Here is a 72,089-nt window from a genome sequence, read left to right as displayed (position 1 = left end):
AATTTTTTTATACCATTCTCTACTTGTGTTATGGAGATATTGTTATAGAAATTTACTATAACTACGTTTTTTTGAGAGCCCCAAGTTGTGATTAAGATTTGATAATAATTACTATCTGTGAAGCTTTTAAGAACGGTTGGGCCAGTGGTGATTGATAAATACAGGGACAAACCTCCCTTGTGTCTTCCTCTTCTGCTAGGTACAGCTGGGGTAAAAAATTGTTTTATATCCCAGTAAATGGGATTCTTCAGTTGCCCATGTTTCCTGGAGGGCTATAATGGAATGGGTCGATTGCCAACTAATATCATTAATTTTTCCAGCAAGACCCGCTACATTCCAGGTGATTATGGTACCAGGATTTTCACTGATGGATGGAGATGATGGATCACTTAGCGGCACTGACATAAAGTCAGTGCTAATTCTTTGAGGAGAAACGTCATTTGTATCCCTCATATTACTAGTAAATTGGGTAGCAACTGTTGATTGTTCACCTGTCAAGTGTGTTTGAAGCAGAGAATTTGCCTCACGGGGGTCGCCCTAGGTGCATCAGTCTAAACCATCTAGTCCTGAAAGAGCATGGTATCTATTTGCTACTGGAAATGGGTAGTGATAAGCCTCTTGCTGTCCCTGATATTGGAGTTTAACTTGGTGTCGGGGTAGTATCAACGACCTGGGATAAAAATAATTTAATTGCCGGAGCTGTATGCCCAGATTTCCATTTTCCTGGTACCAGTCATTTAGGCAGTTCATAACCCTGTGATCTTTGAAATTAATTATTATTACGTCTCCACTAATGTCCTTCGGTCTCACGCCCAGCCATTTTGTCCTTCTCACGTGTAGTATCTCTCCATTAATGTTTGGTGGGAGGGGTCTATTTGTTTTTAACCAATACATGGCCTTATTTTTAAGGCTCCTGAAGTCCTCATAATGGCCTGCCAGCAGTTCAGGAACCCACGTCAGCACAGCAACGTAGCGAGCTGATTCAGGGGGAGGAGTAATTGGGACGTTTGGGCAAATTCTGTTTTCTGCCCCTGTTTGGGAACTTAAATTGCCATTTCTGGGTATGGGAATTTCCTTATTTGTAAGTAGAATACCCTCTGTACTATTATTATTTCTGATATTGGGTACACTATTAGCATGAACAGCCCTCGTGCTTTTACCCCCAGTATTTTTTGAGCCCGATTGGGTTTGAGATGAAGATGGCAGATTATTGGTGGCCACCTTGGGCTGTGATTGTTGCAGAGTATTTTTATTTTCGGAAGTACTATTAGGATTTGTTTGTCCTTTGGTTATTTTAGTGTCAATCTTATGATTGTTTTCATGGGGGGGCGATGGTATGGTTACTTTCTTACATACTGTATTTTTGTTGGCCTGTTTTATGAGCTCCCTGGTCAGTTCTACATTGGTTTGTGTTGTAGTTTCCAGGTCTCCCGGCTTATCTGTAATAATTTTTAACCTGTGTACCATGGTAGTATTAGTGATTTAATCAGTTGTTCAAAATTCCCAACCAATTCTTTAATTAAGGGGAATTGTAGTATTTCATTATTCAGCCCATTTGTCGCATTTGATGTGTGATCTTTCCCTAAGCTTTTATCATTCCCTACTATAGTATACGTTCTTTTCCTGGACTTAGCACTTCTACCTTGAAGGATATCCTCCGCGTTTCCTCTTTCTATGTGTACCCTGACTTTTATGAGTTGTGGGTGGGGATCTAGGTATTTGAGGATTCTCCAAAGAGGTCTCCTCCGAGGAGATCTCTAGTGGTGTTTCCCTATGCAGTGAATCTTTTGTGGATTCAAGTAAGATATCCTGATCCCGCAATTGAAGGGGGATACTAATATCACCTTTGTTATCTCGTCCATCCACCCGTTCTAAAAGAGACCTATCCTCACTGACTACCCCCAGGGAGGCACAGTTATCATTGACCGGGGGGGAGGAGCTGCGGTGATAGGCAGGAAAGATGGTTCTGTGGTAGTAACCTCCATATGGGGTTGACTATGATGTATATTTGTTACAGAGGGCATACCTGGGAGGGATATAAACAACGGTAGTAAGTACGAATCCTGAGTGTTATTGGTTTTTCCAGATATATTAGTCAGAAGGAGAGGGGGCAGTAACCCCACAGGTAACGAGAGGCGTCTCTCAGTATGCTCAATGGCAATCGCCACTGCTCCAATAGTCTTTTGGAGTATATGGTCGATTGCTATTAAGGAATGTGAGGTGGGCTTGGCTTGTTTTTTAAGAAGTAAGTCCCAATGTTCACAAATATCAAGTTCTTACTATATACTGCAGAGTAGTCCCGCGGTGGCCTTTGGTGCAGTCAAGGGCCAAGGGGGATGGCCCAGCCCGGCCTCCTTCGGCCCCCGAACGGCCACAAAACGGCCCGCCCTTTGCCCGGGCTTCGCCCGGCGTCCCGCGAGCGTCTCGCGACACGGGCAGCGCAGGCCTTTGTAGCGCCTCCTGGGGGTGGGAGATGGCGGTGGCGGCTCCTGCCGCAAAGCCCCAAGGGAATTGTAGTCCCCCGTTCTGCAGCCGCTGATGACAGGAGCGGCGGCGGGGGGACTACAGCAGAGGAGTTGTTGTCCGGGGTTGTTCTCAAGTTCAAACCGCTACAGGGGGCAGAGTCGTGGCAGTTCTCAGGCGTTCCAGGTACGGGCACAAAAAAGGATTACACCGCTCCACCAACAGCGCTGGCCTTTGTAGCGCCTCCTGGGGGCGGGAGATGGCGGTGGCGGCTCCTGCCGCAAAGCCCCAAGGGAATTGTAGTCCCCCGCTCTGCGGCCGCTGATGACATGAGCGGCGGCGGGGGGACTACAGCAGAGGAGTTGTTGTCCGGGGTTGTTAGCAAGTTCAAACCGCTACAGGGGGCAGAGTCGTGGCGGTTCTCAGGCGTTCCAGGTACAGGCACAAAAAAAGATTACCTCGGGTCATTTTTTCCCATGCTTGTGGGCGTTGTTGGGTTTTGTTTATGGGGGTCTGTCATGCGCATCTCGCCTTAGAGTCAGGCCAGATCCCTCGGGTGCAGCCAAGCAGCCTTGAATTAGGGCCTCTGCTTGCAGTGTCCAGGAGGTGCACTTTCACTTGTATGTGGATTACATGGTGCTCAACAAAAAAGCCACACACGCAAGTGAGTGAGGCGTTACTGGGCCCAGAAAGAAGTTGAGGCCTGTGTAACCTCCTGCTTCTTGTTGCAGCGTGTTCACTGACAGGCGTTGCCCTAGTTCTCAGTGCCAGCAGGCCGATGCACGGTCACCCTCTAGCCCCCAGTAGGCCCAGTTGTGAATTGCTCACCAGGGAACCGGAGGCCCCGCACCGCATCACTGCTAGCTCCCACCAGAACACGCCGCCAGCAGTACTCGACGACTCGACCCTCAGTCCTGTCCCCCACCGGCCGGCTCCAGGAGTCACCCTCCCCCCATGCAGGGCCTAACACAGCACAGCACAGTTGGAGGGATGGATCTGGCAGCCCGTCCAGCGGTAGTTGAACCCCGGTCCCCGGGCGTACTCATACTATCTTCATGCTGGGTCTCTGCTCGCTTCAGTCTGCCGTTGTTCCAGGTAGGTAGGCGTTGCAGAAGTCCGACATTTGCGAACGTTCCCGACAGTCTCACAATCTCGTCAAGGCCTGCTTACCGCCCAGCTCCTCAGTTATGCTTGGCATTACCTGCCCTTTGGACAAACGTCTAGGCCTGATCACTCCTCAGTCTGCACAGGGTGCCCAGGCGGCTGTGCAATCTAGGCCCTCGCACTGCTAGGGAGGGCCAGCCAAGTTCTTTTGTGAACACCAAATGGTTCCTCAAGCGGTTGACAGAGGTTGGTGTACACCCTCTTCACCAGTGTCTTTAGCAAAGCTGCCGGTATAGGCCGCAGCTGCTATGCCACCTCTCCCACAGCTTGAAGCGCATGCCCAGGCAGTTCGTTCACTACAGATCAGCTTGCTGCACCTTTATAAAACTCATTGTGTTGCAGCGCCCAAGCACCACAAATTAGTTTCAGCTCACTTTTTACTTCCATCGGCCAACAGTCAGCAGATATGTGCAGGATAGTGGGCTTGGCCAGCAGAACCCTCACAGAAATAGAAAAACCCTGAAAGATCAGTAACTATGCTTGGGTTTCAGGTCCAGAGAAGTTGGAGGGTGTAAATTCATACCCCTATTTGAGGAGAATTGTAGTAGGTAGCATAATGGAAAAGTTACATTTTGATCACAGCTCATCCAAGGATGCCAATGAGTTACAAGCCTTTTATAAGGAGATGGGTCAGATTCACTTTCTTAATTTACTATCAATTTTCACAGTTAAAGTTCCTCTGACATTAATATATCCTATTAAATTAATCAATGTGTTTTCATATGAAACTTTTCAGAGAAAATGGAAGGGCAAATGTTATTGAAACTTTGTAATCTGATAATCTTAAACCTAAAACCAACCTAAATCTCACAAAAGTTTCGGAAAATGTTACTCGTTGGATTGAGTCCTCGCTTGACATGGTTGCCCCAGTTAAACTTAGCCATAAAACCAGAGAGAAAAAGACTCCATGGTACTCCCCTGAATTGCGAGTACTTAAAAAGACAAGCAAAGCACTGGAGAGGGAATGGAGGAAAGATTTTCAGGAGCTCAGCAAATTAAAATATAGAGAAGCTGTAAAAGCTTATCAAAGGGAAATAAAAATAGCACACGCTAGTTACTATGAAAGCATCATCACCTCTGCCACCAATACTACCAGGGACATTTTTTGCACCACAAAGGATCTCTTAGAGCTCCCAAAAAATGAAATAGCCCGTGAGGCCTCCCCTGAATGGTGCAATGCACTACCAGATTTTTTCCAGGGAAAAATAATGCAGCTTTATACCACTTTCCTTAGCCTTCCCTGCCCCAGTGACCTTTCATCCATGGGCATGCCCTTTCAACATCCAGAATATGTGCTTAAGAAATTCACAGACATGAATCTGGAGAAGCTGACAGAATCTTTTTTTTTACAAATAAAACCAGGCTCCCTTCTAGAGCCAGCCCCCCCCCCATATATCCTACATAAAGTGGGACGCGAGATTCTACCCACTATGAAACAGTATGAACCCATGAGACCTTTGAGATCGGGACAGATGAAACTAATTGCTGTTCCCAGATTTAAAAGAGCTAACTGGGGAGGGAGAAGTTTCCTGATACATGCAGCACATACTTGGAACCAACTACCTTTGAACATAAAAATCTGTCCATCTCTAGAAACCTTTAGAAAAGAAGTAAAAACATGTCTTTTTTCCGAATAAACATCAGACACTGCCATAGAGCTGGAAAGGATTTATCTTAGCGCCAAGACGCCCATGGGCAATCGTTGCGCTCTATAAATTTACAAATCAAATCAAATCAATCAAACTATTTTGGAAATTATAAATCTATCCATGTATATGGTATCAGTCTCAGGTCCTTGGAAATATACTATGGTCAAGGCCTTATTGAAAAAACCTAGCCTACACCCAGAGGACTTAGGCAACTATTACCCAGTTTCGCAGTTGCCGACCATTGTAACATTTTTAGAAAAGCATGTGAAATCTCTCTCTCCAATTTCGTGGAAACCCATGACCTCCTGCATACCACCCAGACTGGGTTCCGTCCTAAACACGGAACCGATACTGCTCTTCTTGCTGTGCCTAGATCAAGGAGGAGCAGTCGCCATCATCCTCCTTGATCTAAGTTATGCCTTCGACACAGTTAACTTTACCATCTTAGTGCAGAGGCTCAGGAGGATAGGGATCCAGGATGAGGCAGTCTCCTGGATACAATTTTACCTTAATAACAGAACCTTTCAGGTTTTTTCAGGGGACGCTTTATCCAGGTGACTAGAGCCCAGCTGTGGAGTCCTGCAGGGATCCTCGTTAAGCCCCCACTATTCAATGTGTATATGTGGGCACTTGCCGATATCATTTTGCCTCACAGGATTAAGATCATCACCTACACAGATGAAACAGAGTGTGTCATAACTCTTAACGGGCTCCGCTACTTCCCCTCTGACTTCAAAACATGTTTGGAAAAGTTGCCTCTTGGATGGAGCACTCCTTTCTCAGACTCAAAGGAGACAAAACAGAACTCATGCTCCGAGGCATCCACTCTAGCATGGTCCTTAATCAAATAAGGCCCAAATGCCTAGCTCCCCCCCCCCATCCCCAAAACTAAGATAAAGAGTCTTGGTGTCTTGCTAGATAACTGTTTCAAGTTTGATCACCAAGCAGCGAAGGTAACAGGGGCCTGCTTTGGCACACTCAGATTACTATGAAAAGCCCTCCCGCTCCTTCCAATGGCTGCAAAAAGAACCCTGATACAGTCCTTGGTCCTATCACGACTGGACTATGGCAACTCCCTCTACTTAGGGACTCCCAAGGCAATATTAAGGAAACTCCAAGTGGCTCAGAACTGTGCAGCCCGGATGCTACTTGGGATTTCATAAACCCAGTCAGCAAAGCCGGCCTTAAAGATCTTACACTGGTTGCCAATCCCCAAAAGAATAACATTTAAGGCCTTCTGTATTGCCCATAAGACGATGTGGGGAACAGGCCCAGCCATTAACAAATCCCTCATTACCCACTACCGCCGTAAGAATGACCTGCGATCGGCTAATCTCAATCTTGCAGTCGTTCCCAAAATCAGAAGGACAAAAAGCGGAGGAAGATCTTTTGCCTATAATGTGGCGAAGCTTTGGAACACATTACCCCCTCATGTCCGCTTTGAACCTCAGCTCCTTCTGTTTCGTAAACTTTTAAAAACCTGGCTGGCTAATAATAATAATTTGTCTGTCCCCACCACTGCCTTAAGGTCGGTATTTAGTTTAATTAGCGGTTGTGTGCAAGGGTTGGCCAGCTCAAAAATAGTAAAGAATATTCTAGGAGGGGTTTCATGAACACTGACATTTTTGGCTCACAACTTGGAAAATAAATATTTTCCCAGGGCTGTGCAAATGCAATAAATCATTTTGGCTTACAGGAAGTCACGTTGGCATCTCTCTCTTACACCCAACTCAAAGGCTTTTTAAACAATGTCTCTGGTTCTATAAGCCAAGGTTTAGGCATACGATTTGCATTTCCAATAAACTAAAGTTTAAGAGTTCCCAGACATAAATAAAGAATCAAATTGAATTGCCTTACAGTTCATTGACACTCAGTCACAGCTGGCCTTGCAATCATGGCTTGACCCCAGGCACCTCAAGCAAATCTGGTGAGGATCTGTCAGACAGTTGTTTGTGACACCCTTACAGGGCTTAAAACCTGTCATTTTGGAAGGTGACATGTCACTTGCACACAGTAAAACAATTGGTTTATCAAACTGAGGGTCTCTCAGGCCTTGACTGTCTCTTGGGTCTTGAGAGACTGTTGTGGTCCCTCTTGCTGCCGTCCTGCTGCCCTTGCATGGCCGAATTCTGGCCCTGAAGACTGCCTCCTTGAGCCCCATGTAGAATGCTGCAACCTCCTTATGGGCCAAAGATTCACCTGAGATTGTCGGTAAGTGGATGCTGACACACGCAGCTGGGGCCCACTGACTGGGACTGCTGCCATTGACTGCTCTGTCTCTCGACTTTCTGCCTCCCCTCCTGATCTGATCTCTTTTCCTCCTTTCGTATGTTCTGTTCTTCTGTCATGCTATTTCACCTTCTGCATCCTCTGTTGTTTTATCACTTTCATCGCCTTCATCTTTATGCCTTTTCTCCTCTCTTCCTGACTGCCACAATGCGCCTTTCCTTGTCCTTTTCTCATCTCCCTGCCCCTCTGTATAGCCCTCTCCTCTCACACTACTCTAGCTGGCACGCCCAAGGTGCACTGAAAGTACCTGTACCACAACCAGCACCATGGATGCCGGTCCTAGGACCATCCACCACTACAACGCCAGCACCCTCCATGCCATCCACACTGCCTACCGCCGGCCATCGCTGAATGATACCTAGTAGCCTTTCTCCTGCAGATACTGCTGATGCACCTTCGCCTGCCACTGCACACCAGCCCCACCCACCGCACAACTGACACACACTGGACCTGACACTCTCAGCTGTATCCTACTCAACACGCACTCACTCCATGAACAACTACTGGTCTCTGGCCTCCGACATACCCAAGACCCTCTAACCCCAAACAAAACCACTACACCCAACAAAACCAGACACCATCACGCCCTGATCAGTTGGGCTCCCCTCACCACTGACATCACCCTCAAGATCATGAAGGGCATCTACTCAGGGTCACCCTCGGACCCCTTTCCCGCACCACATCTTCAACGAAGCCAGCACCTCCATCCCCCCGAACTCTGCAGCACCATCAACTGCTTCATCAACACATTCCCGGAAGACTGGAAACATGAAGTTATCAACCCCTTACTGAAGAAACCCTCTGCTGACCCGAAGGACCTCAAAAACATCAGAGCCATCTGTCTGCTCCCCTTGCCACAAGGTCATAAAAAGGCAATCAACGCCCAACTTTCCAAGTTCATCAAGGCAAATCACATCTGGACAACTCTCAATCTGGCTTCAGAAGCAATCACAGTATGGAGACCGCCCTCCTTGCTGCCACAGATGACTTCCACACCCTGCTCGACATAGGCAAAACTGCAGCTCTCAACCGGCTGGACCTCTCAGCCGCCTTCGACACCGTCGCCCACCACACCCTATGTACAAGACTCCATGAAGCTGCGAAAAGGCCCTGGAATGGAACCAATCCTTTCTCACCAGCCGAACACAGAGCATCAGGCTGCCACTGTTCCACTCAGTACCCACAGAAATCAGCTGTGGAGTGCCTCAGGGCTCCACCCTGAGCCATACTCTCTTCAACATCTACATGGCTCGTGCTCAGCCATCATCAGGAAGCATGGACTCAACATTGTTTTCAAAGCTGACGACACCTAGCTGATCCTCTCCCTCACCAACAAACCCACAGTCGCCAGGAACAACTTCCATGATGAGATGAAGGCTGTCGACACCTGGATGAACAAAGATATACAACTACAAAATGGTGCCTTTGCTTAGTGTTTGCACATCTGTCCCCTGTTTCAACAGTAGAAAAAGAAGCGCAGTCTGTCCAGCTTGGTGGTGTTATTATGGTGTCAACACCCAGCCATTGTGTATATACTCAACTCACCGTGTACCAGGGTCCTAGCATATGGGCAATCAGCATAGTCAAACGTGTTCCAGCTACAGAAGTCTAATGCCTAATGTTTTCTCCAAATTGTGACCGCTTAAAGGCATATCTTTTTTCATGTGTACATGTGCATGTGAAAAAAATGCTGCAGTAATGGCAAACGATTCTTACCCATGAAGACACCATTTTCCCCTACATACACACAAATTCTGCATTTGTTTCCTCCCCAGCACCTACCTTGAAAATTGGCATAATCCTATCGTCCACAGGATTAGATTTCCAAATGAGCTGACAGTACAAATGTACCTACCATGCGTGTTTATCCTAAAACTTGCAACTGCACCTCTTTTGACAGAGGTGCCCACACTGAAATACGAGATTTGCTTGCATGGAGCAGTTTGCCACATTGTCAAAATATTTTCCGAGAAATTTACATTTTGTAAATCAATTTTGTGAATTTGCACTCTAAAGTCATGATATTTGAACACATAACCTGAACACTGACTAGAAACTCTGGCACAGAGGTACAACCCCGTTGCATCAGGTTTGTGTTGATTTTCCAATGCTAGCCTACAGCAAAAAAGTGGAGTTGGGCTATTTACAATCCAACCTAATTTGTGATTTGAGTTGGATTGTAACAAAAAGTGATGTCAAGCTGTACAATATGCTGTATTGTGTTACATTGCATGAAGGGGGTGGTCCACAGATTGTGCATGGAACCTTTGACACAACTTCATCCTCACTGTTCTCTAAGAAAATGTGCCCACTCTACACGCTCAACCACTTCTGAAACAATTGATGCTGCTCTTATATTCCATGCTATGACTTCTAAAAATCATCTCGAGCATCGACATGCTGATTTGAATGAACTGAGTAAATTGCATTTGCACTTGGTCTCGCAATAGCTTCTACCAATCTTGTGAGATTTTTGCTTCTTAGTTATGTGCACTGTGGTCTATGTGCCTTTATAAATATCTGTCATGTCTGTCAGTTTCAAAACTCCCATTTGTGCCTTTTTATTGTATTACACGTCGTGTATATTTCATTACTCTGTTGTGCTAACATGACTTGCACATCTGCCTGGACACTCTTTAGGGTCTAATTAATTCTTAGTAATAAACTAAGAAATAAAGGTTATATGGTGGTGGTTGTAGAATATGCATAGTGTTGAAAATGCTTGTGTAACCACCGTGAGTTATGATGCTTCCTTTGCAAGGACAACGTGATTTTAACACAGGACAGAGGTTCACCTTCGTTTTCTTCAGCCTGATGGACTTAGAAGTCTGTGAGTAGCTTCATCCTTGCAGGGTCCTATAATGCATCCAGTAGAGTTGGGGAGCCACATTCTCATCCTACCAGGCATGGAGATCTACTGCTGAACAAAGTACTGACCTAACCTGTGAAGCTGAAGGGGAGGCAAGGGCGAGGATCTGCCCAGAGGTATCTATCCCTATGCAAGATCTTTTGCATGTGCCTGTCACACAGTCCATCCTTGTAACAAGAGGGCTAACACTGGGACCTGTCCATAAGCAAGAGAGGAAAGTCCTCAGATTGTCAGGACTGTGGCTCTCTATTAAACTTCTTTATGACCATTTGTGCCTTTCCCTCCAGTGTAGGTGGTAACCAATGGATTTCACCCAAATGCTAAATCATTCCTTTACATTCTACATCCTAGTTCCGTCCTGCCCATCAGCTATGTGTAGTATGCGTGTGCACCATAGTAAAGAGCCAGATGTGTCATTCTTTCATCCAACGCAAGGCAGCAGCACCCCTTGCTGTGCTGCATGAAAGGGAGAGGGCCGGAATGCACCATATTTAGCTTTATATAGCGCATTTCTGTGCTCTCCTTGTGCTGGCGCACAATGTGCTGTCATGCACCAACGCAACCACACTTGCGCTGGGGGTGCAAGGATACCTGCATTGCAGGCAGGATTGTTTTGATGCAGGAAGAGGCAACTTCCTGCACAACAACGATCCTCAGTGGCATTTTCTTCCTTTGCACTGTGCTGCAGAAGGCAAGAGAAAACGAGGAGAAAGAAAGATATTTCTTCTTGTTGCCCCTCCCCTGGAAAGGCGTAGCTTTTTGACACATTCCCAGGCTTACGTGTCTTGGTAAATCTGGGACTGTGCCAACATCCATGGGTGAATGCCACACCCAGGCTCCACATGAAACTCCTTCGCAGGGCAAAGTGACGTAAGGCAGCAACTTGCGCTGCCTTGTGTTACTCTGGATTTACCAAGTACTGCAGGGCCACGCAGGGTGACCTCTCGCGGCATCTAAAATCCGACTTAGGGTTTGGATTTGCCCTTGTGCCACCCTATGTGACAAAAGGGCAACACAATCCCTTGAGAAATCTGTCCCTAAGTACAACTTTTGCATTTTGCCATCTGTTCAAACAATCAGCATTCTACTGCTATGGAGAGATGGAGTGCAAGATGCCCCAGTCCAGTGTGGGTACCTTCTTCAGTTATGTTTTTTCTTTGCATCCAGACACGAGGGGCCCGATTCACAGAATGAACTTAAGACTCAATCCTAAACTTACTACTATTTTGGTATTCACAAGATGCACTTACTACTTTGGTATTCACAGAAGTTAGGATATTGTCTTAAGTTAGTCTTAAGACTAACTTAAGACAAAATCCAAACTTCTGTGAATGCCAAAAGTAGTAAGTGCATTCTGTGAATACCAAAATAGTAGTAAGTTTGGGATTGAGTCTTAAGTTCATTCTGTGAATCGGGCCTGAGAAGTCCTACTGGTATTATGGAGTCAAAGGAAATCTACCAAAATGTATAAGTGTTGGATAGCTGCCTTTGTATTTCCTGGCATGAGTAATTCTATTGAAAATATACGCAGAGGTTTACAGCATTATCCGGCAGGCTTTCTGATCTGTGATAGAGCCAAACTCTCAGTCTGACAGACACAATGGGTAGGTATGGCAGGTTGAACCACAGCCGCCACCCCTACGAAACAATCAGGAACAATGTCAGGAGTGACTGAGCAATGAAAGCATGGAATCGCCGAAGATAATTACTGCATTGGGTAATCTAGGAAATGTCCCGGGCGTGAGGTTTCAATCCAAGGCATAGTAGGTAACAAATACCTCTGTGCTTTTCCTCCTCTTACCTGGTCGCTGATGTCAGAGGATAAATCTAGATATAAGATACTTAAACTTGACAGCAGCTTTCTCGGCGCAGCCTGTGAGATCCAGGGCTCAGAAGTGCCTTCCTTGTGGCTCAGGCAGGGGTTGCTCTCACATCATTGTCTTCCATCCTCCCCGGGGGTCCAGATATACTGGAGGCCACAACCCAGCCGGAGCAGCAGTGGAGGGAGGAGGCAAAGAAACTACATTACGGTGAAGCCAGAGTACAAGAAAAAAAAGGTATTGCACGGTTTTGGGTGGCAGCAAAGCTAATGTCTACTATCTGTTATTTTCCCTTGCAATATGTGTATATTCTGTGAGCGTCCGTGTTTTTTGTCTCTGTGTGTTTCTCTGTATGTGTGTTTCTGTGTGTGTGTGCATTGTTTCGTGTGTGCATTTGTGTGTGTGTGTGCGCGTGTGTATATGTTTGAACACGCCTGTGTGACTGTGTATGAGAGACGGATAGCGTCGTCACGTTTTCCAATGGGCAAGGAAGGATTTGTGCTCGTGTGCACATGTCTATGTAGTCAATCTTGTCTGTTTCAGTTTGTGTCAGTGCGGTTTTGCATTTCTCTCTCTGGGTCAGTATTATCTTTTCATTTGTGTATATACATCCAGAGGCGTAGTTTCGGGGGTGAGGGAGGGGGTGGAGTGGGTTGACGTGTTACTGCCCCCTAATAAATGTATTTTCTGATAAATAGTTGGGCACAGGAGCTTTCAGGCGGGTATGGGGAGGAGTCTGTCCGATTACACAAGAATTGTTTACTTACACACAGACAAAAACGCACACACACACTCTCTCCCTCTCTGCTTTGAAAGTCCTCAAACATATTGGTTATTTTACAAAATATTGTGTTTTCTCTCTTAGTACTCTTACCATTTCGCATTCCTCTCCGCTTCCACTGCCCCGTAGGCCCCTGTCATGACCCCTGCTGCTTGTCGTATAATGTATTTAAATATTAAAAGCCAGCCTGACTGTCGGAAAATCTAAAGCTCCCCCCCCCCCCCCAACCCCCCACCCCCAATCTTACTGACCATGCTCGCCGCTGTGTACAGTGATGTAGGTTTGTGTTTAGTGGTCATGTAGACCTGTTTACCAGCATTTATGATTGTTATATCCCTGTGCCTAATCATATGGTATTTGAGTGATTACAGTGTCTGCGTGACCTCTCCATGTGACTCTTTCCATGTTTGTTTATGTTTCTACAAGTATGTGTTTTAAGGTCCGAGTGAGTGCCTGGGGCTGGATGTTGTGTCTCTCAGTCTTTGTTGGTGTGCATATACAGCTGTTACTAAGGAGGTTCTTTTTTTTTTTATTTAATAAATTTTTATTGATAAAAAATATAAGTGGAATATACATTTGGCAGCTTGTATACAGTCCATTTGTGAATACGCGCTTATCTTTGGTTTTCTTTTATTTGATGTTACAAATGTCCTTGTGAAACGCGGGTGCAGCTGGATTGTTCCGGGTGGCTTTCTTGTTATTGTAACTGAGACCCCGGCCCTTTGTGGTCCGGAACTGGGATGAATCTCAATTTAAATACATGAATGTTTTCAAAAAGAGCTGTTTTTGTTTCTTTGACTTTGAGGACCTGGGGCAGATAAGATATATGAGGACGCAGTCCTGGCAGAGATTGGTTGCAGGGACACCCACTCTAATATGTGACTGGGTGGGCACTATTCCTGCACCTGAGGTTATCAGATGACCTTGTCAAGGACGCAATGTATTTATTTAGTTTGAAGTTTGATACTGGACCGGCCAAGTCAGTCAATGCAATAGGGATTTACAATAGTGTTAGAACTGGGCGTCTCTAGTTGGCAGAGGTAGGTACCAATGTCCAAATAGGGACCCTTGTTTCTAGTCAGGACAAGGAGATAACCCTCTCAGATAACCCCTGCTCGCCCTCAAGGTAGCTTGGCCTGAGCAGTCTAGGCTAACCAGAGGCAATGCGTAAAGTATTTGTACCAACACTCACAGTAACACAGTGAAAACACCACAAACTGATTCCACAACAGTTTAGGAAAATAAAGATATTTATTCTAAACTACACAAGACCAAAATGGCAAAAATCCAACATACACAGTTCAAGGATATGGTTTCAAAAGAGTTCTTCAGGTTGTAATCAAAGTTCTTTACGTTGCGTTAAAATAATCCACAGATGCGTGAAAAGTTCACAGTTGCGTCACGTTTACTCACAGTACCTTTTAGATGCAACAAAGTTCCACAAGCAGGAAGCTGGTGCGGTGGAAACAAGCGATGCATCACTCCTGAGACCCTGGGGAGGCGATGCGACAGCCCCGCTGCAGCAGCGGGCGTGTTGCGACGAATCCGGTCTGTATGGGGAGGAAGGCAGCTTGCGTAGATTCCGGTGCGTAGGTTCCGCAGGAAGTCTGTTCTCGCAAAGGCACGATGCGACGATCTCGTAGGGGCTGCGACGATCTCCGGGGCGACGATGCGCGGTCCAGCGGTGATCCTCTCTCTCGCAGCTCCTCGATGCGATGGTTCTGCGACGACACTCGCAGCGACGTGATGCGGTCCGCAAGCAAGGGGGGCGGCGATCTCACCCAGCGACGACAGGCTCTGCGACGACACTCGCAGCGATGTTCGATTCTCCCGCACCGGTCTGGTGCGTCCCGCAAACGAAGGATGCGACGGCTCCGGCAGCGATGTCAGGCGCTGCGCCGATCTCGACCTTTGTAGCGGCGGGAAACTTCTCGCACTGTCGGGGATGCGCTCCGCAAGCGAGCGATGCGACACTTTTCAGATTCAAAAGTCTCTCAAGCTTAGTTTCAAGCTTCCCAGCTCAGGTACAACTTCCAGAGGCCCCACAACTGGATCAAGCACTCTAGGAAGGACAGAACTCTCTCAGCAGAGTTCAGGGACACTGGGGGTGAAGTCCTTTTGTTCCTGGGACTTCAAAAACAGGGAGCCAGCTCTTCTCAGGCCCTTGGAGATTCCTTCAAGACAGGGGACACAGCTCACAGCAAAGTCCTTCCCCTCTCCTTGGCAGCAAAGCAACAGCAGGTCAGTCCAGCAGAGCAACAGCAGCACAGTCTTCCTTCTTCAGAGTCAGCTTTCTCCTTGGCAGAGGTTCCTTCTTGATTCCAGGATGATCTACTTTTCTGTTGTCAGGGGTCCTGTACTTATACCCCTAAAGTCTTTGTTCTCTCTGTGCATGTGGGCCCTGAGCCCGGTCTGAACCAGTTCTGGGTGGATCCTGAGCACTTTGTTTTGCTGGCTGCATCTTTCCATTCAGAGTGAGGGGCAGGGTCCTCAGCCGCCCAGCAGGAGGTGGAGCCAGCATTGTGGCAGGCAGGCACAGCCCTATTCAGCCCAGGTGCTAACTCCTCCCACCACTCAGGTTGCAATTGCTTCATTCAGCCTAGTGCTGACTCATCCAGCCTCTGGGGGAATTCCCCAGCCCCTGTCACTCACAAACCAGACAGTCAATACATAAACAGGCCCAGGCACACAGAAGGGTCAGACAAGGGAACAGCAACTTTCTAAAAGTGCTGTTCTCAAACACAGGATTTAAAAACCACCTTTCCTAAAAGATGTATTATTAAATTCTGAGTTCAGGGATACTAGATACTTATGTCCTATCTTGTTCCTATGGGAAGAAATGCTGTTAACCACTGTAGCCAGCATCCCCCATGTTAACCTATGGAGCAAGATAGCCTTACAATAGTGAAAAACGAAAATGGCTGTAATTCACTACCAGAGCATGTCACCTGCACTAGTACATGCTCTACCTTTCACATACACTGCACCCTGCCCAGGGGGGTACCTTGGACCTTCCATAGGGGTGACTGATGTGCACGAAAAGGGAAGGGTTAGGCCTGGTCAGTGGGGACACTGACCAGGAGGACATGGCAGTTCTAAACTGCCCATAGGCACTGCAGTGGCAGGCCTGAGACACCATTTTAGAGCTACTCCTGTGGGTGGCACAATCAGTGCTGCAGGCCCACTAGTAGCATTTGTCATCACCAGCCCTGGCACACCCAGTGCACTTTACTAGGGACTTCATGGTGATACAAATATGCCAAACATGTATATCCAATCAGAATAACAATTTACATAGGGAGCACTTACACTCTGGCCCTGATCAGCAGTGGCAGAGTGTCCAAAGCATCTAAACCAGAAAAAACGAATCCAGCACAGCATCAAAAATACAGGAGGCAGAGGCAAAAAGATAGGGGTAATCACGCCAAAGATGCCAGGTCTAACACGTGTCCCCTCCAGCTGAAAGTGGGGAGAACTACCCACCCTCTTGGGAGTTCTCTTCACTAAGGCGGAAAAACCTGGACAGACCATCAGCGTTGGCGTGTTCTGTACCAGGGCGGTGTTCCACCGTAAAGTCCATTCCCTGTAGGGAGATGGACCACCTCAACAGTTTTGGATTTTCACCCCTCTTGTGCATTAACCACCTGAGGGGCCTGTGGTCGGTCTGAACACGAAAGTGAGTCCCAAACAGGTAGGGCCTCAACTTTTTCAGAGCCCAGACCACAGCAAAAGCCTCCCTTTCAATCGCACTCCACTTCTGTTCCCTGGGGAGTAGCCTCCGACTAATGAAAGCTACTGGCTGGTCTCCATTCTCCTCAGTGGCTTGTGAGAGTACTGCTCCCACACCATGCTCTGAAGCGTCCGTCTGAACTATGAACTCACTGGAAAAGTCAGGTGCTTTGAGCACCGGTGCTGTGCACATCGCAGTCTTCAGGGCCTCAAAAGCAGTTTGGCAGGCGTCAGTCCAGTCAACTCTTTTGGGCAACTTCTTGGAAGTGAGTTCTGTCAAGGGGGCGACAATGGTGCCATATCCCTTGACAAACCGTCTGTAATACCCGGTGAGTCCTAGAAAGGCTCTCACCTCTGTCTGGGTCTTGGGGGGCTCCCAAGCCAGAATGGTATCAATCTTTGCCTGTAGGGGCGCCACCTGGCCGCTCCCCACCTGGTGTCCCAAATACACCACAGATCCCTGCCCTATCTGGCACTTACTGGCCTTGATAGTGAGGCCTGACTTCTGCAGAGCCTTCAACACTTCGCAGAGGTGTTGCAAGTGTTCTTCCCACGTGGAGCTGAACACAGCAATGTCATCCAGGTATGCGGCGCTGAATTCCTCCAGCCCGGACAGTACCTGGTTAACCAGTCTCTGGAACGTGGCAGGGGCATTCTTCAACCCAAAGGGCATGACACGGAACTGGAAGTGCCCCTCTGGCGTTGAAAATGCTGACCTCTCTTTGGCCCCATCAGTTAAGGCAATCTGCCAGTACCCTGAAGTCAAATCAAATGTACTGAGGTACTTGGCAGCTCCCAACCGATCCACGAGCTCATCAGCTCTGGGGATAGGGTGTGCGTCAGTCTTCGTGACCGCATTGAGCCCACGGTAGTCCACGCAAAACCGGAGTTCTGGCGGGCCACCGGGGGTAGCAGCTTTCTTGGGAACCAAGACCACTGGGCTAGCCCAGGGGCTGCTGGAGGGCTCAATCACCCCTAGCTAGGCATGAGCGGATTTTGCGGATTGGCAATCCGCGAATTTTGCGGATTTGCGGATTCGCAATCCGCAAAATCCGCGAATTCCCGCGAATTTGCGGATTTTTTTTTTTTTGTGTTCGCCCGTGTTTCTGCCAGTTCGCGAGGGTTTTTACAATTTCGCAATTTGCGAACTTACCTGTCGGGTTGCAAGTTTTGCGAACTTGTTGTTTCTACGTGTCCAGCCTGTTTGGGACACTCTTCTTCATCACTGCCACTCTCTGTCACCACTGCCACTCTCTGACTACTCATGCCACCCTCTGGCCCACCCATGCCACCCTCTGTTTCATCACTACACCCTCTGGTTGTCCAGTGTACATTATTTTCGGCAAAGCAAAGCACACCTTCCCTGCCTCAAGTGACCTGAATTAATTTGGGGCTGATTAATGTGTCACAGAATATTTTTTTAGCTGGCACCTGCTTCCTTAGTGCGCCCTGATTAGTGATCTTTTGCACTTGCTAAGTGCTTTCATTGTTGCAAAATTAGTTACAACACCTGCCCTCCCCCAACTGACAATAATGAATTAGGGGCTGATTAATGGATTTTAACTTCCAGCCTGGCTCCTGCTTGTCTCCCTTAGCTGTAATTCAGGACCTTTGTGGCATATGTGTAACTATTCTGAGGTTCAGAGCAGGGTCACATAATAGTTTCAACTGGCAACTGAACTCTGGAGGGGCCCCTCAGGAAGCACTACAGGAAATGGCTACTAATGATGTGCCTGAACTTTTGAACCTGGTAAGTAGTTACTTTCAGTTTTGCCAAGATCGTATTTCTGCAATTTTGCACTTATTCGCGGGGCGCGAACTCACGCTAACAGTGCGAGCAGTGCGAGCAAAATCCGCTGCTCGCGGATTTGCGGATTTTGCGGGAAATTCGCAAATCTCGCGGATTGCGGATTTCCCGAAAATCCGCAAAATCCGCGAGCGGAACGGATTTTCCGCCCACGCCTACCCCTAGCGCCAACATCTTGGAAACCTCTTCCTTGATGCTGGCCCTGACCTTGTCAGCTACCCTGTAAAATTTTTGCTTCACAGGCAGACTGTCTCCAGTGTCCACGTCATGGACGCACCAGTTGGTGACTCCTGGGGTCAGGGAGAACAGAGAGGAGAACTGACCCAACACTTGGCGACAGTCGCTCTGCTGTTCTGGGGTCAGGGTGGGCGAGAGGACCACACCATCCACTGACCCATCATGCTCCTTAACTGCCAGGAGGTAAGGAGAGGATCGCTATCCTCTTCCATCCCTGCATCTGTAGCCATGAGCATGGTTACTTCAGACCTCTCAAAGTGTGGTTTGAGGCGGTTCACGTGCAAAACTCTCAGGGGCTGCCTGGGAGTCTTCAGGTTAACCAGGTAGGTTACCTCACTCTTCCTTTCCACCACCTCGTATGGCCCAGACCACTTGTCTTGGAGCGCGCAAGGCTCCACTGGCGCCATCACCCACACTTTCTGCCCAGGTTGAAATTCGACCAGAGTGGTATTCTGGTCGTACCATCTTTTCATTTCTTCCTGGCTTGCTTCCAGGTTCGCCTGAGCGAGTTTCCTGAAGCGTTGTGTCTGGTTGCGGATGGCCAGCACATAGCTGAACACATCCTGGGGGGTTTTCCCACGGGACTTTTCCCAACCCTCCTTCACCAGTGAGAGAGGTCCTCTGACAGGGTGGCCATACAGGAGTTCAAAGGGACTGAACCCTAAGGACTTCTGAGGCACCTCCCTGTAGGCAAACAACAGGCATGGTAACAAGACGTCCCACTTCCGTCTCATGGGCTCCGCTAGGCCCATAATCATACCTTTCAGGGTCCGGTTGAACCTTTCAACCAGCCCATTTCCTTGAGGGTGGTAAGGAGTGGTGAACTTATAAGTTACCCCACACTCCTCCCACAGAGACTTCATGTACCTAGAGATGAAGTTGGTACCCCGGTCGGAGACCACCTCTCTGGGGAACCCCACACGGGAAAAGATCCCCATCAATGCACGGCCCACCACGGGTGCTGTGATTGTCCTGAGAGGGACTGCTTCCGGGTACCGGGTGGCATGGTCCACCAAGACCAGGATGAACCTGTTGCCTAAGGCTGTCTTGGGGTCCAGGGGCCCTACGATATCTATGCCCACCCGCTCGAAAGGGGTGCTCACCACTGGGAAGGGTTGAAGGGGGGCCTTCAACTTCATTCCAGTCTTGCCACTAGCTTGACAGGTTTGGCAAGATCTGCAAAAGGAACCAACGTGCTTTCTCATCTGGGGCCAGTGGAAGTGGGTGACAAGCCGGTTTAGGGTCTTGTCTTGCCCCAGATGTCCTGCAAGAGGCACGTCATGAGCCAGACCCATTAGGAAGTTTCTGAAGCGCTCGGGTACCACCAGCACACGGGCTGCACCGGGCTCAGCAAACTTAGGCTCACTATAAAGTAGGTCACCTTCCCAGTAAACATAGTGATCTTTGACTGCTCCACCTGCTGCCTGATCTACAGCCTGTTGCCGCAGACCAACGAGGGAAGGGCATTCCTTCTGCTCCCTGCAGAACTCCTCCCTGGAGGGACCACCTTCTTGCTGCCAATGGGTCAGCTCAGGTAGGTCTCCCAGTTCGGCCACCTGTTCCCCTGTAGGTTCCAGGGCATCCCCCTCAGGTTCTGCTTCCTCCTGGACCGTGGGAACGGCTGGGGCTGGTTTCCCGCGCCCTCTGCCTCTTCCTCTCCGGGCAGGTCTCTGGGCCACTGTCTCAGGCTCCAGTTCCGCTGATTCACCCTTACTGGCTGCCATAGCACGCGTGGTCACGCAGATCCACGCAGGCAGACCCAACATCTCCAAGTGAGCTCGGCGTTCTATGTCTTTCCATGGAGAACTCTCCAGGTCGTTGCCTAACAGACAGTCCACAGGCAAGGCATCACTGACAACTACCTCCAAAAGACCAGAGACTCCTCCCCATTCAAAGGAAACCTTCGCTAGCTTGCAGAGGCGCACTGAGCTGTCAGCGGCCACTACGGGGCGGAGTACACCAGGGACGATTCGCTCGTCAGACACCCACTGACACCTCACGGATGTCACACTGGCTCCGGTGTCTCTCAGAGCCTCAACCTCCCTCCCATTGATGGTCACCTTCTGCCCATATTTCTTAGTGTTAGAGGGCAGTAAGGTTTCCTGGACCACCTCTTGGTCTCCTAGCGAGACAAGGGTCATAACTGCTAGCTCTCCCCAGTCACTAGAAACCAAATCCCCACCCAAAGCTACACTAGCTAACGCTGGGGCGGGAGCACCAGTGGGTGCGGGCTTCTTCTTGGGACATTTCGGAGCAATATGGCCCACCTCGTTGCAGTGATAGCAGGTAGGGGGACCCTGGTTATTCCTCTTGTCCCGCCTACCCTTAGAGGGCCATGGCTGTTTAGGCTTGGGGGGTTGGGAATCCTTTTCCTGGGAACTATTTTGGGGCCCTTGTGAGAACTCCTTTTGGTTACCCTTGTCCCCCCCACTCTTCTGCTGGGGACCCTGCCCACCTTTGGCTGTGGTACCCACAATTCCTTTGTGGACCCTGGTACTGGTCCAGCGGTCCGCCTCCTTAGCAAGCTCAATGGGGTCTGTCAGCTTGCTGTCTAAAAGATGCTGGCGCAGCTCTGGAACACAAAGACTACTCAAGTGCTCCCAACTGATTAAATGCAACAACCCCTTCAAATCAGTTACTTTACTGCCCTTCATCCAACCTTCCAGTGCACGCGAGTACCCATTCACACACTCCATCCAAGTCTCAGACTCTTTCTTCTTGGAGTTTCTAAACTGCAGTCTGTACTGCTCGGGAGTGAGGCCATACCTGAGACATAAGGCCTCCTTCATATTGGGGTAGGTCATGGCACCTGTCAACTCTAAAGGCTCTAGAGCACTCCTCCCAGACGCCTCAAAATGTTTCCACAGGCCCGCCCCCCAATACTTGTCAGGCACATCATTCATCTTCAATGCAATTTCATACGAAGTGAACCAGGCATAAATATCCTCACTCCTATGGTAATTCTGTACCAGGTCTTTGGGAATATATACTTTACCCCCATGCACTGGCTGCGCGCTGCCACCATTTGAACTGGCATCCACCTCCTTGTTTTTCAGATCCAGCTCTTTTATTCTCAATTCATGAGCCAAAAGCAATTTCTTTTCCTCTAAGGCGCGGGCATCCTTGCTCTCCTCCGCCGCCTTCTCTACTTCCAATTGCCTCATTTTCATTTTCATGACCTCCAAGTCATATTCTCTTATTCTTTGATTTTCCTGTAACTCTTCTGGGGTGAGGCCCCTACTGGAGTGGTTGCTGCCAGCTCCTGAGCCTACTCTGCCCACTGGCAGATCTTTGCTTTTAAAACCATTTTCTACATCCACATCATTTCCCTCTTGTGCCTCCCAATGGGCTCTCAAGATTCTCTGTAGCTCCTCCTTTCTGTAGGCGCTTTTTATGGGGCACTCAAACTCAAGGCAGAATTTTCTCAGTTACTCAACTTTGTATGAACACAAATCTTCAATGCAAAACTCTAATTCTGCTTCTGCCCTCTCACTGGGTGCCTTCCCATTCTGAGACATGATGCTTTTTGAAGAGTTACTCAAAAATAGAATTCAAAAACTCAAAAATCAATAGTATGCGGTGGCGTAGTGGTCTGCACTCACTAGTGATGTACACCAATTACTGTGGGTCAAGTACAAATACAAGTTCAAATCCCACCGCCTGACCACCAATGTTAGAACTGGGGGTCTCTAGTTGGCAGAGGTAGGTACCAATGTCCAAATAGGGACCCTTGCTTCTAGTCAGGACAAGGAGATAACCCTCTCAGATAACCCCTGCTCGCCCTCAAGGTAGCTTGGCCTAAGCAGTCTAGGCTAACCAGAGGCAATGCGTAAAGTATTTGTACCAACACTCACAGTAACACAGTGAAAACACCACAAACTGATTCCACAACAGTTTAGGAAAATAAAGATATTTATTCTAAACTACACAAGACCAAAACGGCAAAAATCCAACATACACAGTTCAAGGATATGGTTTCAAAAGAGTTCTTCAGGTTGTAATCAAAGTTCTTTACGTTGCGTTAAAATAATCCACAGATGCGTGAAAAGTTCACAGTTGCGTCACGTTTACTCACAGTACCTTTTAGATGCAACAAAGTTCCACAAGCAGGAAGCTGGTGCGGTGGAAACAAGCGATGCGTCACTCCTGAGACCCTGGGGAGGCGATGCGACAGCCCCGCTGCAGCAGCGGGCGTGTTGCGACGAATCCGGTCTGTATGGGGAGGAAGGCAGCTTGCGTAGATTCCGGTGCGTAGGTTCCGCAGGAAGTCTGTTCTCGCAAAGGCACGATGCGACGATCTCGTAGGGGCTGCGACGATCTCCGGGGCGACGATGCGCGGTCCAGCGGTGATCCTCTCTCTCGCAGCTCCTCGATGCGATGGTTCTGCGACGACACTCGCAGCGACGTGATGCGGTCCGCAAGCAAGCGGGGCGGCGATCTCACCCAGCGACGACAGGCTCTGCGACGACACTCGCAGCGATGTTCGATTCTCCCGCACCGGTCTGGTGCGTCCCGCAAACGAAGGATGCGACGGCTCCGGCAGCGATGTCAGGCGCTGCGCCGATCTCGACCTTCGTAGCGGCGGGAAACTTCTCGCACTGTCGGGGATGCGCTCCGCAAGCGAGCGATGCGACACTTTTCAGATTCAAAAGTCTCTCAAGCTTAGTTTCAAGCTTCCCAGCTCAGGTACAACTTCCAGAGGCCCCACAACTGGATCAAGCACTCTAGGAAGGACAGAACTCTCTCAGCAGAGTTCAGGGACACTGGGGGTGAAGTCCTTTTGTTCCTGGGACTTCAAAAACAGGGAGCCAGCTCTTCTCAGGCCCTTGGAGATTCCTTCAAGACAGGGGACACAGCTCACAGCAAAGTCCTTCCCCTCTCCTTGGCAGCAAAGCAACAGCAGGTCAGTCCAGCAGAGCAACAGCAGGACAGTCTTCCTTCTTCAGAGTCAGCTTTCTCCTTGGCAGAGGTTCCTTCTTGATTCCAGGATGATCTACTTTTCTGTTGTCAGGGGTCCTGTACTTATACCCCTAAAGTCTTTGTTCTCTCTGTGCATGTGGGCCCTGAGCCCGGTCTGAACCAGTTCTGGGTGGATCCTGAGCACTTTGTTTTGCTGGCTGCATCTTTCCATTCAGAGTGAGGGGCAGGGTCCTCAGCCGCCCAGCAGGAGGTGGAGCCAGCATTGTGGCAGGCAGGCACAGCCCTATTCAGCCCAGGTGCTAACTCCTCCCACCACTCAGGTTGCAATTGCTTCATTCAGCCTAGTGCTGACTCATCCAGCCTCTGGGGGAATTCCCCAGCCCCTGTCACTCACAAACCAGACAGTCAATACACAAACAGGCCCAGGCACACAGAAGGGTCAGACAAGAGAACAGCAACTTTCTAAAAGTGCTGTTCTCAAACACAGGATTTAAAAACCACCTTTCCTAAAAGATGTATTATTAAATTCTGAGTTCAGGGATACTAGATACTTATGTCCTATCTTGTTCCTATGGGAAGAAATGCTGTTAACCACTGTAGCCAGCATCCCCCATGTTAACCTATGGAGCAAGATAGCCTTACAATAGTGAAAAACGAAAATGGCTGTAATTCACTACCAGAGCATGTCACCTGCACTAGTACATGCTCTACCTTTCACATACACTGCACCCTGCCCAGGGGGGTACCTTGGACCTTCCATAGGGGTGACTGATGTGCACGAAAAGGGAAGGGTTAGGCCTGGTCAGTGGGGACACTGACCAGGAGGACATGGCAGTTCTAAACTGCCCATAGGCACTGCAGTGGCAGGCCTGAGACACCATTTTAGAGCTACTCCTGTGGGTGGCACAATCAGTGCTGCAGGCCCACTAGTAGCATTTGTCATCACCAGCCCTGGCACACCCAGTGCACTTTACTAGGGACTTCATGGTGATACAAATATGCCAAACATGTATATCCAATCAGAATAACAATTTACATAGGGAGCACTTACACTCTGGCACTGATCAGCAGTGGCAGAGTGTCCAAAGCATCTAAACCAGAAAAAACGAATCCAGCACAGCATCAAAAATACAGGAGGCAGAGGCAAAAAGATAGGGGTAATCACGCCAAAGATGCCAGGTCTAACAAATAGGTAGAAAAATCATTAAAATAAAGTATACGTCTGTACAATTACCTATGTTTTTAGTTATATTGTGAAACTGGTCTTTTCACATTTTTTGAGGCAGATGGTCATGGATGTTTCTTTTATTGCATAAAGGTTTAGCCAGACTTAGGTGCCTCAGTTCCAGTGAGGTCATCATGTTGTTCCTGGTTGTCCTTACCAGATATAACATACATGCCTCTTTTAAGCATAAGAAAGATTAGACAAAAGTATGTATTACTTTTGTGATAGATAACTACGGATTTTTTACAATCACGCACAGAATGCGTAATGCGCAGTCGTAAGTTCTATAGGACGTTGTTCCAAATGTTGTGTGCTGCCCAAAGAAGGCCCTTTCTTGCTGCTCGAATTTCTGTTTTCTTCTAGGATTTCTAGGTTCTGTGCAGGGAGGGACTAGGTTTTAAAATGTAGCACTTGGTAAATTATACTGTTGTTCAAAGTGTGCACCTCTTCTTCATTGGAAACAGTCCAGAAATCTTAGTACTGCCACGAGTTGCTCAGTATTTTTAACATTTGTAGTTAATCCCGTTGCTGAGAATTGGGCTACCTACTCTGAGAGGGGTGGGACTATATTAAGAAAGACCTGTGTGTAGAAATGTTCCACAGTTTAGTCTCAAGAGAATTATATTGAACAACTGAATATCAGGGATAAGAACATTGAGATACGAGAATATCGAGGACAAAATGTAGAAGACTGAAATATCGAAAGGTAAGAGCATGTAGAGGGAGTATAGATTTACTATTGCTAACTCCACATCAACGTACACTGAAGATATGTATATTGTTCAAGGTACACATATGTGGAGTTATGAATTATAAATCTGAACATACCTTTGTATATGTTTTATTCAATATGTTGTCCTCGATATTGGTATACTTCGATTTTCTAGCTTCAATAGATTGGCAGGACCTTCTGATTTTGAAAAAAATCATTTTAAATAACACATATATATATATACATACATAGTGGAGCTTTAGGGGAGCGATCGTCACCTATTGGTCTGTAAAGTTGTCACTCACATTTTGCTTCCACCCACCACAGCATCCAGCATGGGGCAGTGGGTCACTGACTCTCCTCACTGTGAGTGGTGGCATTTTGCTCGTGCACATGTGTGTATCCGCATAAAAGAAGTTCCTTTGAATACCAGCGCTTGTGGGACGGTGCATTCTCTTACTTTAATTCTTTTTTCTGAACAATTATAAACACAGTTTTAACATTTATTTTCTTTTTGTGCAGACCTTGCATTCCCCCGCCCCCTCCCCACACTTCTACTAGGTCACTCAGGCACAAATGGTTATCAGCAAACACTCACAGGCAGCCAGGGTTTGCGTAGCCTTAACTTACTCTCGGTCTTATCAACTCAAGGGTTTGGCTGTGGTGCAATAGTAGAGTGTGGGATCCACTCTTACAGGATTCACATATTTGCAGTTAAGTATTTTATTCCTTAAATAATATTAAATTCCCTTCACTAAATGTATTTGCCTTCCACCAATTTAAAAAAAAGATATACTTGTGCTTTTCGCATACTATGTTGCATACTGCTTTTCCAAACTGTGCACCGCAGTGCCAAAAGTTTTGCTGCCTCTTCACTGACTTGAGCTAGAGGATTCCATTGAAGTCAAGGAGAGCAAGTGCTTGATGTTTTTTGGTCTCTGAATCATGGCCTTTAGTCAAGACTGTGTTGGCCGTTAGGGCAAGCAGGCAGTGCCCGATGGGCTGTCCTGCCAGGTCAGTCTGTGAGCTGTTTTTTTGCTCATTTGTGGGCCTATTTATGGTCTGGTGGGTCCATTTTTACTGTTGATTTCCCTGATAATAAAACAAATATTACCTACAGCAAGCTCAAATCAATGTAATCATCCATACCTTGCAAAACACTTAAACAGCATGGACCACTTATGGCGGAAGCCCCATAGTCGTGTAGGAACCTGCGTACTGCAGTTACACATTGCGGGCCCCTGCCACGAGTGCGACCCCATGGCCACATGAGTGCGGGACCCTTTGTGAATCAGCACCCGTGTCTTTACCAGTTCAAAATTGCTCCGATTTGCAAACATGGGCCACTTTTTTAGCTATGTTGTCTTCCATTACAAAAACATCACTCTCTACAACAATTATCAATGAACGCCAACGCCAAAGCGCCGGGATGCTCCAAATGGAGTAGCCGTGCGCTATAGAAGAAATAAATTAACATAACATAACATAACATAAATAATAGTAAGACGCCAGCTACAACTTGTTGCAGCGCAAACTTATGTTATTGTCAGAAATTGTGGAGCCTACTCATGCAAATGTAACACAGCATAGCAAGTCCCCTTGCTGTTCTGTGCTGCGTTATAAAGAAATCGTAGGAATGCGCCATATTTATTAGTATATGGTGCATTGCTGTCCTTTCCCCAGCACTGGCGCACAATGGGCTGCGTAGAGGCCACCCCAGGCACCCTTCCACCATGGGGCAAGGGTGCCTGTTTGCATGCAGGATTGTTTTTATGCAGAAAGGGGCACCTTCCTGCACAAAAAAAATCCTGAGAGGCAAATTCCTTATTGTATGTGTGCTGCAGAAGAGGAAGTAACAAGGAGAAATGAAGATATTTCTCTTTGTTGTGCCTCCCCTGAGAAGGGGGATCTTTTTGGATCTTTCCCAGTTCTACCACCATTTGGGAGTGCGCCAATATACATGAGAGTTGAGTGTGAATACTCATGCAACACCGGTGGAATGCCTTCCCAGGGCAAAGCAACGTAACACAGTGATTTGTGCTGCGTTGTGTTACTCTTGATTTATCAAGCTACGCAAAGTGGCTTTGCGTGGCTTGATAAATCGCATTTTAGGGTTTGCCTCACGCATGCAAATGCAAAGCAGAACCTTGATAAATAGGGCCCTCTGCTTTTAATAGCATTACAATCAAACAAGAAGAAGTCCATGTACTGTCTCCAGTTTTGAAACATGTCTAAAAGAACAGAAATGATGCTTGGACTACCTAATAGTCGAGGCTGTTTTATTACAAGCATGGAGGAATGGCCGTGGAACATTTTCTAAAATTCTATGCCTGTAAATAAACTAACAATTCATTTGGTACTTTGAGGTGCTAGCGAGCCCCTAACAATTTAAAGGTTTTCATAATTTTGTCTGTTGATATTTCCTGTGGATATTTCCTGTCAGTACAGTTGCACAGTTGTATTATTTTGTTTTTAATAAACTACATATCAATGAAGTCGTCCAGCCCATATGATTCCGTTGACTATCCACCTCCTTTGGTACATCATCATGCATCCGTTGGGCAGCAATTCCAATATTTATAAAGAATTGGTGCTGCAAGGCTGCCTATACTTACAGGGTGTCACCAGGTTTGCAAACAGTTCTGCCATACTTGTCATCTTAAATAAATGGTTTAAGTTATATGGGGATTCTATTTTTTGAGCATACATCATTCTACCAAAAAGTAGCACTATCAAAGCTTAGGACTTACATTTTAATAATGCTGAATTTGAATTTCTTCTGTGCAATTTGTAATTGACATTTGTTAACTTCTAACTTTTGGCATTAGAGAGAGGATGTTCATGGATCATTGGCTTAGAGTCACAGATACGTTCATAGGTATTTATATGTGCTGCTGACAGTGTGATAATACACTTCAGCTGAGTACATTGGCCAGCTATATCAAGAATGTGTGCTTCCACAAATCAACGCCAAGCAGTCCAAACATCTTGAAATCGTTTTTATTTTCCAGTGCAGAAAACATTTCTTTAATTTGGATAAGTACCCTATGTTAGTGCTCTGTTTGGCTTTACATGGATGGTACTTGGGCATTCCAGAGGAAGCGCCCATGTTTTTGATGAAATCTACTAAAATTGTGAGAGCAGGCTTTGAGTAAAAAACAAAAGCAAGCCCTTATTTGGTAAAATAAATGTATTTCTCTAAACACAGTACGGAGCGCATTTGTACTGCACTGTACAACACACATAATACGTGAAATCCTTTAGAAATTGTGTAGGCAAAGAGTTTTGCACTCTTAAGTGTATGCTTTCAGAACAAACCTACGCTGGACCACATTCCCCTCTGCACCATGGGGCAAAGGTGTGTGATATGCAGCCTGCTTGCAAGCCAGCGCGGGTGAAAAAACCAGGAGCAGGCCTTATTTTGTAAATATGGCTCTGGGGTTGCCTTATCTTTTAGTAAATGTTCCCCATTGTGCTTTCACACCTCTGTTCACTGTTCAGCCATGGACGTTGTGTTAGAACAATTCTATTGACTGTTCAGTGAGGTTCATTGTTCACCCGTAGAGTAACTGGGATAGAGATACACAATATGATCAGACACAGTCATGCTTCAGATTATTCACTCACTCACCCTTTCATGCAGTCTTTCATTCACCCATACACTCACTGCTCAAGTATTCAGTCTCCACCACTTCAATTAAGCCAAGATTTTACATTGTTTCCAATTCAACCCGGATGGCATCTTATACTGCCAACGGGTAAACCCTTACCCACCTTATGGTTGATGTTATTGATGGTGGTGCATCTCTAGCCTGTATACATTGATTGTCCTTGTTCCAAGGGTTGTTTCTTGGCAGCAGGTGCATCTAGAGAGTGCATACAGATAGAACAGTGATGATATTTTAGGAGCACTGGAGAGGTGCAGCGATTTGTGGTTCGCTGCCTGTTTCTTTCGTATATTCATTTCAGGGAACTTTATTAACAGTGTGTTAGTCATGTTATTAGTGTTTTCTAGCCTGCTGATCTCTACTATCTACATCAAAAGACCTCTGTTGGAATCCAAGATTAATCCCACATCCTTTTGATGTATGGAAACAATTATACTGTCACCTTCCTATCCTTTTGTACACTCATTACTCAAACATTCATACATGCAGTCTCATACCCATGTCGCCCAATCATGCATCCTTCCATTAATGCACTCACTAATTTTTCACCCACACACCTAATTTCACATACACACCATCGCACACCCACAAAACCAAGACATATACTCACCAATCAATGGAGAAGCATTTTGACCTTTCAATAGGCAGACCGATTGGCTTTGCCAAAGCTTGTTTAAGTGAATAACATCTAGTCCAGAACTGATTTAAAAATCTATCCAAGTGTCATAGGATTTAGCCTAGTTCTCTGATTTCTTTCCATAAGAGTGTTGCAGCAAGTATGGAACCTTGTGGTACTCCATCTGGTGATGTTAAGTGATTGGAAGGGGTGAATAAAGAAACAGAAAGGAGACATAATCTGGGAGTGCCATATAAAGCTATTCAGGCTCAAACTCAGTCTGCAAAAGATAATTTAAACAACAGGCTGAATAGTAAGGTGAACCGCCTCATCACAGCATGCACTCGTTTGCAGAGGTACAGGCATCAGCATTGAACTACCAGACATGGAGCTTATTTCATCTAAGGCAACATTCAGGTGCCTGCAGAGAGTATGACAAAGTTAAACACTAGAGGAGAAACATTTGAAGACTGGCACCTCTCTAGTTAGGAGTAAAAAAAAGGTGGCTGCAATATGCTGATGGGTATTGTGTGAACAGAAACTGTATTGTATTCCAAGGTTCGACACACGATTACCCTACTGGGTGATGTGCTATACAAATATAGATAAGATAACATACCATACCATGGTGAATATCTTTAACACAGAGCTCTGAGGAAGTGTCTGAGGACAGTCCTTTTCTTGATCAGCGAATGAGGTTCCATGCAGTAGGGATGTGGCCCCCTGTTAGCAGTACCAGCCGTTAATCATGTATTACACAACCAGTCAATAATATTGGGACCGGTTCACAGAATGAATTTAAGACTCAATCCTAAACTTACTACTATTTTGGTATTCTCAGAATGCACTTACTACTTTTGGCATTCACAGAATGAACTTACTACTTTTGGTATTCATTGAAGTTAGGATTTTGTCTTAAGTCTGTCTTAAGTCTGTCTTAAGTCTGTCTGTTAGGACGTGTAGGGAATGCATTGATATATATAGACTAAAAGCAAATGGACGAATCGTGGAAAACTCTGTAACAGAATTGCTAATGTGTTTTTGTATAAAAATGTAAGTTGAAATTATATTTTTTTGCATTCCACCATATTCCCAAAATTCGTGCATGACCTACTTGTGTGAGTTTGTTATTAAAACTAATATTTATGAAACTAAAAATAGCTTTATCTTCTTTCCCAATTGGGCAGTAGAAGACGCCACTATGGCAGATACGGGAAGCATTCCCCATGACATCACCAATAATCTTGCTTTTAAAGAGACAGAGGAAGACAATCTAGTAATAGAATCTGCCACCGGTTTAATGATTGCAGCTGGTGTCATTTTTTTATCTGCTACTTTGGAATTATTGAAAATAGTTTGGTCTTCTGGTATCTATGTTTTAAAATCAAGAGAACTAAGTACACCGCATTCATCATCAACCTTGCTGTCGCTGACTTAATCTATCTCTTCATCTCTGTGGAGCAGGGCATCACAATTCTTCATTCTTTAAATTAAGTACCAGCAGCGGACCGATTGACAGTATTGTTTGCACTGGAGATCAAACTCGGCCTTGGGAACTATGCTGATATGTTTCTACTGACTGACCATGGTTAAAACATCCTAAATGAAAAAACATCCACCAAAGTCATCGTCATTGTGGCAACAGTCATTGTCTTTCTCATTTCAGTAGCACCGGTCAGAGTACTGTGGTTGCTACTCTACCTGACGGTCCTTCCATCAGGTTTGTCTACTGCTGCTTTCTTCTTTGTGGTTTATATGTATATCTCAATAAACAGCAGTGTCAACCCCTTCATCGACTGTGTGGTGGCAAGGCAGAAAATGCAAGAATTACTGAACTTCCTAAAGAAAGCTCTGAAGGAGGTATTTGACAATGGTGGCTCAGTGGACTAATGCGTCTTCTGCAGGGGTCTGTGTTTGACCTCGTGGTCACAGGTTCAAATCCGAGAGAGTCCCTTCAGCCTTTCATCCATCTGAGGTCAATAAAATGAGTACCATTAGTTTAGGTAGCAATATTCATCTGCTGCTCAGCACCTAGAGTCGTATGGGTGGGCGTGCACTTTACAAATACAAGTTGTGCTTGGAGAAGAAAAAGGAGTGACAAAACACAATGAAGAGGGAGACACCAAAGAGTCCAACATCAGTTAGACTTGACTTTCCATTTATTTCCTCAAGACTGATAAGTGGAAATGAACACTTCAAGTACCAGATACGACGTTCTGTGGTCTCTGTGATACACCAGTTATCTTCATGGGCTTGAGACCCATTCTCTCTGTATGTCATGGAGGCTAGAAATTTCCATTGGTTCTCAGGGAAAATACCTCACTGTATTATATGCCCTCAGGAAGCTAAGAGGGGCACATATTGCTTAGCATATAGAAGATGTGCTGTATGCATGTGAGGAGATGCAAAGGCATGATCGACACCATCCGAACCTTACCCTTGCCTCGTAGAACCCCAACTTAGTTTAATGTAAAGAAAATATGACTCATGCCTACATGGACCAAAACTAATAGTTGCTTTACTAGTCTGAAGGAGCAGATCCTCTCCTGAGCAGCAATAAAAAGGCAGCTGCAGTACAGGATCCAGGGGCATATGTACTTGGAAATGCAGCAGTCCTGCGGCAAATTTTGCCATGCTGCACCATTTCCAAAATGCAGGGATGCGCCGTATTTACAAGAAAATGGCACACCCCTGTGTTTTTCCTGGCGCTAGCACTAAAAATAGCTACCCTAGTGCCAACACAGACACACTTGCACCATAGCGAAAGAGTTCCTGCGTTGCAAGGATGACATTTTTGGCCCAGAACTTGAAAAATATATATTTTCCTGGGACTTTTTATTATTATTATTATTATGTTTCTTATATAGCGCCTGAATCGACCCCTGAAGGGGTATCTCCGCGCTTGCCTTGGGAACCCGTCCTGGCTTTTCCCTGTGAGATAGCCCCTACAGGGCATCCCCAAGGTGAAAGCCAGGCATCCCACCACTGGGGGCCGTTGTGGAGATTAAGCAAGCTTAATGCCCAGAGTTGCAGAGTGTGAACCCATGATTAGGTCAGGCACCGAAGCGAGAATTATCGAGTCCATGGACATTTGAGCTCAAGACCCTGCCACGTCGGGAATTGAACCCTGGTCCCGGGTCTGACCTCTGCTTCAGGGTCTGCCTGCTCTAACCAGTGAGCCACACTTCTCCATGCAATAAATCAATTTGGATTGCAGAAAGACACATTGACCTCTCTGTCTCACACCCAACTCCTAAGCTTTTTAAAGGATGCTTCTGGTTCTATAAGACAATGTGTAGACATAAGTTATGGTATGCCAAAGAACTAGTGGGAGGAGGTTTTTTTCTTGCTGTCACCCAAAGGTAGCTCAGCAGTACCTGACCCGGATCATTGTCTTCATCGCTTTTGGATATTATTTTGAATGCAAGTGCTTCCTGTAAATTTACCAAAAGCGAGCCCTATGCATAATAAGGTGGATGATACTTACCTTCAGAAATATATCCCTGATTTAATTTCGCATTGTGTATATACTCAAAGGATTATGTAGTTGGTTCATAGCGTATGGGCAATCAGCATAGTCAAACCTGCTTCATCTACATAAGTCCAATGCCTAATATTTTCTCCAAAATGTGACCTGTTATAGGCATATCTTTTTTCGAGTATATGTGAAAAATAATGCTACAGTAATGACCCGCTATTCTTACCCATGATGAAACCACTTCCCCTACATCCACATACATTTTGCATTTGTTTCCTGCCCAGCACCTACGCTGAAAAATAGCAATCCTATCCTTAACAGGAGTAAATCTACCACTGAGTTGACGGTACAAATGTGCCTACCATTCATGTGTGTTTACCCCAAAACTTGCAAGGGCACCTATTTTGGCAGAGGTGCCCACACTGAAATATGAGATTCGCTTGCATGGAGCATTTTGCCACATTGTTAACATGTCTTATGAGGAAATTCACATTTTGTGAATCACTTATTAATTTGCACTCTAAAATTAAGGTATTTGAGTACATAACCTGAACACGGATTAGTAACTCTTGTTCAGATTTACAAACCCTTTGCATCAGGTTTGTAATACTTGTTGTGAAATTTACAATCCAACGTAAATTGTGAATAGAGTTGGATTGTAGGAAAAAGTGATGTGAAGTTGTTAGACTTGGCATCTTTTGGCGTGTTTCCCCTGTCTTTTTGCTTTTTGACCTCCTGATATTGACTCTGTTTTTGCTGATTTAGTATCTCTGCACACTTTCAAGTGCTCCTGTTGCAAATTGTTGTTGTGGATTGGTGAATCCATGAATGGTTATGTTATGTTACACTTTATTTGTAAAGCGCACGTACACCAGATTGGTTTCAGGCAGGTACTCTAAGGGTGCTAGTCCTGGGATGTTACTCGTATGCCTGTCTAAATAACCAGGGGCCAGATGTAGGTGGCCAAATACCGGTCGGTAACGGCCGATTTCGGCCGTTACCGACCGCTATTTGGTTTTTGAGATGTAGAGGGCCCAAATTTTAACGAATCGGTACATTTACCGATTCAGTAAAATACTGAATCGGTAAATGTACCGAATCAGTAAATCTAGATGTAGGTGGCACTGAATACAGTGCCACAGGCCCTTAAAAATTCGTTATTTACCATGAATTACTATTTCATGGTAAATAACGAATTCCTGTGTACATGCACATCTCTGCATGTACACCTGTCCCATGTGACACACATACGTGCCCTAAGGGCATGTATGTGTGTCACATGGCACACAAGCCAGAATCAGGGGTGCAGCAGGGTGTCAAAGTGACACCCAGTCCCCCTTGACAATTCGGTTATTTTACTGAATCGGTATTTACCAATTCTGTAACGAACATTGATTCCTATGGGCCTCAAGGCCCATAGGAATCAATGGCAATTACCGAATCGGTAAATTCCGAATCGGTAATTACAGAATCTTAGCGATTCGGTAATTGTTACCGAATATTTACCTACATGGCATTTACCGATTTGTAAATACCAAATCGGTAAAATTTGGTATTTACGAATCAGTAAATGCCATTTACCTACATCTGGCCCCATGTCTTTAAAAGCCTTCCAATATTCATGAGGTCTGTGCAGAATCTGATTTCTAGAGGCAGGGAATTCCAGTACCTGGGCCTAGTATGGCAACCTTGTTCCACCCAAACACTTCAGTTTGAAGGAAGGTAGAGTCAGGAAATGCATATGGGCAGATCGCAGATTGAGGGTCGGAGTGTATCTTTCAATAAGACTGTCAATGAATTTGGGGCTTCTACCATTCAGGGATATAAAGATAATGCATCCCACCTTAAAGGCGCATCTCTGAGTTATAGGAAGCCAGTGCAGCTTCCACAGAAGGAGAGTGACATGTTGATGCCGATTTTCCTGAAGGATCAATCTAGCTGCCTGATTCTGTACCAGTTGAAGACGGTGGGTGAGATAAGCAGGAATGCCAAAGTATGGAGAATTTGCGTAGTCTATATGGGATATCACCATAGCAAGGACTGCCTGTATCTTTGCTTCCTGTGTAAGGAACCTACTAATTTTCCTTATTTTTCTCAACTGGAAAAAGCACGTTGAGATTACAGATCCTATTTGAGCCTTCATTGTGAGGTCATTATTAATTATGACCCCAGTGTTTTAACATATATTGAAGGGGTAGGGGGCTGTCCCAGCTCTTTAGGCCAGAAATGGGGACTCCAAGGGTTTAAAGAACTTCCTGTTAGAATCACTTCAGTCTTATCTGGATTTAACTTCAGATGGTTGTTGTTCATCCAATCGCGGATGACCAGCATCATAGTATGGAATTCATGGATGGATGTAGGAGAATTACTAACAGAAAACACAAGTTTGAAATCATCCATGTAATTAAAAGAGTGAACTTTACTTTCTTTCAGATCATAAATCAAAAGGAGAAGGTATAAGTTGAACAAATGAGGAGAAAGTGAGGAGCCCTGTGGAACACCACATGTAGTTCTCATTTTGGGGGATGTGAACTGGCCTAGGCAGACCATCTGATATCGGTTTCTTAAAAAGGAATGGATCCATTCAAGGACTGAGCCTTGGATTCCTGCTTCCTTGACATGGTCGACCAGTATATCCCGGTCGACCGTGTCAAATGCAGCAGAGAGGTCTAGCAGCACCAGGGCCTGCGGAGAGCCCCTATCAGCCTCCTTCCATAGGGTGTCCAATACTATCAGTATAACTGACTCTGTGGAATGGGCCGACGGAACCCTGATTGATGTGCGTCCAGATAATTGGAACACTCCAGAAAGGCAGATAGACTTCTGGCCACATGGGCTTTGAGTAATTTGGACAGGTAAGGTAGCGGTGAAATAGGGCGATAGTTGGTTAGAATTTTTGGGTCCACCCCTGGATTCATCTTAAGGAGGGGGATAACAATAGCCTCCTTAATCCTTTCCTTGCTGATGACGGAACCGCTCCGTCATCAGGCGTGGTGGTGCTGTGCTGATGACGGAGCGGTTCCGTCATGGCCCGCACGATGCACCTGCGCGGCGCTGATTTCGCGCCTGCTCAGTGCATTCTATTAAGCGGGTGGGGCCATGACGGAACCGCTCCATCATGAGCACAGCTCAACCGCGGCTGGTGACGGAGCGGTTCCGTCACCAGCATGGGCGCGACCGCCCACCCACCTGCCCCCTTAGCACTGCAGCGGAATAGCCGCCGCAGCGATGCGGTTAAAGGCACTGACTCGTTCAGAAGGGACATAGCTAGACCAGGGAGAGCAGTAAAGGCTTTCCTTAGAATCCAAGGGGGGCAGCAATCCCTAGTTGATCCAGATTTTACTTTTATCAATAAGTCCGAAAATATTTCTTGACTTATTACTAGAACCTGTTCCAGAATGCAGGAATTCTTAGGTATTGTTGGACATGCAGGGCTAAAGCAAATAAGGATGCTGGCTTTAATGGCTTTGATTTTATCGATGACGAAGTTATTTAGAGAGTCACATAGTGTCTGCAAGGGTGTGGGTTTTAGTTATCACTCTGTTGGGGTTAGATAGTTCATTAAACCTGGAAAAAAATGTGGGACCGATTTGAGGAGGTAACAATTTTTGAGGAGAAATATGCAGCTTTTGCGATCAGGATAGTTGTTTGTAATTTCCTAAGTGCAGCTAAGTAGCTGGGCCTCATGGTGACGTGCTGGATGTATTCTCCTTAGTGGGGCATGTTTGTTGCTAGCTGTCAGTAGAAAGATAGATCTTTCTCACTATGGTTGATAGAAGATTGGGGAGGTGGAATTGTGTTGGTCAGTGTCTCAAAGAATTGAGTTTTATCAATAGTATTCCAACTCCTAACTGATCCAATATCAGGTGAGGGTGTTTTAGACCTGGTAAGATCATTAATAACACATTTGATTTAATGATGATAGGACCATATACAGAGAGTGACCACTGGGTTGGTTATAGCCAGGTTGGCTGACCATGCCTGGTCAAGTATGTGCCCTTTAATATGTGTAGCAGTGGTAATATGTTGTTTGAGATTGAGCCCGGTGAGTAAATCCGTTAGTTCAGCTGAATGGGAGCCACCTGATGTTTCGTTGGTCCAATAATTAAAATCACAAATCAACAATATTTTTGCATGGTTTGGTATTAAATGTGCCAGCTGTTCACCCAAGGAATGTGGGAACAGTGGTATGTTCTGGGGTGGTCTACAGAGTAGGACCCAGACCAGAGGGGCAAAATCAGATTCTAATTTGATCACCAAGTTGTCTACTAGTGGTAATTCGAGAGAAGTTAGTGCTGTAAATTTAAAATCCTGGTGTATTATAGCTGCTACTCCATCCCCCACTTTCCCCTTAGGGTGCTTGGCTTGGAGGATGTAAAAGTCACTATGTAGGGCCCCTAAAATATCAGGGGAGGAGTCCTATAATAATCAGGTTTCTGTTAGAAACAGAATATCTGTTTTTTTAGTCACCAGCAGGTGATGTATATCCAGTTGGTGTTTTACCATAGAACGGATGTTAAGATAGATAACTGATAGGCCTGAGTTTTGTTCCTATCCTGGGGCTCAGTGCAATTACAGGATGGCTAGGGTGTCGGATTTCAGGAAGGATGATCTCATTTCCATTATCCTGTTTATAGCCATGCTAGTGCGCGTGAGAGGGTTGGATGCCAGGTCATTTGAGTGGAGCAGTTTTAGTTCGGTAGAAGAATAAGCTATGAGTTGGGCATAGTGACTTGCCCCTTGCCCCGTTCGGCCGTGGACGGGCGCAGACAGTCATGCCTATGGTGCGCCTATGGTGCCCCTTTGGTGTGCCATCGGCACGTCTGTTGCGTTTCCGCTTTGCTACCTTCATTAATTGCCATAGTCAGCCTTAGCTCCTCCCCCTCCTCGCTTATTAGCTCCTGAGTGGGCGTTACACTAGGAAGTGAGTTGAGTCGATATCACAAGGAGATCAACAGCGCGGTATATTTTCAACAAATCATTTTTAAAAACAGAGCAGAAATGCAATTTTTAAGTTTCACGCAATCAATAATTTAAAAAGCGGCGATATCAGTTTTAGGCAGGGCAGCGGCACCTATCTAGAGCGCCCGCTCCCGCGCTGCTACCGGCATTAATAGCCGTAGTCAGCCTTAGCTCCTCCCCACCCTAAGGTAGGCCCAAGGTACCCCTGTGGGCAGGGTGCAGTGTATGTGAAAGGTAGGACCTGCCCTGATGTGTGTGATGTCCTGATAGTGAAATACTGCAAATTTTATTTTTCACTATTGAAAGGCTATCTGGCCCATAGGAAAGCATGGGTGTTCATTTATAACATCTTATAAATATAAATTCCCTTTGGGACCAGAAAATAAAGTTTAGTATGCCTGAAATCAGAATCTAAAGATGCATCTTTCAGTAAAGGTGATATTTACATTCTGTGTTTGAAAATACCGCTTTTAGAAAGTAGGTGTTTTCTTGCTTAGCCATCCTGTGTGCCTGTGCTAGGATGTGTATTAACTGTCTGGCTTTGGAGTAAGCATGGGCGAATTTTGCGAATTCGCAATCCGGGAATTTGCGGATTTGTGAATTCCCAATCCGCAAAATTCGCTAATTTGCACTAATTTACGGATTTTTTTATTTTTGTGAGTTTGCGGGTGTTCGCGATGCGCTTTGCGTTTTTGCAGGGTTTTTTTTTTTTGCTGGTTAATCACTGCCACCCACTCGTTTTTTACGCCCATCTGCCCTCTGTACCACTTGTTTCTGTGCCCTTCTGCCCTCTGCCCCACTCATTTTCTGTCCCCTTCTGCACTCTGTCCTACTTTTGTGCCCTTCTGCCCTCAGCCCCACTTAGAATGGCGCCGGCAAGCTGCCAGCGGCATTCTAAAATAGCTGCAAATAGTTTCAACAGGAAGCACTAATAGATAAAGTAAAGCAGGTGCTGGAGTTGAAGGTCAAATTAAGTTACACAATCATTCATCACCCCAAGTTTGGGGTGATTAATGATTGTGTAACTGAATTTGAGCAGCACCTGCTTTACTTTATCTATTAGAGCTTCCTGTTGAAGCTGACTTTTGTAACTATTTTAGAATGGCTCTGGCAGCTTGCCGGCGCCATTCTAAAAGAGTTACAAAAGTCAGCTTGAACTTTTGACCCAATCCGCTCGCGGATTTTGCAGGAAATTCGCGAATCTCGCGGATTGCGAATTTACCGAAAATCCGCGAGCGGAATGGATCATGCTTACTTTGGAGTGACAAGGGATGGGGATGTGCAGTGGCTCCAGAAAGTCTGGATGAGTCAGGACTGGGCTGAATAGACCTGAGCTGCATTTAGAGTAGGGGGAGGTGATTTCCTTTCACCTGAATGGGCCTGGTCTGCCTTCCACAATGCTGTCTCCACCTCCTGCCGGGAAACTGGGCCAGAGAGGGCTGAACTTGTTTGGACGAAACACAGACACTCTCTGCCTGGGAGGACAAAGGATTTTGTGGTATAAATACTGAGGCCCAGACTCCAGAACTCTTTTGGACCAAGAAGGTTGCCAAGAAGAAGAGCTGGAGCAGGTTTAAGTAGGATCTACCACGTTGCTGAGTGCTTTGCTGTGTTGGCCTGTATTGGCTGCTTCTGTCTTGGACAGTGAAAGGACTAGACTGAACTTTCTGCAACTTCTTTATTAAGTTTCTCCAAGTGCTTGAGGTAGAGCTTGCCCCCTGTTCAAGAAGTCTCAGGAACAGTAAAGACTTCAAGTTCTTCTGCTATCAGCACTGTGGCCTGTGTGTTTTGTGCTTCAACAGAAGAAAAACCATCTGATGCAACCGCCAACTCTTTGCCCTGAAGACACCACAGAGAGCCCCGCCCCACTTTGCACCACAACCCGCTGCTTGCACCGCACCTCGCACCGCCGCGCTTCACGCCATCGCCCTGGTATCCCTGACAACGCCGCTCCTTGCTGGCATCAAAGCCGCTGCTTGTGCCGTGTTTCGAGGGCACTGCTCGTAAGTTACACGATGCACCATCCTCATGCCACACCACAACCTTGAATCCTGCACCATTGACTCCAGTTTGTCAGCCGACGACAGCGCTTCAGCAACAACTATGCTGTTGCTTGCACAATGACCTGCCACCACTGCATCACTTTGCACTGTAGCTCTGGTCTCACCGACGCTACTGGATGACCATCACTGAGCCGCTGCCTGCACCATGACCTGAGGGCACCGCACTGCTGCACTTCACACCCCAGCCCCGACTCCTGCCGAAGCTGGCACTCCCGACTTTAACCACGAGGAGATTGATCTGCAACACATGTGACTTCAAGGGCACTTAAATCCCCACACCCCCTACCACTCACACATTTGTCACACAACACATAGCCTATCTTCAAAATAAAAAGTGATCCCACGTAGTTCGTAGGTCGCAGCACGCCCCACCCCGTAGAGGGACGGGAAGACCCCAATGATGAAGCATGACACTATGGGAATCATAATGTGTGAGGGGTATTTTTAAAACACATAGTGCTTGTCTTTGCCATCCACAAGGACCAGTAAACACACACTGTATTTACTTCACATTATATAATAAAAATAAAAATACCATTTGATAGAATACTATTGTTTGAATAACTAGTTCAGGAGGTTGATTCTATCACACTAACCTCTACCCTCCCTTTTTTGTTTATATATTTGTCCAAGAAAATGTGCCAACATTACACACTCAACCTCTTCTGAAACAATTGATGCTGTCCTCTAAAAATCATCTTAACAATCTACATACCGATTTGAATAAACTGATGAAATTGCATTTACACAAGTTCTCACAATAGCTTCTTCCAATCTTGTGAGATGCAGTCTACCAACCCCTATCATTCACAAAAGCTGCCTGATTGCTTCAGTCTTTCGAATTTGCTTTGCGGTTATTTGGACCACAGTCTATGTGTCTTCATACATATCTGTCAATTCCAAAGTTCCCATTTGTGCATTTTATTTTATTACACTGTAGAGTAGGTTTTATTACTCTGTTGTGCTAAAATGCCTTGCAGATCTGCCTGGACACTCTATGAGTCCTAATTCATTCGTAGTAAAACACTAAGAAATACAAGTTATATTGTGGCGGTTGTAGAATATGCATAGTGTTGATACATGCTTGGGTACCCCCTTGAGTTGTGTATGGCTTCCTCTGTGACACACAGTCCATCCTTCTAACCAGAGGGCTAACACTGGGATCTGTCCAGCAGCAAGAGAAGAGAGTCCTCAGATTGTAAGGACTGTGGCTCTCTATTACACTTCTTTATGGCCATTTGGTGCTTGCCCTTGCCCTCCAGTGTAGGTGGCAACTGATGCATTTCACACCGTATCAAATACTAACTCATTTACTCATTCCTTTTCATTTCCCATCCTAGTTCTGTCTTTTCTAGCAGCTATGTGCAGTATGCGTGTGCTCCCTAGCTTGGTTGAAGTAAAAACAATTAAGAGCCGGATTTATCATACGTTCACCCATTGCAATCCAGCAAGAAACCTTGCTGTGCTGCATGAAAGGTAGCGGGTCGGATGCACCATATTTAACATCTTACAGCACATTTCTGTGCTATCCTTGTGCTGGCGCACAATGTGCTGTCTTGCACCAATGTAGACATACTTGTGCTGTGGTACAAGAGTAACTGCATTGCAAGCAGGATTGTTTTTGTGCAGGAAGGGGCACCTTCCTGCAAAACAACGATCCTCAGAGGTATTTTCCTCTTTCGCAGTATGCTGTAGAATGCAGAGCCCTTTGTTAGAGGAAACAAGGAGAAATATAGATTACCTAATCTTCGAATGTGTCAAAATCCATAGGTGGATGCGTGGGTACACCCAAGCGCCACCCAAGGAATGCCTTCCCAGAGCAAAGTAGCACACAGAGGCAATTGTACTGCCTTGTGCAACTCCAGACTTACAACGTAATTACTTACGTTTCTTGGTATATCTGACTTAGAGTTTGCATGGCCCGTGCAATACCCTGCATTACGCAAGGGCTGTGCAATCCCCTAATACATCTGGGCCTAAGTGCAACTTTTTCATTTTGCCATCTTCTCAAACATTCGGCATTCTACTTTTACAGAGATGGATTGCAAGATATCCCAGGTCAGTGGGCCTGATTCACAGAATGAATTTAAGACTCAATCCTAAATTTACTACTATTTTGGTGTTCACAGAATGCACTTACTACTTTTGGCATTGACAGAATGAATTTACTACTTTTGGTATTCACAGAAGTTAGGATTTTGTCTTAAGTTTGTCTTAAGACAGACTTAAGACAGACTTAAGACAAAATCCTAACTTCTGTGAATACCAAAAGTAGTAAATTCATTCTGTGAATGCCAAATGTAGTAAGTGCATTCTGTGAATACCAAAATAGTAGTAAGTTTAGGATTGAGTCTTAAGTTCATTCTGTGAATCGGGCCCTTCGTGAGTAACTTTCTCAGGTCTGCTTTTTCTTTGCATTCAGACATGAGGAGTCCTACTTGTATTATTAAAAAAAACGAAACCTACCAAAACTTATAAGGGTTATAAAGCTGTCTTTATATTTTCAGGTATGATTAAGGTCATTAAAAATCTCTGCATAGGTTACAGCATTTTCCCACAGGCTTTCTAATCGGTACTGAAGACAAATCTCAGTCTGACAGACACAATGGGCAGGTATGGCAGGTTCAACCACTGCCAACACCCCTATGAAACAACGAAGAAAAATGTCAGGAGTGATTGCACAATGAAAGCAGGGATTCACCGAAGATAATTACTGCATCGAATAATAGAAAAGTGTACTGGGGCGTGGGGTTTCAATCCAAGGCATAGTAGGTAACAAATACCTCTGTGCTTTTCCTCCTCTTGCCTGGTCGCTGATGTCAGAGGATAAATGTGGATATTTAAACTGAACAGCAGCTTCTTCGGAGCAGCCTGTGAGACCCAGGGCTCAGAAGTGCCTTCCTTGTGGCTCAGGCAGGAGTTGCTCTCACATCATTGTCTTCCATCCTCCCTGGGGGTCCAGATATAGTGGAGGCCACAACCCAGCCTGGAGAACCAGGGGAGGAAGGAGGCAAACAAGTATATTGAGAGGAATCCAGAGTTCTGGTCAGAGTACAAGCGAGAAAGGTACTGCACGATTTTGGGTGGCAGCAATGCTATTCTCTATTATATGTTGTTATGACTGGCAATATGTGTATATTCTGAGAGCTTGTGTGGTTTTTCTTGTCTCTGTGTGTTTTTCTGTAGGTATGTTTCTGTGTACTTGTGTGTTTCTTAGAGTGTGTGTGTTTTTACGCGCACGGTGTGAGTGTGTATAAAAGACAGAGATAGAGTTGTCACGTTTTCCAAAGGCCAAGGAAGGATTTGAGTTAAAGTGCACATGTCTATGTTGTCAATATTATCAGATTCAAGTTTGTGTCAGTGTGGTTTTGCATTTCTCTCTCTGGGTCAGCAATATCTGTTCATATGCATCCAGAGACGTAACTTCAGGGGGAGGGGGGTGTTTGGTCTGTTACAGCCCCAAAATAAATGTATTTTCTGATAAATAGTTGGTTACAGGCGCTTTCGTTCAGGTATGGGTAGGAGTATGTGAATTTCAGCAGGAATTTTTACATTCACACAGACAAATACACACACACAATCTGTCCTGCTCTGCCTTGAAAATCCTCAGAAATATTGTTTATTTTGCAAAATATTGTGGGCCATACTATCAAGAACGGCAATAACATTATCGCTGCTTTCGAGGCAGGAAACTGCTGCTAAAGCGTCGATCAGGAGCTTGATAATATGCCCTTGAGAACTCCCATAGAAACCCAGGTTTGATGTCCTTCAAACCAAAACCTGGACTTGGGAATTCTCAAGGGCATATTATCAAGCCCCTTATCGCCGCTTTAGGGGCAGTATCCTGACACTAAAAAGCGATAATGTTATTGCTGTTCTTGATAATTGGCTCAAGTACTCCTAGCAATCCGCAATCCTCTCCCCTTTCATTACCTTGTTGGCCCCTCTCATGCCCCCTGCTTGTCGTATAATGTATTTGAACATTATATGCCAGCCTGATTGTCGGAAAATCTAAATCTCACCCCCCTCGCCTTCTTTCTGACCAAGCTACGCCCCTGTGTACATCTGAATGTAAGTGATATTCCAGTGTGAAGGCGGTTTGCATGTAGTGGTCATGTGGACCAATTTATAATTGGTATATCCCTGTTCCTATTCATATGTGTATTTCAGTGATTACACAGTGTCTGGATGACCTCTCCAAGTGACTATTTCCATGTTTGTTTATCTTTCTACAAGTATGTGTTTTAAGGTTTGAGTGAGTGCCTGGGGCCGGGTGTTGTGTCTCTCAGTCTTTGTTGGTGTGCCTATACAGCTGCTACTAAGGACGGGTCATGCTATGCACTCTGGGAGAAATATAGGAGGTTGTTTTGTTTGAAATTACTAAATGTCCCGGGGAAACACGGGTGCACCTGGATTGTTCCAGGTGGATTTCCCATTATTGTGACTGAGGACCTGTCCTGTTGTGGTCGTGAACTGAGATAAATATTAATTTGAATCCATGTATGCTTTCAAAAAGAGCTGGTTTTTATTCTTTGACCATTGCAAAGGGGTACCATAATTGCCGCTGGTGGGGGGAAGCTTCTCCAATCAGTGGGCTGAAAGAGGCAACACCATCAACATTCTTTCTGAAGTGATTGGCTGAGAGTGGGTCAGGTGACCTGAGGACGTAGGGGCAGATAAGATGTATGATGACGCACTCCTGGCAGAGATTAGTTGCAGGCACACCCACTCTATTATGTCACTAAGAGGACAATTGTCCTGCACCTAAGGTTCTCAGATGACCATGTTAAGGAGGCAATATTATTTATTTATTTATTTGTTTATTTATTTATTTATTTATTTGTAGTTTTGTACAGGGCGAGCCAAGTCAGTCAATATTATAGAGATTTACAATAGGTAGAGAAATCAAAAAATACATTTTATAAGTGAAATATGAGTCTGTACAATATCCAATGTTTATTTACATTGTGTAAGGAGTCCACAATTTTTTGAGGAACATGGGCATGGGAGTATTTTCTCTCTCATCGTAAGGGTTTAGCCAGACTTAGCTACATCAGTTCCAGTGAGGTCATCATGCTGCTCCTGGTTGACCCTACTAGATATAAGATACATGTTTCTTGGGCATACGGTTTAGCATAGCAAACACTATGCAAAAGCAGTTATTCCTTTTGTGATAGATAACTACAGATTTTTTCCAAATGTGTAATGTGTAGTCGTAAGTTCTATAGGATGTTTTTCCAAGTTTTGTGTGCTACCCAAAGGACTGGTTGACAGTGTTATGCTTGGAAGATGTTGGGATTTGTAGCACCAGCCCTTTGTTGCTGCTCCAATTTCTGTTTTGTTCTAGAATTTCTAGATTCTGTGTATGGAGGGACTAGGTTTTAAAATGTAGCACTTGGTAAATGATACTGTTGCTCGGAGTGTGCACCCCTTCTTCAGTGGAAACAGTCCATAAATCTTAGGAGTGCCACGAGCTGATCAGTCTTTTTGGCAATTTGTAGTTAATCCTGTAGCTGAGAATCGAACTACTTCTAGAGGAGTGAGCCTGTATTGTGTAATACCTGTGTGTAGAACTGTTTCACAGATTAGTCTAGAGAGAATTATATTTAATTACTGAATAATAAGACAAAAAACAATGAGATACAAGAATATCGTGGACAAAATTTCAACAACTGAAATATCGAAAGGTAAGAGCATGTAGAGGAGAATAGATTTACTATTGCTAACTCCACATCTACATACATTGAAAATATGCATATCGTTCATGGTACATATATGTGGAGTTACGTATAGAAAATGTAAACATACCTCTGTATATTTGTATTCAATATTTTGTGCTCGGTATTTGTATACTTCGATATTCTAGCTTTGATGTTCAGGGGCATACTAGAGATCGAAAGATTGTCGAGATCTCCTGTTTTATAAAATATGTACATTTTACATAACACATACATATATACATACATAGGGGAGCTTTGGGCAGCGGTCTTCACCTATTGGTCTGTGAAATTGTCACTCACATTTTGCTTTCACCCACCACAGCATCCAGCTGGGACTGTGGGTCACTGACTCTCTTCACTATGAGTGGTGGCATTTTGTTCATGCACATGTGCACATTTGCCATAAAAGAAGCTCATTTAAATGCCAGAGGTTGTGGGACAGTGTGTTATCTTACTTTAATTAGTTTGTTTTTGCAATTATAAACAGTTTTAACATTTACTTTCTTTTTGTTCAGTTCTTGCGTTACCTCTTACAATGCCCCGAGCCATTAGGGCACAAAGGCTATCAAAAAACACTCACAGGCAGCCAGGGTTTGCTTAGTCTTAACTTGCTCTCTGTCTTATCAACTCAAGAGTATGGCTGTGGTGCAATAGTACAGTGTGGGTTTCTCTCTTATAAGATCCTATTATTTGCTGTGAATTATTTTTTTCCTGAAATAGTATTAGATGTCCTTCAATAAATGTATTAGCCATGCACCAATTGCTTTTTTAAATATAGTTGTGCTTTACGCATACTATGTTGCATAGTTCTTTTCCAGACTGTGCACTGCAGTTCCACAAGTGTTGCTGCATCTTCACTGACTTGAGCTAGGGATTCCATTGAAGTCAAGAAGCGCGAGTACTTCATGCTTTTTGGTCTCTTAATGATGGCCTTTACTCTGGGTTGGATAGACCTATAGGACAAACAGGCGGTGCCCAATGGGCTGGTCAGACTGGGAGCTGTTTTGTGTCTGTTTATGGGCCTGTTTTGAGGTTTTTTCTGTTGCATTCCCCGATAGTAAAACAAATATTTCCTGCAGCAAGCTCAAATCCGAGCAGTCTTCCATACCTTACAAAAGGCTTAAACAGCGTGGGCCCGATTCACAAAGAGCCTCCGCACTAATGGCGGAGGCTCCGCAGTCATGGAGGGACCTCTGTACTGCAGTTACCCATTGTGAGGCTTCTGCCACGAGTGCACCCCGGCCGCCATGACTGAGGGCCTCCCCCGTGAGTGGGGGGCCCTTTGCCAATTGGTCCCTGTGTCGTTTCAAGTTCAAAATTGGTCCTATTGTTTAGCAATATTGGCTTCAATTACAACAACATCATACTCTTCGACAATCATCAATGAAAGCAAATGTAAATATTAGTAAGATGCCCACTACGACTTTTAGCAGCGTAAACTTATATTGCTGTCAAGTCAAGTCAAGTCAATAATCTTTATTCGGATATTACATTATCCATAAAAGTACACACATAATTACATACGTGGTCAAGATAAAAAAAATAAAAAAAAAATGAATCACGTTAACATGGGGTAGCATTGCTGAATATTTCCTTATTAAAAATGATAACTGTAAAAAAGTGCAAGGTGTCATTATTATCCGGATCCTCCAATTCATGTCTTTTTCTTTGGCATTATCAAAAAATAAAGTGCATATTCAAGAATTGCCCTTTAAAGTGATACAATATATACAATATATTGCTGTCATTATAAGTGGGGCCTATTTATGTAAACGTAACACAGCATAGCAAGTCCCCTTGCTGCGCTGTGCTGCGTTGCACAAAAAGTGCAGTAATGTGCCATATGTATTATAATATTGTGCATTCCTGTCCTTTTCCCAGCAGTGGAGCACAACAACCTGCCTAGAGGCCAATAGAGGCACCCTGGCACCCTGGTGCAAGGGAACCTGTGTTGAATGAGGGATTGCTTTTGTGCCGAAAGAGGCACCTTCCTGCCTGAAAATAATCCTTAACCCCTTCGACGCTGATGACGAGCTCAGCTCGTCATGAAGTACACCTCTTGTACGCTCATGACGAGCTGAGCTCGTCATGAACCGCGGGATTTTTAAAACTTCAGCGCACAGCGGGAAAATGCGCCACACCGATAGTGTTAAAGGCATATTCCTTTTTATGCAGAATGCAGCTCACATATAAAGAGAGAGAACCGAGAAGAAAGAAAGATATTTCTCCTTGTTATCCCTCCCATGGGAAGGCGTATCTTCTTGGTGCATTCCTGGTTCTACCACCAATGGTAAATCTGGGAAAGCATTAAATTCCATGATAGATGAACGGAAATACTCACACGAGGTCTGTGGAACGCCTTCCCAGGGCAAAGCAATGTAATGCAATGTGGCGATTTGTGCTGCGTTGTGTTACTCTTGATTTATCAAGCTACGCAGGGCCACTCAAAGTGGCTTCGTATGGCTTGATAAATTGCATTTTAGGGTTTGCGTTGTGCATGCACCAAAGTTGCATGGGGCAAACACTAAGCAATCCCTTGACAAATAGGGTCCTTGCTTTTCTTTTCAAAGCATTACAATCAGACTAGAAGAAGTCCATGTGTTGTCTCCAGTTTTGAAACATGTGCTAAAAGAACATAAAGGATCCTTGGACCACTGAAAAGTCAATGCTGTTTTATTAAAATTCTATACCTGTAATTAAACTTACAATTAGTTTGGTAATTTGAGTTGCTGGCAAGTCCCTAACGATTTCAAGGTTTTCACAATTATTTCTGTGGAAATTTCCTGTCAGTACAGTTGCACAGTTGCACTATTTTGTTTACAAAAACGATATATATCAGTGTTCAGTCCATATGATTTCTTTAACTATCCAACCACCTTCGGTACATGACCTGTAACAATTGTGAAGCAATCGAATATTTAGAGAAAATTGATGCTGCAAAGTTGCTTATTCTTACAGCGTGTAGTCAGGTTTGCAAATTGTTCTGACATACTTGCCATCTTAACCCCTTCGATGCTGGTGACAAAGCCAGCTCGTCATGGGCGTTACCTGCACTGCGCGCATGACGAGCTGGCTTTGTCACGTAAGGCTCGATTTTGAAATTTCAGCGCACAGCGGGAAAACCCGCTAGCCCGCATGCGGTTAAAGATATTGCCAATGTTATTTGAGGATTCTGTGCTCTGAGCATACACCATTCCAGCAGAAAGTAGCACTATAAAAGCTTAGGACATACATTTTAATATTGCTGAATGTGAATGTCCTCTTCTGTGCAATTTGTAATTTCACATTTGTTAACTTGTAACTTTTGGCATTAGAGAGAGGACGTTCATGGATAGTTGGCTTAGAGTCACAGATACGTTCAAAGGTATTTATATGTGCTGCTGGCAGTGTGATTATACACTTCTACTCAGCTAGGAACATTTGGGCAGATATATGAAGAAAGTGTGCCTCCACAAATCCACGCCAAGCAGTGCAAACATCTTGAAACAGTATTTATTTTCCAGTGCAGGAAATATTTTTGACCTGGCTATGTACACTTTTTCAGTGCTTTGTGTGGCTGTATACTATTTTGCATCAATGGAATGTTACATGGATGGTACTTGGGCATTCCAGAAGTAGAGCTCATGTTTTTTGATGAAAATGTACAAAAATTGTCAGATTATGCTTTGAGTAAAAAAGAACAGCATGCCCAAATTTGGTGAAATATATTTCTTTCTCCAACAGTTCTCGGAGTGCGTGTATACTGCACTGCACTACGCACATGTAATACGTGAAATGCTTTAGAAAATGTGTCCGCTTAGAGTTTTGTACTCTAAGTGTATGCTTCCAGTACAAACCTATGCTGGACCACATTCCCCTCTGCACCATGGTGCAAAGGTGTGTGATAGGCAGCCTGCTTGCAAGCCAGCGTGGGTGAAAAAAACAGGAGCAGGCCTTATTTTGTAAATATGACTCTGGTGTTGCTTTATCTTTTAGTAAATCTTCCCCACTGTGCTTTCACACCTCTGTTCACTGTTAAGCGATGGACGTTGTGTTCGAGAAATTCTATTGACTGATAGAAACACACAATATGGTCAGACAGAGTGAAACTTCCGATTAATCACTCAGTCACCCTTTCATACAGCCTTTCATTCATCCATAGACTCACTGCTCAAGTATTCAGTCTCCACCTCTTCAATTAAGCCAAGCTTTTACATTGTTTCCAATTCTACCCCGATAGCATCTTTTACTGCCAACGGGAGCCTGTTATCGAGCTTAAAAATGGACAGACTCCTCATTTTAATACTTTTGTGTGTGTACATCCTTTAAGAAAGCCTAGATGATCTTCAAACACTTCTTCTTGTACGTGCGCCATCATCAGTAGCAAAACATGTGTATTTGTGGAGCTCGCGTTAACCCCGAACGGGGTATCTTGGCACTGAATATCAGATATTTATTCTTATCCAACTCAATATCACTCAGTGTATGACCTCTTGGAATCATTCAGGACTTTTTCGGAAACTCGTACATGTACTGCACTGTTTCCAATAATCGCTCGTGCATGTATGGCGTTCACCTTGCGGGAGCGAACAGCGGCGCCATCTGTCTCCAATTATCGCTGTGCTTGTTCGTTTAGCTTTTTCAGGGCCACGCTTGTCTTATTAGCTTTCACTTTCGTGCAAAGTTTCCTTGGCCACGGTTGTTTCAAATGCGCATGTGTGGTGCAATCCCCCCTAATTCCACTGGAGGGCGTCAGCCTCGATTGGAATGTACATTCGATCACTGCATTTTGGGACTAACTATAAAATATTTTCCTGTGCTATTTTGACTTTTGAGTATGCGCCAGACCCCATTGGCTGAGCAACGTATAGTGGCCGTGCAGGGGGCGCGATCACCAGAGTTAGCTGCAGGTGAACTGAGAGCCGGAGCCAACTTTTCCTCAGTTCGTCGACTGACATTGTGCGCGCCCGACATCCTCTGGCAGCAGCATGCAGAGCTGTGTCACAGCCTGACGGGCCTCTGCTGACACTCCCGCTCGCTAGGGGGCGGCAGGCTGCTCCTACCCCATGCCTCCTGGGGCCTACGTAGGAGTAAGCGCAGCAGCAGCGTGCAAGAGTTGGGGTGCTCCCCCAGGCACATTCTAGCGCCTTGTCCCTCGCCACAATGACTTTTCAGAGAGGCACATCAGACCCGGGGACAAAGAGAAGCAAGTGAGGCTGTGCACTTTGGGGCTTGGGGTGAGTGTGACGTGGCTCGTAGGTGAGAGGGTTAGTGGCGCTCCCAGTCAGGACAGATGTCCTCAGTGGCACTTGTTGCTCTGCTGTGTGGTTCTCTTCTTAAAAGAGGGCATCATTTTTTTACCCCTCCTTTCAAAAATAAAAGGTATTTTACTCTACCTGCCAGCCAGGGGTGTAACGCACGCCCCTGACATGCTGGGGGAGCCCTTGTGGGGTGTCCAACCCTTCAAATGGGGGCCCCCATTAACCCAAGGCCAATAAATATCTGACATATGCGCGACTCCGCCCCCTTATCACATTCTGCGGGGGTGAGGGGCGTTATTTTAAGTTATGCCACTGGCACCCACCCCCTATTCAGTTGGACAGTGTTTGAAATAAAAATATCACTGGTGAATGCGAATGAGTTGTATATGGGACCTGTGATAGCTTTCATTATCGCGCAAAGCGTTCACAGCCATGCTTGCTGTTGTGTCCCCGAGGGTCCGCCCCCGAGGTCCGGAGGGACGGACAAGTTGGTCATGTGACCGCCCTATAATAAAAAGAGGTCGAGCACGTGAGAGGGCGTTCAGAGACGCGCGCCGACCGACCAAGCAACTTTATTCCCAGTGTCTGGCTGAGTTTATTCTAGGACCACGTGCTAGGCCTAGTCAGGGTTAGATGCCCCTTGATGAGCGTACATCACCCGACACAACAATTGGCGACGAGGGTGGTGATCGATTCCCCGCTCGGGGTGCGTGTGTGTGTCCCTATTTGGGTGAGGCGGCTGCGGGCACTACCACGTGTCCGCGGTGCTCGTGCCTTGCCACCACACACCCCCCCGCTCCGCCGGCCTGGAGGAAACACTCTGATCCCTGGCTCTCCTCAGGTGAGCAGCGCTGGCCTGCATTTCTCTGCGGCGCACAGAAGTCTGATTGGTCGCGCGAGGTGCGTCCGGCGCTCCGGCTGCCGCTGGATCACACCCCGGCTGCCCACGGACATCCTCCCGGCCGTCCAAAGCGATGGCTAACATTCCGCCCATTGAACCGTTCGTGGTGGAAGGTGCACCGTCCACTCTCGCACCGAAGTGGAAAGAATGGGTGGACAGGCTATTCATATTCTTTGAGGCCACCAAGGTCCACAAGGAGCAGAAGCGTGCCATGATCCTCCATCTTGGTGGCAAGGACATTCATTCCATCGCCCGCACCCTCACGGAAGCAACTCCCAAAACCCACCACACGCTCATAAACGCACTCAATGCGCATTTTGAACCCATGGCCAACCAAGACTATGAACGGTTCATCTTCAGGCAAGCGCGGCAACTGCCAGAAGAATCACTGGACGCCTATCACTCGAGGTTGAAGAAACTGGCACTAACGTGTGGATTTCAGGATGTCACGGAGGAGATCAGAGGACAGATCATTCAGGGCTGCGCTTCCGCCAAACTGCGCGAGAGAATTCTAGAAGAGTCCGGGAAACCCCTCCCAGACATTCTCACGCTGGGCCGCACGAAGGAGCTGTCCAAGGCCAGGGCAGCCCACATGGAAGCAGCTCTGCAGGCCAATATGAAAGTGGAACCGGTGAACAAACTGCAGGTCCGCCCACAGCCCAAATGGGTGAAGAGAACAACAACTCCGCAGGGCGGAGCCTCGGCGCAGTCATGTGGTTACTGCGGAGGCCCGAGACACCCGGCGCCAGAATGTCCAGCACGGGGCAAGATATGCTCCGGGTGCGGGAAAATGAACCATTTTGAAAAGGTGTGTCGGTCCAAAAAGTTCAGCAAGCCCCGCCAGACAGTACACCCGGTGGTGGAGCCTGAAGGCGCGGAAGGAGGGCCCAGCAACAGTGACACGGACGACGACGAGGAGGAAAGGTCCCCACACAAGGTGCACATGATCGGCACAGCCACCCGACGCGCAATGACACTACCACAATGCGCAATACAAGTGGCTGATCAGGACATCATCGCGACGGTGGACACGGGCGCATCAATAAACCTGATGAGTGCGTCCCTCTATGGAGACATGGCTACTCCACCCAGCCTCCGCCCCACTCCGATCACCGTTTTTGCCTATGGCCAGGATGTGCCCCTCCGTATTCGAGGAAAGTTCAAAGCAGCAGTCCGGCACGGAGATAAGATCACGCGTGCCAACATCTTTGTGTCGGAGGAAGGCCAAGGCATGCTCCTGAGTTGCCGGACGGCAGAAGACCTGGGAGTGGTCTCTTTTGCATTTGGGGTGCACGAGGAGTCAGTGCAGCAACTGATCGTAGACTTTTCGGACCTGTTTGAAGGGATTGGCCGATTCAAGGGTCGGGAAATACACCTGCATGTGGACCCCACTGTCCAACCGGTGGCCCTGCGACACCGGCGGGTCGCGTTTCATCTGAGGCCCCTGGTTGAAGAAGAGCTACAGAAGTTGGAAGCAGCGGGCATCATTGAGAAAGTGTCCGGACCCACCCCCTGGGTATCGCCCATCGTGGTCACTCGGAAACCCAAGCAGCCGGGAGCGGTCCGGATATGCGTGGACATGCGCCTCCCCAATGCGGCCATCAAAAGGGAAAGACACATCACCCCCACGATCGATGACCTGATCGGAGAGATGGCTGGGGCCCGGTGGTTTTCCAAGTTGGACCTCAGAGCGGGGTACCATCAGCTCGTGCTGGATAGAGAATCTCGGAACATCACGACGTTCTCCACTCACGTCGGACTGCGCAGGTACACCAGACTGAGTTTCGGGATCTCCAGTGCTGCCGAGGTATTCCAGAATGTCATCCAAGAGCTCATTGCCGGCATACCGGGGGTGATCAATGTTAGTGACGATATCATGGTGCACGCAAGGACAATTCCTGAGCACAACCAACGCCTGGCACAGGTGTTCCGCAGGCTCCGCAGCGCTGGACTTACTCTGCACCGAGACAAATGCGAGTTCCTTCAGACCAAGCTGGGGTTCTTCGGCTATGTATTCTCGGCCGATGGCGTTACTCCTGATCCGGACAAGGTCAAAGACGTCAAAGATGCACCTCCGCCCACGACTGTCACGGAAGTCCGAAGCTTCCTTGGAATGGTGAACTACTGTGGTCGCTTCATAAGAGACCTAGCTAACCTGACCCTCCCTCTGCGTGAGCTAACCAAAGACTCCACACCATGGAACTGGGGACCGGAGCAGGAAAGAGCATTCCAAGCCATCAAAAGTGCGCTGTCCAGCGACACCACGCTGGCGTTTTTTGACCCCAGACGTTTCACCCTTATTGCAGTAGATGCTGGACCGGCGGGATTGGGGGCCGTCCTGATGCAGAGAGCCCGGGACGAGATAGACTGGGCCCCCGTCGCTTTTGCCAGCCGGTCCCTCACGGACACTGAACAAAGGTACTCCCAAATTGAAAAGGAAGCCATCGCGATCCATTGGGGATGCCGGCACTTCCATCTATATGTATATGGCAAACCCTTCACAGTAGTAACAGACCACAAGCCACTGCTGTCGCTGTTCTCAGGTACATCATCCAAACCTCCCCCCAGAATTGAGAAGTGGATTCTGCAATTACAGGAGTACAACTGTACCATTGAGTACCAGCCAGGGGCAAAGAATCCGGCGGACTATCTGTCACGACACCCCCGGGCGGCCACCCCAGAGGAGATGGAGGAAGCTGAAGAGACGGAGGCCTATGTGCGATGGGTCGTGGCCAGATCATGCCCGCGCCCCATATCCCTGGAAGAGGTGGTGAGCGCCACGGCTCAGGACGCCTGCATACAGCGGGCCAAAGATCTGCTCCGGACAGCCAACTGGCAGAAAGCTAGGGAGAGCTGGAAGGTGCTCACCCCCGAGGCCCAGAAAATCATGGACGGTCTGTACCACGTGAGGGCTGAACTGAATGAAGACGAGGCAGGGTGCCTCCTGCGAGGGCATCGTCTGGTGATCCCGACGGCCTTGACGAGCCGAGTAGTTCAGCTGGCGCATGTAGGACACCAGGGAATGGTTAAAACAAAGGCCCGGCTGCGGACAAAGGTGTGGTTCCCGCTAATGGACGACATGGTGGAAACTGCTGTGCGCACATGCACGGCCTGCCAGACCACAGGTGACAGCCCCCGCGAAGCACCCATAATCGTGGAACCCAGGCCCCGAGGTCCTTGGGAAAGGGTCAGCATGGACTTTGGCAGCCTTCCGGATGGACGGCACACGCTAGTGATGGTCGATGATCACTCCAAGTACCCGGAAGTCGAAATTATCACCAGCACCAGTGCCGACTGTGTGATTCCCAAGATAGAGAAAATCATTGCCACGCACGGAGCCATGAAAGAACTCAGAACGGACAATGGCCCGCCATTTCAGGGCCAAGACTTTGCAGACTATCTCTCATCCCAAGGAATTCGCCACAGGCGCATCACCCCAAGATGGCCCCAGGCCAATGGAGAGGCCGAACGATTCATGAGAACATTAAACAAAGTAATCCGCATTGCACACGATAAAGGACAGTCTGTGGAGATGGCCATCTTCACCTTTCTCCGTAGCTACCGCCAGACCCCTCACTCTACAACGGGGGTAGCTCCTGCACACCTTCTCCTAGGACGAGTAATAACGGACTCCATTCCTCATCATCCCCAGTGGGCCCCTGAACTGATAAAGGAACAGACTGTAGAAATGAAGAGGCGGGCCGCCTATGATCAGATCAGCAAGAAACGGAGGGCGGTGGCCCCCCACATCAAAAGAGGTGACCTAGTGCTCATAAAGAATCGGGCCACTGGGGGAAAATTCAAACTCAGTTATGAAAGACGACCATGGCGAGTCAGTGGTGTGAAGGGCACCCGCATCACAGTTACTCGAGGACGAGACAAGGTGACTCGCAACGTATCCCATTTCAAACTCTACCACCCGGCGAGTAGCGAGCCAAGGCGCCAGCAAGGCGACAGAGAAACCGAAACTGCAACTATGGTGCCGCCTGGTGAATCAACATCTCAGCACGAGGTCCGGCCACGTGCTGAGCAGCCGGTCCCTGGTGAGGATGTGGGCGGAGACCTGGAGGCCCTGGATGAGGCCCCAGATCCGGAGGGGGCCGACAACGAGGCGCCAAGCCAAGAGGTGGAGACTGGAACCGAGCCGATGACGCAGCGAGGGTCCCAGCGCCAGCTACGTGCTAACCCCACCCCCTCCAGCTGGCTGAGAGACTACTTTACGTAAGACTGTTCTAATTTATATGTGCGCCTGCCATGTTTTGAACTGAATGCGCTAGCATTTGTGAAAGACGCTGAAGGTACCAGTCCCGATGCCAATGAGACAGTGGGCTCGATCAGACTATATTTGCAATGTTACAGTGTGTTGTTGGTTTTGTTGTTTTTCGTGTTTTAGGAGGAATGTTGTGTCCCCGAGGGTCCGCCCCCGAGGTCCGGAGGGACGGACAAGTTGGTCATGTGACCGCCCTATAATAAAAAGAGGTCGAGCACGTGAGAGGGCGTTCAGAGACGCGCGCCGACCGACCAAGCAACTTTATTCCCAGTGTCTGGCTGAGTTTATTCTAGGACCACGTGCTAGGCCTAGTCAGGGTTAGATGCCCCTTGATGAGCGTACATCACCCGACACAACACTTGCTATTCTCTTTACCCCAGGATTGCCAACCGCCTCCGGTGCCGCTCTCCTTACTCAACACCTTTCTTTAGTTTTGCAAGGCCATGGCGTGCTAAGTAAAGCACTGTTTGCTGCCTTTACCCCTTCCGCTTCGCTCTCCCCCCTCTTAGCACACACGCGACCTTCTCCTTAACCTTCCCCTCAATGAGGCGGCAACGCCTCTTCAGTGTTCACTTCTCCTCTGCTGCAGTTGCTGTTCTGTCTGACCGCCTCCCTCCACCCCGGGGGTCTCCCCGCTCCGCCCGGGCACAAATCCGCCTGCACTTTGTAAGTAGCATTAACAATGTCTTTTCGGCAAGCATCTTCAAGTGTGGAACAAACTCCTGTTCCCATACCTGCAGTAGAACTTCAGAGGCGGGTTAGTTCTTGCCTTTCCCTTCCCCCTACTCGGCACGCCTTCAGCAAGTCTCTTCTGTGTTGCTTCTTTCTAATGTTTAGCACAACCCTTTTCCGCTGTGAACTTTCAACACTTCTCGTTTGCCGGTTTCACCTATCATCCCTCCTTAGAGTTGCTACTTCCCTTTTCAAGTAGTGCTCTTTTATCTGGGCCGTTTGGCGTTAGTGGGCTCGGGTGTGTTGCAGAATGCCTATAACTATGGCTTATGGTTGTCCATCCTTCTCTGGAGCTATTAGTGTGCATCCATCCCTTTCGTTTTCCTAGAGAGGTGCCATTCCAATCCAACCCACATACATCCACCCCAAACAAAACAAAACAAACATTTGCAGTGCAATAGTTCTCGCATGAGTGTGAGCTATGGCATTGTAAATTAACAATGCCTTTTATTTATATTTTGGTTTTTAAAACAGAGAAATAAAAAGTGTTGTCATTTATAATGCCAACAGCTTAAACTCTTGCAAATGCGAGACCTATTGCATTGCAAATGCTTGTTATGTTTGCAGCCAATTATACTGTCCCCTTCCCATCCATTTGTGCACTCAGTACTTAAACATTCATACATGCAGTTACATACCCATGCCACTCAATCGTTCATCCTTCCATTAATTTGCTCACTAATTCCTCACCCACCCATTTATTTTCACATACACACCATTGCAAATCTACAGAACCAACAGATATACTCACCAATCAATGGAGAATCACTTTGACCTTTAAAATACCCAGACTGATTGGCTTTGCCAAACTTGTTTAGGTTAAGAAAATCTTGTCCAGAACTGATTTATAAATCTATCTAAGTATCATCGTTTTTGGTCAAGTTCTCTGATTTCTTTCCCTAAGAGTGTAAGTATGGAACCTGGTGGTACCCCATGTGGTGATGTTAAATGATTAGAAGGGGTGAACACAGAGACAGAAATGAGAAATAATCTGGGAGTGCCATATCAAGCCATTCGGGCTCAAACTCTGGTTGCAAAAGACAATCTAAACAACAGGCTGAATGGTAAGGTGAACAGCAAAAACACAGCATGCACTCGAGTGCAGACACACAGGCATCAGCATTGAACAATCAGGCATGGAGCTTACTTGATGCAAGGCAACAAGCAGTTGCTTGTAGACAATATGACGTTAAACACTAGGGTAGAAACGTTTGAAGTTTCACACTTCTTAAGTTAGGAGTAAACAAAATGTGTCAACAAAAATGGCTGCACTATGCTGATGGGGATTGAGTGAACAGAACTTGAAGTGTATTCAAATGTTAGGCACCAGTATACCCTACTGAGTGAGTTGGGTGCTACCCAAATAAAGATAATATAAGATAAGATAGGATAGGATAACATAACACAACATATAATGGTAAATATCTTTAACACAGAGCTCTGATGAAGTGGCTGAGGACAGTCATTCTCTTGAACAGCCAATGAGGTACATTACTGGTTGGAATGTGGCTGTGTGTTCAATCAATCAATAAATCAATCAGGATGTTTAGAGCACGCTACCCACCTGTGAGGGTCTCAAGGCGCTGGGGGTGGGTGGGGCACGGCCCTGGTTCAGACGAAGAGCCAGGCCTTGAGGTTCTTCCTGAAGGTGTGCCGAGTAGGGGAGCGATCTTATGTTGACTGGGAGCTCATTCCAAGCTCTGGCCATGGTGTAGGAGAAGGCTCTTCCACCTGCTCTGCTTCGGTGGATGCACGGGGTATCTGCAAAGAGCCACCAGGAGTTGTCCCAAGCTGTGGAGTGGGTCCAAGGACGAGGACTTCTGTCTTCTCCGAGTTGAGTTTCAGACAGCTGCAGCTCATCCAACCTGCAACATCTTTCATTCCTTCTTGGAAGCTGAATCTGGTGGTTTTGGGGCCCTTCATGAGGGAGAGGATGAGATGGATGTTGTCAGCTTAGGATACAATGCTGAGGACGTGCTGTCTGACAATGGCGACGAGGGGGCCATGTAGATGTTGAAGAGCGTGGGGCTGAGCGATGACCCTTGTGGTACTCCGCAGGAGATCTCTGTTGGTTCGTAGAGGAAAGGCGAGAGTCTGATCCTTCGGATTCTGCCGGGGAGGAAGGAGAGGAGCTAGTCAAGGGCGCTTCCCTGTATTCCTGCATCATGGAGTCTGGCTGCAAGAGTATGGTGGGAGACTGTGTCGAAGGCTGCAAAGAGGTCGAGTAGGATGAGGGCTGCGGTGTGGCCTTGGTCGATGAGTGTGCAGATGTCATCAGTGGCAGTGAGGAGGGCGGTCTTGGTGCTGTGGCTGTTGTGGAATCCGGATTGGGAGGGGTCGAGGATAGAGCTCTCTTCAATGAAGTTCTTCAGCTGAGTGTTGCCGATCTTCTCTATGACTTTGACTGCGAAGGAAAGGAGAGATATGAGTCAGTAGTTCTTTATGTCCTTAGGGTCTGCAAAGGTCTTCTTGAGGAGGGGCTTGACTTCTGCCTGCTTCCAGTCATTGAGAAAGTGCCGGATACAAAGGACGAATTAATGGTGCATCGTAGCTCGGGCACTATGGCGGTGGCGGCTCTGTGGAAGATGTGCAGGGGTCAGGGATCCATGGGGGCTCCTGAGTGAGCGCTCTTCATGGTCGTGGTGGTCTCTTTGGTGGTGACCGGGGTCCAGGCAGTGTCGTAGGGCCGGCTATTATTCCTGGAGGGATGGGTGGTTACTGGGGTCTGCTCTCGGAAGTTGTCGTAGATGGCTTTGATTTTCAGGTGGAAGTAGGAGCTGAACTTGTTGCAGAGGTCCTGGGAGGGAGTGACATCCGGGGCTACGCTGGGGGGTTTTGTGAATTGCTGGATGATGTTGAAAAGTTCATTCAAGTTGCTAAAGTTGGAGAGGATTTTGTTCCGGTTAAAGCCCTTCTTTGTGGATCTTATTCGTTGGTGGTGTTCTGTCATGGCATTCCTGTATGTGCTCAGGTCTTCCGTGGTTTTGCTGTTTCTCTATCATTTTTTCTGACGTCTGCAAGAGAGTCTGGCTTCTTGGAGGTTGGTGGTGAACCAGGTTGCCTACAGGGGAGGTTGTCTGTCGGCGGTGCTGAGGAGAGCAAGTTTGTCTGTGCAGTTGGCAATCCAGGAGTGTAGTTAATTGGCTGCTGAGTTGCTGTCGGTCGAGGAGGGGGGGTCATGGATGAGGGTGGAGTTGAGGTGCTTCTCTGTGGCCTTGCTCCAATTCTTTCTTGGAGGGCAAGGAGTGGGCTTTAGAGTGGTGGTGGTGCTGAAAGAGAAGTCTAGTCTACGCAGTGGTGGTCCATCCAGAGGGGCTGCGTGGTGTGGCTGAAGCAGATGTTGTTCCCACCGGCAAAGATGCGGTCAAGGGTGTGTCCTGCCTTGTAGGTAGGGGTGGTGTTGAGCTGTTTCAGGCTGAAGGTTGTCCAGGAGGGCGGTGGAGTTGGGGTCGCTGATGTTGTCAAGGTGGAAGGTCATGTCTCCGATGAGTATGTAGTCCATGGAGGCAATGGTGTGTGGTGCGGTGGGCAGTCAAAATATCGAATTTTTAATATTGACCTACAATTATATCGTGTTTACAATATCGTAGGGACAGAATATCGATGTCAAGAATATCGTTGAGCAGAATATCGACCTGAAGGTAAGTAATATAATTTTGTTTATAGCAAAGTTAGTAATATCAAAGTAATATCGTAAGCAAAAATTTTGTTAATAGTACCGATATTTATATTAGTGTTATGTATTTTAGTATGTATTTTATATGTATGTCTAAAACATTTTGTAATGTATTTTAATTATTGCTAAATATATGTATTAAATGAAATTAGTATTTTTTAAAGTAAATTTTGCGTTTTAGTATCAGACTGGGTTGTGGGTTTATGGGGGAATAGTGTGAGACGTAATGTAAATATAATAATTTAATTCATATTTTTTTATGTATTGTTACTAATTATTAATGTATTGTTAATTCATTATTATTGGCCATTAATTTGTAATAATTTATTAATGTATCATTATATTAATTATAAATAATTGATTATTTTATTGATTGATTGTTATTGTTAATTAATGTATTGGTATTTAATTAGTAATTGGTAATTATTTTTTATTAATTGAATAATAGATAATTTAATTAATTATGTTAATTTTTATGTGTAGCGGGTTGTGGGTTTTTGTGGGAATAGGGTGGGAAGTAATTTAATTAAAAGAAATGTATTCATATTTTTTAATGTATTGTTATTGATGAATAATGAATGATTAATTAATTAATTATTAATTGGTACTTAATTTTTATTAATTGAATAATTTGTAAATATATTAATTGTAATGTATTTATTATTATGTTTTATTCGTTGTAATTGGTAATTCATTTATTATTAATTGTTATTTATTTTTATTAATAGATTAATGGCAAATTATAATAATTGTGTTTTTGTTTATGTGGAGTGGGTTGTGTGTTTATGGGGGAATAGGGTGTGAAGTAATTTAATTTTATTTTAGCAATATTAATTTAATTTTATTGGTATTTAATATTAATTTCTTAGTTAATTAAGTTTAATATCTTATTTATTTTACAAAAAGTATTTACTGGAGTGGGAATAGTAATTTTTCCCCTACGCTAACCAACACTTTCCCTACTGTTGCACTCCCTGCAGTGGGAATACAAATTTTTATCCACCCGCTATCCAACACATTCCCTACTGTTGCACTCACTGGAGTGGGAATAGTAATTTTCCCCCAACGCTATCCAACACTTTCCCTACTGTTGCACTCACTGGGGTAGGAATAGTAATTTTTACCGCTACGCTATCCAACACTTTCCCTACTGTTGCTCTCTCTGGAGTGGGAATAGTAAATTTTACCCCTACGCTATCAAACACTTTCCCTACTATGGCACTCACTGGAGTGGGAATAGTAATTTTTTACCCCTACGCTATCCAGCACTTTCCCTAATGTTGCACTCACTGGGGTTGGAACACTAATGTTTATCTCTACGCTATCCAACATTTTCCTTAGTGTTGCACTGTTTTGAGTTGGAATAGTAATTTTATTACCTCTGCTATCTAATATTTTTTATAATATTTTTGTTGATGTAGTATAGAATTTATATTAAAGAGAGTAAAAAAAATGTTTTATTAGTTGTATATATTTATTTAATTTGTAAGTATATTATTGTTTAATATATAGATGTATTTAAAATGTATTTGATAGTTACATTTTTTTAAATAAATTAATACAATAATTATAAAAGAATATAAGTAAGTATATATTATATATTACATGTACATGTTTAATTTATTTTTACAATATATATATTATTTATAATTTTTAAACATTTTAATTTTATTTTAATTACATGTATTCTTTACTTTATTTTACATTCCTTTTTAAACTTAAATAACAAACGATATTTTTAACAACGATATTTCTGACATCAATAATTTTTTTTCTCAATATTGTTGTACTTACCATAATGAAGATAATATGTCGATATTCTTGATCTCGATATTTCGCCTCCGATATTTTTGACGTCGATATTCTTGTAGTCGATATTATGTCAGTGATTTGTGTGGTACAATGAGGTCAACTATGGTATTGGCGAACGAGGCATGAGGTCCGGGGGAGATCTGTAGGAGCGGGCGCCTCAGAGTGTGGTTCTAGGGCGGGTCTGGATCTGGAAGTGGTGGTTTTCGGTGGTGGGGAGGAGTCACTCGTGATGGTGCTGGAAAGTCGGAGGGGGAACTTGAGTGTGATGGTGAGTCCTCCTCCTGGGCGGTTGGGGTGGTCCTTCCTCTGGAACTTGTAGCCATCGGGAATGTCAATGGCGATTTCAGGGGCGGAGGAGCCGTGGGTCCAGGTTTCCGTGAAGTAGGCGACATCTGGTGAGAGGGTGTCGAGGAGGTCCGAGATTTCTATGACATGTCTGTGCAGGGGGCACACGTTGAGGAGGATGCACTTCAGGGTTTTGGGGGTGTTGGCGTCCGGCGTGGGAGAGGCGGCCATGGTGGTGCAGAGGGTTGTGAAGGTTCGGCAGCAGTGGCGGCAGGAGAAATGGTCGTGGGTGGGGTTTGGCGTCGACAGCTGGCATTTCTTGTTCCTTCTGGGGTTGTGTGCAAGGATGGTGCTGAGTCGTACCGGTGGGTGGCTGGAAACCAGGGTCCCTGCTGCAGGTCGCAGACAGGCGCAGATAGGTGCAGACGGGTGCAGCCAGGTGAAGAGGCTTACCACCATTAAATAGGGTAACGGGGGAAAGGAAGTGTATTTGGGAGGTGGGAGCGGGAACCGGCAGGGGGAGGAGCTGCAGTGGCAGCAGCAGCAAAAAATGGGCACGGAGGGCATGAAACAGGCACAGAAGAAGAAGTTGATAAGGGGCACAGTAAAATTAAAACAAACAAAGAATAGAACACAAAAGGACACAGGGACACAAAAGACAGACTCAAACCCCTACCTAGTAGAGAGATGGAAGAGGCAACTGTGGAGGTACAGCCAGCAGAGCTGCATGGGTGGATAGCTGTTAGCAGTACCATCTGTTAAGTCAGAGCCATTACCATAACTGGTCATCTAGAGAAGCTGTTAGGGCAAGGTATCAGGACATTTTTAAAAATCCATGGGTTAAATATAGGTGCAGGTGGCTTGATTGTGGCAGACTAAAACACTGTTGCAGGTGAATTAGAGGTTATTGAATGCTACGCGTAACAATTGGAGTAGTTTACACAAGTGTGCCGTAACCTTATTGTTGGATCTAAAAATTAATATCAAGAATATGCCTGTAACTTATAACCCTCAGGATAGCAAGCCTGGCAAGGTGAAGATTTACTCAGGGAGGTGATGCAGATTCAACACTTAGGGGTCGATTCCGATTCGGGAAGGTAATCATTGTACCCGACATCGCCCGGTTATTTTTTCCGACCGAATCATACATACTCCTTCCGAATGTGCAAGTACGATGCAAAGTGTAAAAGTTCTTAACGATTCGGTCGGGTAATAAACTCTAGGTACGATTCGGTAGGAAAGGAGCCTGTTGTGTCAGACTCGTATGCCACTTAGTCCAGTATTATAATAGCACATTAGACAAGTACGCTGCACCGTCTTGTACCCATTTTTTGTGTTCTGGTGCGATTTGGAGCATCAATACGCCTCGTCCAAATGCTGAAACTTGTGGGAAGCGGACCCTGTACGATGCGTTTTCAAAACGCATTGTACATGCGGATCTGGAAATGTGTTGGTTGGAGCCTCTGTACGACGTGTACTCCGGGTTTCCTGAGCCTGTTAGGTACTGACATAGAGCACAAATCGGACCTGACGATTCGGTCGGAATTTGACTGGAATTCGCATCGTACTTGCATGTTAGGAGAAAAAAGCTCCGGATACGATTCGGTCGTCTGGTAAACCTCCGAATAGCATTAGGAAGGCATTTTTTCCTGAATCGGAATCGACCCCTTAGAAGCAAGGTTATCAATCAACCAAAACGCCAGGGGTAGCGGAAGTGACATCACACGCTATAAGACCTTTACTTTTACTCACACACTCATACTGATACATAAACACACATTCACTCATATACTTACCTCTCTTACATGAGCACATTCTGACCCGTAAGCACACACAATATACATTTAAAAGCATCTTTCTACTTACCTTAACTGCCAGGTAGGGTCATGTTCCAGTTAATTGTACTCCATTCTGTTTATTAGACAAACAGTCAATAATGTAAATGTAAATGTATAGGCATTTATATAGCGCACTACTTACCCGTAGGGTCCCAAGGCGCTTCGACCGCTGCGAAACCCTTCCTGGCTTCCCTGAGAGATGGTCCCTTATTGGGTATCTCCAGGGTGAGACCAGGCATCCCCGGCGGTCTGGTGGGGCCGTTAGTGAAGATGAGGCAAGCTAATGCCCAGAGTTGCCGAGTGTGATCGCTGATCAGAGTGGGCACCGAGGCGAGAGAATTATTGAGTCCGCTGACCCTGGTCCAGAAACCTGCCACGCCGGGAATCGAACCCTGGTCCCGGCCCGTCCTCTGCTCTCGGGTCTGCCGCCTCTAACCAGTGAGCCACACTACTTCACTATATTTTACTTTACAATAATATAATGTTTACCACTAATAGTGTAATACAAAACTGACTGAAAGCAAGGCGCCCCAAAAAATGGTAATAAGGACAAACTGTTCCTGTATTCCTGTAACTGATTTTGCCACCTCTAAGTCCAGGGGTCGCAATTGTAGTGCCAGGGTTCACAAAGAGCAATCTAGGGGTCGCAGCTGCAACCCCTGGTGACCCCTAAATGACTTCCATATGTACTAGTCAGTACAACAGCCAAATATCCTTTACTAATAGAAAGTCCAATCACTGCTTTACTATTCATAAAATGAAATGTCCTTCATTATACACAAAGCTAAATACTACATTTAAAATAATGATGAACATTGCTTGCCCATTTCAATGCCTTGCTCTTGAATCAATGGCTTACCTCCCTATCGCTTTTTTTGTCTCACCCCTGAAGCATTTAAGCTGCATCCTGTGATTTCATTGGTTGAGTATATCCTTCCACTGCTTATATAAGGGATCTATTTATTCTGCATGCTTCTCTGGCATTTGAGTTGTAGCACTTGATGATAGTGCATGTCCTATTCCTTTTTCTCTTTCTCTCCTATTATCTCTTTCTCTGTGTCTCTCTTATTATACCCTCCCTTTTTTCTACCTCACCATCATCCTCATTTATCCTCACTTCTGTATTTCCTCTGCTGCCCACTGCCTCCTATCACACTATTTCCCCCTCTCTATAACCCCATTCTCTGCTAATAAAGGGCAGTGCTGCTTTTCGATCTCTCTCTCTCTCTCTTTCTCTCTCTCTCTCTCTCTCCCGCTCTTTCTCTGTCTCTATCTCTCTCCCTCTCTCTCTCTCTATCTCTCTCTCTCTCCTTATCTGCTGCTTCCATTATAGGTAGTTCTTGAAGTATTTCATCGCGGGGAACATCGTTTACAACAAAACTTTTACCCCGCACTACCATTACAACGCAGGAATTACAACGAAAGTCATTACAACGACTTTCGCTGGAGGGCGCTGTTGGATAGGAAATAGTTTAATTTTCTATCCAACACCTTCCCTACTATCCACGGGGACTGGAGTTGGAATAGAAAATTAAACTATTCCACTATCCAGCGCCCCCCAATGCAAGTCGCTGTAAGGACTTGCGTGTAATCCCCGCGTTGTAAAGGCATGCGTGGTAAAAGCATGTGTTGAAACGACATACATCCTTTCATCGCAAGCATTGACAAAGGAAACACGCAGTGGGCATCTATCTTGAATGGTTATTCTTCTTCAAAAATGTTTGGTGCATTGTGTCATAATGCAAAGTGGTGGCCATCTTGGAAGTATTAAGAGTAGCAGTCCAAGAGGGCCTGCCTGCCACTATTACATTTGCCAGTGCTTACAGCCCAAATCTACAAACAGTACAAACATTGCAAGCCAATTGCAGTGGATGTACATTTTGGAATGGCATTTTCTATACTTTCAAGATAGGCACCACGCTTTGCCTAGCGACCATCCATCACTATTTGCTTTACCAATGCTTGTGGTGCAGATTTCAAGTGCTGGCAAAGCCAACTGTGGCCTGTGGTCATCTTTAAATGTTATATTTGTATTCTTTCAAGATGGCTACCATTATATGCAACATGACAGCCAACTTGCAAATGTATACCAACATTGTTTTTCATATATTTTGATAAAGCATTCCAAGACAGAGTTACATTCAATTTAGATGCAATATGTCAGTCATCCCATACGTTTACAAAATAGCATTTCAAGATAATAGTGTCAACATTGAAACTTGGGAAGCTGTTTTGAGTCCTAGCATTGGTTAAACTTCCTGTGATTATGGAAAAATCAATTGATCTCTCAGTGTCTTAAAAATATTAATCAGATGTTGTGTAATGTAATCTGGTGCTTAAATAAAATACTCTAATACCCTACGGCCAGGTTTGTGTTACATAAACTGCCCCAAAAAAATGAACTCCTACTGCTTTTGGATTTGCCAATGCTAGCATCACTCTTCTAGAAGCACTGGAAAATACAATTGCGCAGCAAACCGTCATTGATAAAACTAGACCCATTTGGCTTTGGCAATGCTTGTTTGAAGTGTTGGTCAAGAAGATCATACTGTACTGTTCCCAACTCTTTCATTGCCGATGGAAAAGATTCCCTGTACAAACAGGAATTGCAATCTGCTGTTAACCACTGTGCTGGGAAGCCCCAGGCTACACATTCCCAACTCATTTTGTTAGAGGCAGATTTATTGGAGGCTCAATTCCAGATCAGTCCACATGAATTTATTTTGATTTGCATTCCACCATATTCCCAAAATTTGTGCATGACCTTTTTGTTTGAGTTTGTTATTGAAACTATTATTCTTACAACTAAAACGAGTTGTATCTTCTTTCCCAATAGGGCACTTGAAGACTCCACCATGGCAGATGCAGGAAGCATTTCCAGTAACATCACCAATGCTCCAGGTTTTAATGAGACAATGGAAGACAATCCAGTAATGGACTCGTCCACCAGTTTCATCATTGCAGCTGGTTTCATTTTGTTTATCAGCTTCTTTGGAATTATTGGAAACAGTTTGATCTTCTGGTATCTATGTTTTAAAATCAAGAGGACTAAGTACACCATATACATTATCAACCTTGCTGTCGCTGACTTAATCTATCTCATCTTCATCTCTGTGGTGATGTGCATCACAATCCTTCTTTTTTTAAATCAGAAACCAGCAGAGGACCCATTGACAGTATTGTTTGGGCTGGAGATCACACTCGGCCTTGGGAACTATGCTGACATGTTTCTACTGACTGCAATTAGTGTGGAGAGATGTTTGGCAATCTATCACCCCATGTGGTATCGGTACAAACGACCAAGCTTCCAGTCCTTGGTTGTGTGTGTCATAAGTTGGGGTCTTGCAATTCTTGTGACTCTGGTGGACAACCTCGGTTGTCCCCCAGACAAATTTGGTACAGTGGCGGCACCTTGTACCGCAGTCCACACATTTTTATCAGTGTTGGTTTACTTGCTAATTATACCCACTATGGTTATTTCCAGCCTGATTATGCTTATCAAGGTTAAAAAATCCTCAAAGCAAAACCATCCACCAAAGCTTGTCATTGTCATTGTGGCAACCGTCATTGTCTTTCTCATTTCAGTAGCACCCGTCAGAGCATTATGGTTGCTACTTTATCTGCAGGTCCTTCCTTCAGAATTCACTGGTGCGTTCTTCTTTGCGGTTTACATGTGTATCTCAATCAACAGCAGCGTCAACCCCTACATCTACTTTTTGGTGGGAAGGCAGAAAATGCAAGGAGTCTGGAACTTTCTTGAGAAAGCTCTGAAGAAGGTCTTTGGAGAAGATGAAGACAACGAGGAAGGAGAAAAAAGAGTGACAAAACACCATGAAGAGGGAGACACCACAGAGTCCAACATCAGTTAACCAGGGCTTTCCATTTATTTCCTAAATACTTATGAGGGGAAATGCACATTGTAAGTACCAGACAAGACGTTTTTTGGTCTCTCTGCTAAATTGATACACCAGATATCTTCATGGGCTATCATGAGGCCCGTTCTCTCTGTATGCAGTGGAGGCTAGAAAGGTTCATTGGTTCTCTGGGAAAATACCTCTGTGTATTATACGCCCTCAGGAAGCTAAGAGGGGAGCATAATGCTTAGCATATAGAAAATGTGCTGTAGGCATGTGTGGACATGCACACGCATGATCAACACCATCCGAACTTTGCCCTTTCCTGGTAGTACACCAACATGGTCAAATGTAAAGAAAATATGGCTTCCGTCGAAAGAGACCAAAACAAATATTAGTCCTAATTGTCTGAAGTAGCGGATCCTCTCCTGAGCAGTAATGAGAAAACAGCTGTAGTAAAGGATCCAAGGACATATGTAAAAGGAAATTGGGCAGTGCTGCGGCACATTTTGCAGCAGTGCGCTGTGCTATTTACAAAATGCAGGAATGTGCCATATTTACAAGAATGTGGCACACCGCTGTGCTTTTCCTAGAACTGGGGCTAAACATAGCTGCCAAGACCAACACAGACACCCTTGCACCTTAGTGCAAGAGTACCTGTGTTGCAGAGATTACATTTTTGACCCAGAACTTAAAGAATTTATATTTTCCCGGGACTTTGCCCATGAAATAAATCAATTCGGATCACATGAAGTCACATTGGCATCTCTCTCCCACACCCAACTCGAAAGCTTCTTAAAGGATGTCTCTGGTTCTATAAGCCAACTTCTGGATATAACCTATTATATGTCAAAGAAATAGTGGGAAGAGGTGGTTTCTTGCTTTCATCCCAAGGTCTCTCAACGGTACCTAAATTGGAACCCGGATCACGTCATTCATCGCTATTGGATGTTATTTAATGAATTTGCTTCTTTGAAATGTACTAACAGCAAGCCCTACGCATAATACAGTGGAAGATCTTTAGCTTCAGAAATATAGCCTTGATTTATTTTCACATTGTGTAAATACTCAATATTTTGTGTATCATGTTCATAGCATATGGGCAATCAAAACAGTCAAACTTGCTCCAGCTACAGAAGTCTAATGCCTAATGTTTCCTCCAAAACGTGACCTCTTATAGGCATACATTTGTACATGTGCATGTGAAAAAAATGCTACACAAATGACCCATAAAGACACCATGTCCCATACATCCACACACATTTTGCATTTGTTTACTCCCCGCCACCTTCCCTGAACTTTCGCATAATACTATCCTCCACAGGAGTAAATCTACAACTGAGCTGATGATACAAATGTGCCTACAATGTATGTGTGTTCATCCCAAAACTTGAAAGTCCACCGATTTTGGCTGAGGTGTCCACACTGAATACAAGATTTAGTTGCATGGAGCATTTTGCCACATTCTTGAAACGTATTCTGCGATAATTCACATTTGGCAAATCACTTTTATGAATTTGCACTCAAAATAATGGTATTTGAGCACATAAACCTGAAGACTGATTAGTAACGTTGGGTTATATATGCAAACACTTTGCATCAGGTTTGAGTTACTTTTTCGTTGCAAACCAGCAGGGAAAAAAACTAGAGATGCTATTTACAATCCACCACAAATTGTGATTTGTGTTTGATTGTAAAAAAAGTTATGTTAAGCTGTACAATGTGCTGCCTTGTGTTACCTAGCATCAAGGGAGTGGTCCACGGTTTGTGCATGGAACCTTTGACACAACTTCATCCTCACTGTTTCCCAAGAAAATGCAACAACACTACACGATCAACTACTTGTGAAACAATTGATGCTGCTCTTATATTCCATGCTAAGACTTCTAAAAATCGTCTCAAGCATCGACATGCTGATTTGAATAAACTGAGGAAATTGCATTTGCACTTGGTCTCACAATAGCTTCTCCCAATCTTGTGAGATGCAGTCTACTAACCCCTCTAATCCACAAAAGCTGCCAGATTGCTTCGGTCTTCCCAATTTACTTTGTGGTTATTTGCACCGTATTCCATGTGCCTTCATAAATATTTGTCATATTTGTCAATTTCAAAACTCCCATTTGTGAATGTGATTGTAATACACTGTAGTGTATATTTTATTACTCTGTTGTGCTAACATGGCTTGCAGCTGTGACTGGAGACTCTCTGGGACCTAATTTTATTCTCATGAAATACACTAAGAAATAAAAGTGATATCGTGGTGGTTGTACAATATGCAGTGTTAATACATGCTTGGGTACCCGCAGGAGTTGTGAATTGCTACCACTGCAAGGACACAGTGATTGTAACACAAGACAGGGGTTTGCATTTGTTTTTTTTTAGCCTGATGGACCTGGAAGTCTGTGAGTAGCTTCACCCTTGCACGGTCCTATAATGCATCTGGTAGAGTTGGGGGTTTATATTCTCATCCTACCAGGCATGGAGATCTACTGCTGAACAAAGTACTGACCTAACCTGTGAAGCTGATTGGGAGGCAAGGTTGAGGATCTGCCCAGAGGTATCTCTCCCTGTGCAAGATCTTTTGCATGTGCCTGTCACACAGTCCATCCTTGTAACAAGAGGGCTATCACTGGGACCTGGGTCCTCCCCTTGCTCCCAATGGAAGCTAAACAAACAGCCATTCAGGGCATAATACAATCACGCCTTGACTCAAATAAAGTCCTTTACCTGGGAGCCCCAGAGTACACATTGAATAGATTGCAACTGGTGCAGAACTGTGCGGCCCGTACCCTACTGCAAATTCCACGAAGAACCCCAGTCAGAGAGGCACTGACCAGCCTTCACTGGCTGCCAGTACGAAAAAGAGTCACCTTCAAAGCAATGTGTATCGCCCATCAGGCCTTCTGGGACTCGGGCCCAAAAATCATGCGCAGCCTAGTTAGCCAATACCACCCAGGCCGTGAACTACGCTCTAGTCAGGCTTTTATGGCAACAGTCCCCAGAATTAAAAGGTCTAGAGCAGGCGGAAGAATGTTCACCTTCAACGCCTCAAAAATCTGGAACTCCCTTCCCCCTCACCTGAGATCTAACCCCAACCTTGCCTCCTTCCGTAAGCAACTTAAAACCCATCTATTCATATCCCCGTAATCATTTCAGCCCCCTCCCCCTCCTCCCAGTCTCTGTCAGCCTCATTACACCCCCCCCCCTCTGGTTCCCTAGCGCTTGGACGCCCCAGGGCAGCAATCGCGCTGTAGAAATGCATTTTCATTTCATTCATTCATTCATTTTCACCTGTCCATAAGCAAGAGA

General features: G+C 45.7%; 1 protein-coding gene across 3 annotated transcripts; it reads left to right on the top strand.

Moving 5' to 3' along the window:
* The first annotated feature begins 12,286 nt into the window (after positions 1 to 12,286).
* LOC147734906 (proto-oncogene Mas-like) lies at positions 12,287 to 69,979 on the top strand. 3 transcript variants are annotated; one of them, XM_086953097.1, is made up of 2 exons: positions 12,287 to 12,491; positions 67,763 to 69,979. In XM_086953097.1, exon 2 carries the CDS (start codon positions 67,782 to 67,784, stop codon positions 68,793 to 68,795), a length of 1,014 nt encoding a protein of 337 aa, XP_086809223.1. In that variant the 5' UTR covers positions 12,287 to 12,491; positions 67,763 to 67,781; the 3' UTR covers positions 68,796 to 69,979. The 3 variants fall into 3 exon arrangements, with proteins under 3 accessions (XP_086809223.1, XP_086809222.1, XP_086809224.1); XM_086953096.1 differs by lacking the exon at positions 12,287 to 12,491 and adding an exon at positions 43,439 to 43,518; XM_086953098.1 differs by lacking the exon at positions 12,287 to 12,491 and adding an exon at positions 57,140 to 57,249.
* The last annotated feature ends 2,110 nt before the right edge of the window (positions 69,980 to 72,089 follow it).

This window comes from Lissotriton vulgaris, chromosome 1_2 (genome assembly GCF_964263255.1).
Source record: "Lissotriton vulgaris chromosome 1_2, aLisVul1.2, whole genome shotgun sequence".
NCBI lineage: Eukaryota > Metazoa > Chordata > Amphibia > Caudata > Salamandridae > Lissotriton > Lissotriton vulgaris.
The sequence above is the reverse complement of the archived record's forward strand: the minus strand, read 5'-3'. Positions and strand labels throughout refer to the sequence as shown.

Bases quoted from the DNA above. Each gene is read 5' to 3' on its own strand.
- LOC147734906 (XM_086953097.1), top strand. From the start codon at position 67,782: ATGGCAGATGCAGGAAGCATTTCCAGTAACATCACCAATGCTCCAGGT.